The sequence below is a fragment of the Euphorbia lathyris genome, chromosome 1, assembly GCF_963576675.1.
Source record: "Euphorbia lathyris chromosome 1, ddEupLath1.1, whole genome shotgun sequence".
Taxonomy (NCBI): Eukaryota; Viridiplantae; Streptophyta; class Magnoliopsida; order Malpighiales; family Euphorbiaceae; genus Euphorbia; species Euphorbia lathyris.
The window spans coordinates 2,386,447-2,458,535 of NC_088910.1; the positions used below are offsets into that span (position 1 = coordinate 2,386,447).

Genomic DNA, 72,089 nt, shown 5'->3' on the forward strand with positions numbered 1-72,089 from the left:
ATCATCAACTTCTTCCTCATTTTCCTTAATGACCCCTTTTCCCTTCTTAGACTTGAGGGGTTGGTTGTATACTAACCCAAACAGCAGAGCTGCTGTGATTTCAGTTCCCCAAGTCTCAGTTTTATTAATCATGTCTATTTGATGATCTTCAAGGATTCTTGTAATGAGGGACCCCATCTTGAGTTTCCTAGTACTTCGTTGAAGTGCACCAATAAGAAACACCGGCATGTTGAGTGGTTGATAGGTCAGCATGTGCCAGATGAAGCACTGCTCGAAGTTTGAAGGAAATGATGATGAGTTGATTTTTGGGAAGATAAAGTTAGTCAGGATGTAGTGATCCATCTTTTGATTCTGACCCATGCATGTACTAGCTATTTCCCCTTTGTGGTCCGCCGGCTTACAGAACGTCATTGTGTGGTCAAGTTTCTCCTTTGTAGTCCTGAATTCTTTCCCTTTGGATGGCAGTTTTAGCAAGGTTGCTAGATAAGATGGGGTAATCGTTATTTTTTGGCTTTTGACATGGGTTACCAGATGGTCAGCATCTTCTTCGTCAACACAGAGGTTGGAGTAGAATTCCTTACCAACCTAGGGTAGGCTTTACCAGGAAGGGAGAAGAGTCCAACGCATCCATTTTTCGAGATCCACTCACAGAATGGTTGCTCAGCCATTACGAAGCTCGGAGAGAACCATCGACAGCGAAGTACCTCATGGTTCTTAACGCTTTTATAGACTTTAAGGAAAATCTTTTCATTTGGCTGCTTGTCCTTCTTTTTCTTCTTCTTTTTTGAAGAGGTTGCGAGGCCAGCTTGAGGGCTCTTGCTTGGAGTTTGTTCATGCTGACCTTGTCCTTTGGTGGGCGTCTCGCTATATTCCTGCTGAGGAGGAGATTTAGGGTTTTTATCGGAGTGATTTCTGTCGTAATCACCACCGGAGATATTCTGAGAGTCCGACATGATTTTCTCAGAGATTTAGAGAGAGAGCGATGAAAAATCAATTTGCCAAGGATTTCGAGTGTGAAGAGGGATAAGTGGGAATTCTTCCACTATTTATAGAGTTTCGAATTGATCCTATACGTTGAACTAGCCGTTTTACCTCGAGATGATCAATCGACAAAGATCCTGACATTTATGACACATTCGGCGTATGTGTTTTCTAATTATTTCTTACGTCACCCTAGGTGGCTATTTAATACGTGTGCTAGCATTTAATGGTGCAAGTGGGCTTTACTCAGTTTGTTAGAATACTAAACGTTTGTGGTACTGATATGCTTCATCCTGCTGTGTTGAATTGGATTTTTGGATAGGTCAATAGCGCTTTTGTTATCGCATTTTACTTCAATTGTTTCTGTTTTGACTCCGTAATCCTCAAGTTGTTGCTTAATCCATAGGACTTGAGCCACACAGCTTCCAGCAGCAATGTACTCAGCTTCAGTTGTAGACAGGGCAACTGATGACTGCTTCTTGCTGAACCAAGATACTAGACAGCTTCCAAGGAAGTGACATCCTCCCGAAGTACTCTTACGCTCTAGCTTATCTCGTCCATAGTCAGCATCAGTGTATCCAATGAGTGTGAAGTCATTTGAATTTGGATACCATAAACCTGCATTAACTGAGCTCTGCAAATATCTAAAAATTCGTTTTACAGCTACAAGGTGAGATTCCCTGGGGTCAGCTTCATATCTAGCGCAATAGCATATTGAGTACTGAATATCAGGTCTACTAGCAATAAGATATAGTAAAGAGCTAATCATACCTCGATATAGCTTACTATCTACTGACTTACCTTTCTCATCCGTGCATAGGACAGTGTCAGTACCCATTGGGGTTGATATGGGTTTACAATCTTCCATATCGAACTTTTTGAGCATTTCCTTGGCGTACTTGGACTGACTAATAAAGATGCCATTCTTACCTTGATTGATTTGTAGTCCAAGGAAGAAGTTGAGTTCGCCCATCATAGACATCTCGAACTCAGTTTGCATCTGTTTACTAAATTCTTTGCACATAGATTCGTCAGTAGCACCAAAGATTATATAATCTACGTAAATTTGTGCTCGTAAGGTATTTTTACCCTTTTTCTTAATGAACAAGGTTGTGTCAGCTTTGCCTCTTACATAATTCCTGGTCAGCAAGAAATTGGTCAACCTCTCATACTAAGCTCTTGGAGCTTGCTTCAAGCCATATAAGGCCCTCTTGAGTTTATAAACGTTGTTTGGAAATTTTGGATCTTCAAACCCTGGAGGCTGACTAACATATACCTCTTCGTTTATAAAGCCATTAAAAAAAGCACTTTTAACATCCATTTGATATAGTTTAAAGTTCATATAGCTAGCATATGCACACAATATACGTATAGCCTCTAACATAGCAACCGGAGCAAAGGTTTTGTTGGTCCCGTGTGATTAGTTCCAAGGGGGGGTTAGGAACTAATATAATTTTTTTTGCTAAATTTAATTATACTGACTTGATAATTTTGATAAGTTTGTTAACTCAGCTTTTGGTCAGCACAGCTGATCTTAATGTAAGACAGCTTTGGTCAGATGTTGACTAAGGCTGTTTTACTCGTGAGTTGGGAATTGACACTTTCTGTGGTCAGCTTGCAACTCAGCACTCTGATTCACTCAGTATCAGTTTAAATGATTTATATGCTGAGTAAATTCAACAGACAACACATGCACATATATATATATATATATATATATATATATATATATATATATATATATATTGAGAGAGTTAGAAATTACTCAGTACAACTTATCCTGGTTCGGCCTCTCTGCCTACGTCCAGTCCCCAGAGTCCTCCGGGATTTTGGAATCCAATACTGAGCTCTTTAAAGGTAGAGCACAAACCGTTTATAAGGCAGTTGAATATGCAAGAGTACCGTCCTCTATTCTTCTACTCAACTCCTACTAAGCACCACAACCCAGTACTTAGATTTTTTCTACCACTGAATGTTTACAGCCAAACACTCAGCACAACACTCTCAATATCACGATTGATACAAGTTGTTCTCTTTCAAATGAAGAACACTTTAGATGATTACAAACAATCAATCTAGCATTTACACAGGAATAGAAAATGGGTGTAAGATCTCTTTCTTGTTTTTGAGTGCTTTGAACTTGTATTTTCTCTCTTTTATTTTTCTTTCTGTAAATCCGCAAATGATCCAAGGAGTTTGATTGTCCTTATATAGGTGAAGACCTGGATGAGGATCATTTCAAATGTTTTAGCCGTTAAGTCCAAAACGGCTCTTTTAGGAGACAGTGTCTGGTCAGCTTCAGATTTTGCAGCCAATCCTATCCTCTGATTTCTTCAGGCGTCAGACTTGTCTTCTTCCTGCAGACGTTGTCTTTTTGTGGCAGTTGTCTTTTAGCTATAATCTGTTGTCCCATGCTTCTCGGAATGTGTCTTTTGCGTAATTTCGAGGATTCAATTATTGGAGCAGAAGGTTTGCAAAACTCGTCTTCTAGTGAACGGATCTCTCATGCTGTCCTGAAGATTTACATAGCTTCTACTTTATTCATTGTCTTTGTTTGTTGTCAACTTCTATGCTGAGTTCTGTTTTGCAAGACAACTTTTGAGAGGGCTTTTAATGCTGAGTTCCATTCTTCTTTACTTTGTTGAACTTCAGACTTCTATTCTTTAATACTGAGCTTGATTCTACTCAGCTTGTTCTTTGATCTCATGCTGACTTCGTCCTGTCTTACTTTTTATATCTTTTTGTATTTAAGTTTATACTCAACATTGAACAAACAGATTAGTACAATTAAATCAAAGCACTTAAATTTAATTGTCTCTTAATCATGGATGATTTTGTCAAATCAAAATCTTGTGGAAAGGTGTTTCAACAAACTCCCCCATTTTGATGTTGGCAAAATACATAATTATGGAACTCAGTTTTGAAATTCCCCATGATTGATTTATTTTTCACATTTATGAAATTACTCCCCCGTAAGGGTTGCATCTTATGTCCTAACTTAATTCTAAACCTTCCAAGATTTAATCGAATAAACTCAAGACATTGCTTATACTGACTTAGTTGAATTCTAGACCTTGTTGGTCCCATGTGATTAGTTCCAAGAGGGGGGGGGGGTTAGGAACTAGTATAACTTTTTTCGTTTAATTGTGTGCTGACTTAGTTATTTTGCAAGTTGGTCAGCTCAGCTTTTGGTCAGCTTGGCCAGATATGCTATAAGACAACTTTGGACGGATATTGACTAAAGCTGTTTTATTTATAAGTTAGATATTGACACTCTTGGAGGTCAGCTTCTAACTTAGCACTTGAAATTACTCAGAGTCAGCTTTAAACAATTTTATATGCTGAGTAAATTTCACATACAACACATGCACATATATATATTGAGAGAGAGTTTAGAGATTACTCAGTATCACTTATCCTGGTTCAGCCTCTCCGCCTACGTCCAGTCCCTAGAGTCCTCCGGGCTTTTAGAATCCAATACTAAGCTCTTTAAAGGTAGAGCACAAACCAATTACAAGGCAGTTGAATATGCAAGAGTACCCTCCTCTATTCGTCTACTCAACTCCTACTAAGTGCTACAACCCAGCACCTAGATTTCTCTACCACTGAATGTTTACAACCAAACACTCAGCACAGCACTCTCAATTTTACAATTGATAAACTCTTGTTCTTTTCAAGTAAAGAACACTTTAGAAGATTACAAGTAATCACTCTAGCATTTACACAAAGAATGAAAGATGGGTGTAAGATCTATTTTTTGTAACTAAGTGCTTTTGTATCTTTTCTCTCTTGTATTTTTCTCTTGGTAGTCCGGCAATGATCCAAGGATTTTGATTGTCCTTATATAGGAGAAAATCTGGAATCGGATCATTTTGAAATGATGTAGCCGTTAAGGTTAAAACGGCTCTTTTAGGGGACAGATTCTGGTCAGCTTCAGACTGTTCCGGCCATTCCCTTCCTCTGCATTCCTTCAGACGTCAAGTTTGTCTTCTTGCGTCTGGCTTGTTTTTTTGTGTCAGTTTTCCTTTACCAATAATCCATTGACCCATACATCTCGGAATGTGTCTTCTGCGTATTTCCAAGGATTCAATTATTGGTACAGAGGGGCGGTAATCATTGTCTTTTAGCTAACAACTTTTTCATGTTGTCCTGAAGAATCGCTCAGCTTCTACTTCGTAAAACCTTGTCATTTGCAATTTCCAATCTGAGTGTAAGTTTAGTCAGCTCAGCTTCGTGAGACAATTGTTGTGGGCGTGTATGTCTTTGTCTTTTGATGCTAAGTTTGATTCCACTCAGCTTGATACTTTAGGCTTCTATGGATGATTTTGTCAAATCAAAATCTTGTGGAAAGGTGTTTCAACAAACTCTCCCATTTTGATGTTGGCAAAATACATAATTATGGAACTTAGTTTTGAAATTCCCCATGATTGATTTATTTTTCACATTTCTGAAATTACTCCCCCGTAAGGGTTGCATCTTATGTCCTAACTTAATTCTAAACCTTCCAAGATTTAATCGAATAAACTCAAGACATTGCTTATACTGACTTAGTTCAATTCTAGACCTTCCAAGATCTAATTTAGATGAGTCTAGGTCAGTTTTCAGAAATGGTTAAATACTCAGTTTGATGCACAAATTGTTTTGGTGTTTAACGTATACTAAGTATGTTTACTTTTACTTGTTTGTTCAATTTTGATCGATCAGCTTTTAGCACGTAACATTAGGCATGGTATTTATATAATTCAACAAGAATAGTTCTTAACATAGATTAACATATTAAGCACACAAAATATTAAACACAAAACACAAAACAGAACAAACACAGAGTTCATGCTAAGAACACAACAAAAAGGATCAAACACAAGGTTCATGCTAAGTTTTGAGGCTACTTTTTCTTCTTTAAGGTAGCTTGAGCTTGATGCTCAGCTTGACACTTATCTTTTCCTTTGTCTTTGCTGCCTGATGCACCACTTGCGTGCTAAGTTCCATCTTGGCTTTTCCCCCCGTTTTGCCAGCATCGGGTGGAGGAGGAATGAAAGTATCATTTCTAGCAGCAGCAGACAAGGCGTTGGAATAATGCTTCAACCTCTTGGTACTCTCTCTTAGGCCATCTATAACGGGAACACCGTCATCTTGAATGGATCTAGGAACCCGTAGGTAGCTACTCAGTATGCTGATGAGAAACTCATGAGATTTTCTAATCCAGGAGACGGACTCAGTGAGCTGGGCATAGGATTGGTGGTACATTTTGAGTACAGCTGAGTCATAGAATTTACGTTGATCATGGATGGCTTGCGAAAAGCTTAGAAGGGCATCAGTATGGACGGGGTCAATATCCATCGTGTCCTTATTGACATTGAGTAGACGCACAGCTTCACTCAATTGATCAATAGTACACTGAGAAGTGGAGGAAATCAATTCACGTGTGCAGTTCAGATCAGAGGTCAACTTTGAGAAGTGTTGGTTCAACTCAGCAGAAGTGGCATACTCAGGATGACCCGTAGATCCAATGTTGGCCAGGTCCGTGGTCAGCTTAGCAAAATAGTCTTTGAGCTCAGTAGAAGTAACATACCCTGGATTTACGTCAGATGGACTCTGGATTTCGCCTTCAAGTGCATTCATGTGGTTGACCATCATGAGCAACAGTTCAATTATCTTGGCAATCTGGTCTTGCTTGGGTTGCTGTGTCTGGACCGTGGTCATAATACTGATGAGATCTTTGAGGCTCCGAATTTCATTTAGACGTGGTGTGATGGATGTAATTTGGGAGGACTCAAGATTGGCAGACCCAGTAGCATTTGTATGAATAGGATTCAAATCCTGAAGAAGAGACTGAGCAGAGGCAATGATTCTACGCCCAGACTTAGTAGCACTCAGATAGGCCAATGTGCCAGCAGGATTTGACTTAGAAGTAGGAATTGAAGTTGAGCTTGATGGTGGTGGAGTTGGCTGCTTATCAGATTGATTTGGTTGGTCAATGGTTGGGCCTTGTGGTAGCTCAGTACGAGGAGCTGAGTGCACAACATCTTGTATATTCTGAGTTTGTGGTGAAGGACTTACAGAGATGTTGACTTGCTCAATATGATGTGGAAGTTGAGCAGGTTGTTCCATAGTTTGCTCCCCATCTTGAGCATCTTGTACTTCGAGCTCTTGCTCGGCAGAATTTGGATTTTCCAGAGTCTTGGCTTGTTCCTCAGTACGAGTAACAGAGGCTTGATTTTCCCCAGATTCCTTAGGAGGAGACTCAGTATTGTTGGAAAAGTATCTGAACTGGATATCAGATAGATCAGAGATTGGGTCCCGAAGCGGAGAATCACCTAACAGATCAATAAAAGGTGCTTTGTAGGCTTTCTTCTTTAGCCTTTTGAATGTCTTAGCTTGAGGGGGTGGAGAGTCAGCTTGAATATCCTCACTTGAGTCAAAAGAGGAGTTGTCTCTAAGCTCAGCATTGATCTCATTTTCTGCAATGTTATGTTCGGTGAGCTCAACATCCACTGTTTGAAGTGCCATACTTGGATTCTCCTCTTGCTCAGCATTGTCCTCAGTCTGTGTTTGCTCAGCATACTCTTCTTCCTCAATATCAGGCTGAGCGTTGTCATTTATCTGTTCTTCCTCTTCTTGCTCAATAGGGGTTTGCTCAAGATCAATCCCAAGACTTTTGACGAAGTGTGACTTTGGAGGGACAACCCAGTCAAGGGGGTCAACTTCAACGATTTTCAATGCAGAGCTTCTTCTTTTCTTCTGCAGAGGTTGTTCTGGAGTTTCTTCACTCTCCTCTTCTGGCTCAACTTGCCCTTTTCGTTTCTTTACTGATTTAGGTGTTTGGTCAGTATCAACTTTCTTCCCTTCTTCTGGCAGGTTGAGTAAGGTTGCTAGGTAAGATGGGGTGATTGTAATCTTGTGGCCCTTGACGGAAGTTTCCAAGTAGTCAGCATCTTCTTTGTCAACATGAAGATTGGAATAAAATTCCCTAACTAACCTAGGATAGGTTTTCCCAGGGAGAGAGAAGAGTCCCACCCATTCATTCTTCTCAATCCATTCATAGAAGGGTTTTTCAGCGGTGATGAAGCTGGAAGAGAACCATTTGCATTTCAGAACTTCCAGATTGTTGACTTTCTTGTGGACCTTGACCATGTTCCTTTCTTTGGGCTTCTTTGAAGAGCTTGCTGGGTCAGCTTGAGGGTTTTTGTTTGGAGTTTGGTTAAGCTGTGGAGGAGATTTTGGATTTTCATCGGTGTGATGTTTGCCGGAATCACCACCGGAGATATTCTGAGGGTTTGACATTTTCTTCTCAGAGTTTTTCGAGGGATTTTGAAATTCAAAGAGAGAGAGAGATTGGAATACCAAAGGATTCAGGCGTAAAGATGATTAAGTGGGAAATCTTCCACCTTTTATAGAGATTTTAAATCGATCCTATTCGTTGGACTAGCCGTTTTTCCCTTGGGATATTCAATCGACAGAGATTCTGTCACTTATGACACGTTCGGCGCATGGGCTTTGCCTTTATTGCTTACGTTATCCCAGATGCCCTTTTTATTACACGTGTTTGCATTAAATGGTGCAGGTGGGTTTTACTAAGTTAGAATATGGAACGTTTGTGATGCTAAGTACCTAGTTATACGTAGATGAATTTCTTATCTCTTAGTAACTTAGCATAGGATAATCACTCAGCATGTATATCTATTGAGCATAGAGTGGTCTTCTACATTTTAAGTCCAGTAAGTAGCAGTTCACTCAGCATGGCAATCACTCAACATTCAATTTTACACATAGAGTTATTGAAGAGGATTAGACATACCGATAGCTTCCCTTAGTATGTTGAATTGTTCACGAGCCAATGGCTTGGTGAAGATATCTGCAAGCTGTTCATCTGTTGGTACGTAGGTCAGCTTGATCTCTCCCTTTAGTACGTGATCTTTGATGAAGTGATGCCTTATGCTGACATGCTTCATCCTGCTGTGTTGGATTGGATTCTTAGATAGATCAATGGCACTCTTGTTGTCACATTTGATCTCTATTGTTTCTGTTTTTACTCCATAATCCTCAAGCTGTTGCTTAATCCATAGAACTTGGGCAACACAGCTTCCAGCAGCTACGTACTCAGCTTCAGTTGTAGACAAGGCAACTGATGACTGCTTCTTGCTGAACCAAGATACTAGACAGCTTCCAAGGAAATGACATCCTCCTGAAGCACTTTTACGTTCTAGCTTATCTCGTCCATAGTCAGCATCAGTATATCCAATGAGTGTGAAGTCATTTGAGGTTGGATACCATAAACCTGCATCAACTGAGCTCTGCAAATATCTAAAAATTCTTTTTACAGCAATTAGGTGAGATTCCCTGGGGTCAGCTTGATATCTTGCACAATAACATACTGAGTACTGTATATCAGGTCTACTAGCTGTGAGATAAAGTAAGGAGCCTATCATACCTCGATAAAGTTTACTATCTATTGACTTACTTTTCTCATCTTTGCATAGGACAGTATCAGTACCCATAGGGGTTGATATGGGTTTGCAATCTTCCATATCAAATTTCTTTAACATCTTTTTGGTGTACTTGGACTGACTTATGAAGATTCCATTCTTACCTTGCTTAATTTGAAGTCCAAGGAAGAAGTTGAGTTCACCCATCATGGACATCTCGAACTCAGTTTGCATCTGTTTGCTAAATTCTTTACACAAAGATTCATCAGTAGCACCAAATATTATATCATCTACATAAATTTGTGCAAGTAGGGTATGTTTACCCTTTTTCTTAATGAACAAGGTTGTCTCAACTTTTCCTCTGACATAGTTCCTGGTCAGCAGGAAGTTGGTCAATCTCTCATACCAAGCTCTTGGAGCTTGCTTCAGGCCATACATGGCCTTCTTGAGTTTATAAACGTGGTTTGGAAATTTTGGATCTTCAAACCCAGGAGGTTGGTTAACATATACCTCTTCGTTTATAAAGCCATTAAGAAATGCACTTTTAACATCCATTTGATATAATTTAAAGTTCATAAAACTGGCATAGGCACATAATATACGTATAGCTTCTAGCCTAGCAACTGGTGCAAAAGTTTCACCATAGTCAATACCCTCTTGCTGACTATAGCCTTGAGCTACAAGTCGAGCCTTGTTTCTGACTACATTTCCATGCTCATCTAGTTTGTTTCTAAAGACCCACTTAGTTCCTATGGACTTTTGATTTATGGGCTTAGGTACTAAGTCTCATACCTCATTTCTTGTGAATTGGTCTAGCTCTTCTTGCATAGTGTTGATCCAATATTCATCGTGCTCAGCATCAGCAAAGTTCTTTGGTTCATCTACTGATACAAAAGCCACATTGCCTAGATACTTCCGAAGCTGATCTCTTGTCATTACCTTGTTTTCGGCAGCATCAAGAATGGATTTTTCTGAATGTCCTCTTGGAATTCTTATTTCTTTGGGTAATGCTGAGTCATTTGGAACAGGTGTTTCTACAATTTCTGCAGGAGTAGATTGGTCAGCAAAGGTAATTTCAACTTCTTGTTTACCTTTGGTCAGCCCTTGTATTGATAACTCAGAAGCACCATTTTGGTCAGCGGAAGCTGAGCTCAGTTCTTCTTCTTCAAGCTGGGTAGACTTCCCTGCAGGGTCAGCTTCATCGAACTCAATATGGACAGACTCTTCTACTATTTGAGTTCGTTTATTATATACTCTATATGCTTTGCTGTTTGTTGAGTACCCTAAAAAGATCGTTTCGTCAGCTTTAGCATCAAATTTTGCAAGGTTATCCTTTGTATTGAGTATAAAACACTTACACCCAAAGGCACGAAAGTAGCCAATGTTGGGCTTTCGTCCTTTCCAAAGTTCATATGGAGTTTTCTTAAGAATAGGTCTAACTAATGCCCTATTGAGAATATAGCATGCTGTGTGGACAGCTTCACCCCAGAAATACTTTGGAAGCCTATTTTCACTCAGCATGGTTCTAGCAATTTCGACAATTGTTCTGTTCTTTCTTTCAACAACCCCATTCTGTTGAGGTGTTCTAGGAGCAGAGAAATTGTGGTCAATATCACTGGTTTCACAGAATTCATCAAACTGTTGGTTTTTGAATTCTCCACCATTGTCGCTTCTAATATGAGCTACTCTTAGGTCTTTGTCAATTTCAAGCTTTTTAATCAATGTAGTAAACATCTCAAATGTTTCATCCTTGCTACTCAGTAAGATGATCCAAGTGTACCGAGAGAAATCGTCTACAATGACCAAGAAAAATTTCTTACCTCCCAAGCTGAGTGGCTGGATAGGTCCGAAAAGATCCAAGTGTAGTAATTCCAATGGTCTCTTGGTTGAGATGATGTTTTTACTTTGAAATGACTTCTTAGTTTGTTTGCCTTGCTGACAAGCTTTACACAATTGATCTTTTTCAAATTTAAGTTTGGGCAACCCCTCAACTAGTTTCTTTCTAGCTAATTTGGCAAGAAGGTCCATGCTTACATGACCAAGTCTTCTATGCCATAGCCAGGAGTTATCCTCTTTAGATACTAAGCATATGTTTTTGGAAAACTGTTTTTCTAAACTCAGCATGTATACATTGTCTACACGAGGGGCAGTTAAAATCAATTCATTTGTATTTCCTTCGAGTATTTGACACTTAGTATCATCAAATACAACCTTTCTGCCGCTTGTGCAAAGCTGAGCTACACTCAGCAGGTTGTATTTGAGACCTTTAACCAAGGAGACTGACTCAATAGTTGGGTTACCTCCGATAGTACCTGAGCCGACTATCTTACCCTTCTTATTGTCCCCAAAGCTTTCACTACCACCTCGTTTAAGCTCTAGTGTGATGAATTGTGTTTCATCACATGTCATGTGCCTTGAGCATGCGCTGTCTATATACACTACAAGAAATTTGGACTTTTATGACGCGCAATAATTGTCATGAAAACATGATTTTTTGTCACACTATAGAAAAGGTGACGAAAATTTATCGTTACAGGGATCGTCACGGCAGGAGCGTGGTATTATGTATATATGACGAATTTTTCATTTGTCATAAATGATTTACTTTTATATGACAAAAACATTTGTAACTATATTGTTTTGTTTTTGTGACAATTTTTTTGTCACGTTGATTGTAAATATTTTGTAACATCACACTTCATTTCGTCATGAAAAGTACACATTTAGATGACGATTTCAAATTTGTGTCATCTATAATTATAGCTAAGGTGACAAATACTATTATAAGGTTGAATTCATAGAATTTTAGTGACATTGTTAATGTCACACTTTTTTTCACGTAAGTTTAATTTTCGTCATGAAATGCAATCTTAAACTGACGAAATGCATATTTTGTCATCAAAATTTATAGTTAAAGTGACAAGTCTATATCTCAAATCGAAATTTTATTACAGTATAATAATCATTTTTATTATCATTTTAACGTTTAATTTGTCGCTAAAGCGTATTAACTAGTGACAGTTATCCTGTGCACGTCTATTAAAGATAGAAATCGTCATGAAAAATTAACTTATAATAACAAATTTTTTTATTATTTATACAATATATTGTAAAATTATAATGCATCCTTAGACAAATGATTTTGTGACAAAATGGATTGTCCCTGAAAATGTAGAGAAGATAAATAGGCGTGCAAAAAAAACTTCGTAAATGTAATTTCCATACATAACATTTTCTTGTAAGGTAACATCACAACTAATGAAAATTATTAAATCAGCATTCATAGTAATAAAAATGTCAAAAAAGTAAAAGCATGATCTTCTACACTTTGCGCTTGGGTTGAGGCGTTTGCCTAGACAACACATCCTTCAAAACACTTTAGCTAGGGAGTTGTAAATCAATCATGCTTTGCCTCGCTTGAGAGCCCTGGTGAGAAATTTAAACAATATTATGTTTTTGCATTTGTTTAAAAACTAGTTCAAAGTAAAAACAATAAAATAATACAACCATGGAAGTCAAAATCCAATAACAAATAAACCATTTCTTAAAAGAAAAAAAAACTCTCCTTGAACTAACTCAAGTCTATAATTTTGTACAACAAAACAAGCACATATATACAAAACATATGATTTGCCAAACCAAACTATCCCAATCTCATTTAGAGAAAAAGAAAACCTGAAGTTCCATGCCCAGTTTCAAAAGCATTCCTCGTACACTCTGAAATCAAATAAGACCAAAAATTAGCAATCTCTCAACCTAATAATGTAATGGAAAGGTTTGTGTAACAGTAATTACATAAATAGAGACATTAAAATTGGATTTTCCACCACTGATGCTGCTCTCTAGTTGATTGTGGAAATTTAGATCCCAATTAAGAGGCTGGGAAGAGCAATGGACTTTGAAGAAGCAAAAGCATCGCTGAAATTGTTGGTCCCAATTAAAATGATGTGAATAGCAATAAACACTTAATGTTGTATTGCAGTGGAGATGCTCGGATTCCAACTCCATCGCACTCGAAGATTAGGGCATCAAGAGAGGTGGAAGATGTAGAGATAGAATGAGAATGGCGTGTTCTTCTCTGATTTATGAATAAAAGAATTGGAAATCAGTGTGGGAGAGAGGGTCAGATGTAGAAGAAACCCTAAAAATTTGACAAAGACGTAGATAACAGAAAGGAGAGTAACGGGTGCACGAAAGGGCTAGAGGTGAGTGGATGTATGCGTGATGCCACAATTTGTGGATTTTATACTCCACTAAACTGTATGGTTTTGAACTGATTCTGTATGAAATTGAAATGGCAATCGTGTCCTTGGATTTCAATCGAAATCAAATATATATATATATAAAAGGGGAAATGAGTATATACATTAATAATAATACAAAAAATTCAAGCAGTATTATGAAAATTAACATGGAAATATAGATTTGAAGTTAGTTTAACTGCACATATAAAACTATTTGAAACTGCCAGAGAAATATAAATGTTCTAAAAAGAATTAAAATTGATGGTAAAATGAACAATCAATCGGCATTATGGGTTTCAAAGTTTTGGTTTGCGGATCAGAGTTGCTGGCCAAACGGGTGGGGATGCTACTGTTTGACTTAGTACAATGGGTGAGAATGTTGCTGGTTCGTCTAATTTAGGAATTTGTGACGGTGCTGATATGATTTCTACAAATTTAAAATGGCAAGCCCCAAATCTTAGCTTTTATAAGCTTAATTGCGACGCAACATTTTCTATGAGATCGTTCTAGTATTTTTTTTTTGGAATGGTGGTCCGGGATTGTAACGGCTTGGTTTCAATGTCGGGAGGAGATCCAATTGGGTCCACTATTTTTGCATTACACGTAGAATTATTAGCAATATTATGGTCTTTACGGGTGGTTCAGGATTGTTGGTACCAAACCATTACGGTTGCGTCGGATTCTGCTTTTGCTATCAATTTACTAGAGCGCAATCAAAGCTTGCCTAACTAGTTGAGTGTTATCCTGGAAGATATTATTGAGGTTACTCACACATTTTTCTCTATTGAGTTCATATATAAGAGGCGTCAGGCAAACATTGTCGCACATAATTTAGCTGTTTGCACTCATTTTCTCTCTCATTTGAAATTTTTTTTGTTGAAGATTTTCCTCCTTGCGTTTCTTCTATTATCAAATAAAAAATTGAAAATGGTCAATTTAAAAATTAATAATAAAATCTTTCAAATATAGAAATATTACGTATGATATTATAAAATTGTCAAAATTAAATATGATTGTCGCATCTTAAATATTTTGTTACCAAAATATAAAATATATGAAAAAATATTTTTTTGAACCCAAATATATGAAAAAATATTAAATCGTCAAAACAATAATAAAAATGACATAATTTAATTAATCACTATTCTACATGATTATTTTATAATGAGTAAAGATTATCACACATATATTATTTTCTATTGGCATAAAAATATCATCACTTAATATTATTTTTATGACCATTACACATTAGAATAAATATATTAAATTATATAAAAAAATATATAAATATGGTCATTTACAATAAATAAATGACAACATTTATTTTTGTCACATTTTTCGAATTATTTATAATGTATTACAATCCTCGTTAATTTATTATATTTCATGATGAAACAATAAATCATCATCTATTAAAATTATTTATTCAACAAATATTTTTCTCTAATTTTAAATTACTAAAATTTCTCCATAAATATTATAGTGATGATCATCATAAATCGTCATAATAACATCAAAATATATGACAATATTTAAATACTGTCATAAAAGATAATAATATACGATGAAATCTAATTCGTAACTATTTGTTTGAATTAAGTTATCACGAATATAAAGCGTCACAAAAAAGTATTTCCAACCATGACGATACTTTTGTCAACAAATTAGCATTATTTTGTTAAGAAAAAAAAGTTCCCACCAAATTAATTCTACTAATTTTTGCCTCTGAAACTATATGTTACGATTTTTCACTTATTGTCATAAAATGTATTTAATAGTGACGAACTAGTAAATCATTGGAGACACAGTTAAAAATTGTCATGAAACAATTAAAAATGGTGACAAAATGAAAAATTTGTCATGTTAAATGATTATAAGTGACAAAATTATGTTCGTAGAAAAATAAATTGTCATAAAAGGTCATATTTCTTGTAGTGATACCAGAGTTTTGATTTCTCCACGCATGTCAAGCTAACCTGCATTTTAAACTATTCATCTTTAGGTACCCAACTCTTTTTGGGTCCTTTCTTGTTAGTGTAAACAGGTGTAAAGTCATATTTTAGTTTGTGACGACATGCTTTTATAGTGTGGCCATTTTTACCACAGAAGTCACAATGAATTACCCTTTGAGGGTGATACTGAGTGTGGTCAGCATTGTTATGCTGAGCATGCCAACATACCTTAGTGGTATGTCATTTTCTTCCGCAGAAGTCACATTGGACAATCCGCTTATTGAACCAACACACATCTTTCGTGTGTCCCCTTTTCCGCAACAGTCACACTGAGTGAATTGTTTATGCTGATTAGTACTTGCGTACTCAGCATGGGGTTTATTTCCATTTGAGCCTTTTGCTTGACTCTGTAAGGTTGTAACATCCTTTCTTAGTTTCTTCGATTCAGATTGGACCTCCGTGACAAACTTATGCATTATTTGCATGTTGCTATGTAAATCTGAATTGTCTTGGAGGAGATATCGGAGGTCACTCAGCTTGACCTCTTCAATCTCATCACATCGCCTGCTGAGTGATTTTATTTTCTTGTTACATTTTTTGGTTAGTGTGTATAAATCACCCAGGGCATTTACCATCTCATTTCTAAGCAAGAGTAAAGATGTTACCTCACTGTTGTGTTCCTCCTGGTCTGTTTCATCGGAGAGGTCAGCTTGCTCAGATTGAGAATGGTCAGCATCATCAGCCATGAAACATATGTTGGCTGTTTTAGTTGCGTCAGCTTCAGATGAGGTTGACTCATCACTGTCGCTCCATGCTGCTACCATAGCCTTTTTGCTTCCCTTCTTCTCTTTCTTGAGGTTGGGACAGCTTGACTTGATGTGCCCAGTTTGGTGGCACTCAAAGCATGTGGCAGACTTGGAACTGTGCTTCTTGTACTTGTCACTGGACTCAGCTTTGTACCTGTCACTTTTTCTGAATGGTCTTTTGCTGTTTCTGTCACTTCTTCTGAACAGCTTCTTCATCTTTCTAGTGAACATAGCCATTTCCTCATCATCAGTTGACTCAGCTTCTGTGGAGTCAGCTTCCATCACTAGTGATTTTTGTTTCTTGTATTTTGACTTTTCTTTCTCTTTGGCTTCAAAGTTTTGCATTGAGATCTCATGAGTCAGCAGAGATCCGATTAGCTCGTCATACTTGTATGTAGTCAGGTCCTGAGCTTCTTCTACTGCAGTTTTCTTTGCTTGCCAGCTCTTAGGTAAGCTTCTCAAGATTTTCTTCACTTGTTCTTCTTCGGTGAAGTTCTTGCCGAGTCTTTTTAGTTCATTTATGATGTTGGTGAATCTAGCATTCATGCTGGAGATGTCCTCGTTGTCGTTCATCTCGAACAGCTCATATAATCTCATGTGTTGATTCACCTTTGACTCTTTGACCTTGCTTGTACCTTCATAGGTCACCTCGAGCTTTTTCCATATTTCATGTACTGACTCACAACCTGATATTTTATTGTATTCTGCAGCATCTAAAGCACAATGAAGCATATTGATAGCCGAAGCATTATTTTGAAGTTTTCTAAGGTCATCCTCTGACCACTCAGTTTCACTCTTAATGACTTTCTCATTGTTAACAGTTTTATATGACACGTATGGGCCTTGAACTATTGCAAGCCATGCACTCATGTTTGTGGCTTGAATAAAGTTCTTCATCCTATTCTTCCATAAAGTATAATTAGATCCAAAGAATAGAGGAGGCCGGCTAATAGATAATCCCTCAGGGAGTATCTGTGTTGTTTGGTTCCCCGGAAGGAAACGAGTGCTGTTCTCAGCCATTTATGGGGATCCGCTCAAGATAGTTATATCTTAGAGTAGTGAGCTTAGGCTCTGATACCACCTGTTGGTCCCGTGTGATTAGTTCCAAGGGGGGGGTTAGGAACTAATATAATTTTTTTCGCTAAATTTAATTATACTGACTTGATAATTTTGATGAGTTTGTTAACTCAGCTTTTGGTCAGCACAGCTGATCTTAATGTAAGACAGCTTTGGTCAGATGTTGACTAAGGCTATTTTACTCGTGAGTTGGGAATTGACACTTTCTGTGGTCAGCTTCCAACTCAGCACTCTGATTCACTCAGTATCAGTTTAAATGATTTATATGCTGAGTAAATTCAACAGACAACACATGCACATTTATATATATATATATATATATATATATATATATATATATATATATATATATATTGAGAGAGTTGGAAATTACTCAGTACGACTTATCCTGGTTCGGCCTCTCTGCCTACGTCTAGTCCCCAGAGTCCTCCGGGCTTTTGGAATCCAATACTGAGCTCTTTAAAGGTAGAGCACAAACCGTTTACAAGGCAGTTGAATATGCAAGAGTACCGTCCTCTATTCTTCTACTCAACTCCTACTAAGCACCACAACCCAGTACTTAGATTTTTTCTACCACTGAATGTTTACAGCCAAACACTCAGCACAACACTCTCAATATCACGATTGATACAAGTTGTTCTCTTTCAAATGAAGAACACTTTAGATGATTACAAACAATCAATCTAGCATTTACACAGGAATAGAAAATGGGTGTAAGATCTCTTTCTTGTTTTTGAGTGCTTTGAACTTGTATTTTCTCTCTTTTATTTTTCTTTCTGTAAATCCGCAAATGATCCAAGGAGTTTGATTGTCCTTATATAGGTGAAGACCTGGATGAGGATCATTTCAAATGTTTTAGCCGTTAAGTCCAAAACGGCTCTTTTAGGAGACAGTGTCTGGTCAGCTTCAGATTTTGCAGCCAATCCTATCCTCTGATTTCTTCAGGTGTCAGACTTGTCTTCTTCCTGCAGACGTTGTCTTTTTGTGGTAGTTGTCTTTTAGCTATAATCTGTTGTCCCATGCTTCTCGGAATGTGTCTTTTGCGTAATTCCGAGGATTCAATTATTGGAGCAGAAGGTTTGCAAAACTCGTCTTCTAGTGAACGGATCTCTCATGTTGTCCTGAAGATTTACATAGCTTCTACTTTATTCGTTGTCTTTGTTTGTTGTCAACTTCTATGCTGAGTTATGTTTTGCAATACAACTTTTGAGAGGGCTTTTAATGCTGAGTTCCATTCTTCTTTACTTTGTTGAACTTCAGACTTCTATTCTTTAATACTGAGCTTGATTCTACTCAGCTTGTTCTTTGATCTCATGCTGACTTCGTCCTGTCTTACTTTTTATATCTTTTTGTATTTAAGTTTATACTCAACATTGAACAAACAGATTAGTACAATTAAATCAAAGCACTTAAATTTAATTGTCTCTTAATCATGGATGATTTTGTCAAATCAAAATCTTGTGGAAAGGTGTTTCAACAGGTTTCACCATAGTCAATGCCCTCTTACTGACTATAGCCTTGGGCTACAAGTCGGGCTTTGTTTCTGACTACGTTGCCTTGCTCATCTAGTTTATTTCTAAAGACCCACTTAGTTCCTATGGTCTTTTGATTCCTAGGTTTTGGTACTGAATTCCATACCTCATTTCTTGTGAATTGATCAAGCTCTTCTTACATAGCATTGATCCAATATTCATCGTGCTCAACATCGGCGAAGTTCTTTGGCTCATTTACTGAGACGAATGCAACATTCCCGAGATACTTTCTAAGCTGATCTCTTGTCATCAGCTTGTTGTCAGTGGCATTAAGAATGGACTTCTCCGAATGTCCTCTTGGAATTTTTATTTCTTTAGGTAATGTTGAGTTGTCTGGAATAGGTGTTTCTACAATATCTGCAGGAATAGATTGATCAGCAAAGGTAATTTTGGGTTCGTGTTTACCTTTGGTCAGCCCTTGTACCGATGACTCAGTAACTCCTATTTGGTCAGCGGAAGCTGAGCTTGGTTCATCTTCGGAGGACTGAGTTGTCTTTCCTGTAGGGTCAGTTTCATCGAACTCTATATGGACAGACTCTTCAACAACTCGAGTTCGTTTATTATACACTCTATATGCTTTACTGTTAGTTGAGTATCCTAAAAAGATCGCTTCGTCAGCTTTAGCATCAAATTTTGCAAGGTTATCTTTTGTATTGAGTATAAAACATTTACACCCAAAGGCACGAAAGTAGCCAATGTTGGGCTTTCGTCCTTTCCAAAGTTCGTATGGGGTTTTCTTAAGAATAGGTCTAACTAAAGCCCTATTGAGTATGTAGCAAGCTGTGTGGACAGCTTCACCCCAGAAATACTTTGGAAGCCTATTTTCGCTCAGCATTGTCCTAGCAATTTCGACAATTGTTCTGTTCTTCCTTTCAAAAACCCCATTTTGTTGAGGAGTTCTAGGAGCAGAGAAATTGTGGTCAATACCACTGGTTTCACAGAATTCGTCAAACTGTTGGTTTTTGAATTCTCCACCATTGTCGCTTCTAATATGAGCTACTTTTAGGTCTTTGTCATTTTCAAGCTTTTCAATCAATGTGGTGAACATCTCAAATGTTTCATCCTTGCTACTCAGCAAGATGATCCAAGTATACCGAGAGAAATCGTCTACAATGACTAAGGAGAATTTCTTACCGCCCAAGCTGAGTGGCTGGACAGGTCCGAAAAGGTCCAAGTGTAGTAATTCCAATGGTCGCTTGGTTGAGACAATGTTTTTGCTTTGAAAAGACTTTTTCGTTTGTTTACCTTGCTGACAAGCATTACATAATTGATCTTTTTCAAATTTCAATTTGGGTAATCCCTCACCTAGTTGCTTTCTAGCTAATTTGGCTACGAGGTTCATGCTTACATGACCAAGTCTCCTATGCCATAGCCAGGAGTTATCCTCTTTAGGCACTAAGCATATATTTTTGGAAAACTGTTTTTCTAAACTCAACATGTATACATTGTCAACACGAGGGGCAGTTAAAATCAATTTGTTTGTTTTTCCCTCGAGTATTTGACACTGAGTGGCATCAAATACAACATGTCTGCCTCTGTCACACAGCTGAGCTACGCTCAATAGATTGTATTTGAGACCCTTAACTAAGGAGACTGACTCAATAGTGGGATTACCTCTGATAGTACCTGACCCTACTATCTTTCCCTTTTTATTGTCTCTAAAGCTTACATTTCCACCTCATTTAAGCTCAAGTGTGATGAACTGAGTTTCATCACCAGTCATATGCCTCGAGCATGCGCTGTCAATATACCAAAGCTTTGATTTCTCCACGCACCTCAGGCTCACCTGCATTTTGAATCATTCATCTTTAGGTACCCAATTCTTTTTGGGTCCTCGTTTGTTAGCATAAACAGGTGCAAAGTCATGTTTTAATTTGTGACGGTATACTTTTATTGTGTGGCCAGCTTTACCACAGAAGTCACAAAATGCTACCCTTTTGGGGTGACTTTGTTTTTGGTCAGCACCATTGTGCTGAGCATGCCAACATACCTTAGTGGTATATCATTTCTTTCCGTAGAAGTCACATTGGACAATCCGCTTGTTGTACCAACACACATCTGTTGTGTGTCCCCTTCTTCCACAACAGTCACACTAAGTGACCTGTCTGTGCTGACCAGTACCTGAGTACTCAGCATGGGATTTGGTTGAACCTTTTATTTGGTTATGTAGGTTTGTGACGTCCTTTCTCAGTTTCTTTGAATCTGATTGGACCTCCAAGACAAACTTGTGCATAATTTCCATGTTACTATGCAAAGTTGAGTTGTCTTGGAGAAGATATCGAAGGTCACTGAGTTTGACCTCTTCGATCTCATCACATCGCCTGCTGAGTGCCTTTATTTTCTTGTTACACTTTTTAGCCAGTGTATATAAATCACTCAGGGCGTTAATCATTTCATTTCTAAGCAAGTGTAAGGATGTTACCTCATTTGAGTACTCCTGCTGTTCAGATTCTTCAGAGAGGTCAGCTTGCTCAGATCGAATGTGGTCAGCAGCGTCATCGGCCATGAAGCATATATTTGCTGACTTGGTGGCATCAACTTCAGATGATGTTGACTCATCGCTGTCACTCCATGTGGCCACCATTGCCTTTTTTCTTCCCTTATTTTCTTTCTTCAGATTAGGGCAGCTTGACTTAATGTGCCCAGTTTGATGGCACTCAAAGCATGTGACAGACTTAGAGCTGTCCTTTTTGTATTTGTCACTGGACTCAGCTTTGTACCTGTCGCCTCTTTTGAATGGCCTCTTGCTGTTCTTTTCATTCTTTCTAAACAACTTCTTCATTTTCCTTGTGAACATGGCCATTTCCTCATCATCAGATGAGTCAGCTTCGGTTGAGTCAGCTTTCATGACAAGTGATTTTTGTTTCTTGTCTTCTGACTTTTCTTTTGCTTCAAATTTTTTCATAGAGATCTCATGGGTCAGCAGAGATCCGATCAGCTCATCGTATTTATATGTGGTCAAGTCTTGAGCTTCCTCCACGACAGTTTTCTTAGCTTGCTAGCTCTTGGGTAAGCTTCTCAGGATTTTCTTTACCTGCTCTTCTTCAATGAAGTTCTTGCCGAGCCTCTTTAGCTCATTTATGATGTTGGTGAATCTAGCGTTCATTCCTGAGATGTCCTCATTGTCGTTCACCTCGAACAGCTCGTATAATCTCATATGTTGGTTCACCTTTGATTCCTTGAGTTTGCTTGTACCTTCGTAGGTTACTTCAAGCTTCTTCCAAATCTCCCGTGCTGACTCGCAACATGAAATCTTATTGTATTCTGCAGCATCTAACGCACAGTGAAGCATATTGATAGCTGAAGCATTGTTTTGTAATTTTTTAAGGTCATCTTCTGACCACTCAGTTTCACTCTTAACAACTTTCTCATTGTCAAGAGTTTTATAAGGCACATATTGGCCTTGAACTATTACAAGCCATGCACTCATGTTTGTGGCTTGAATAAAGTTCTTCATCCTATTCTTCCAGATTGTATAATTAGATCCAAAGAATAGGGGAGGCCGACTAATTGATAGTCCCTCAGGGAGTATCTGTGTTGTTTGGTTCCCTAGAAGGAAACGAGTGCTGTTCTCAGCCATTTATCGGGATCAGCTCAAGATAGTTATATCTTTGAGTAGTGAGCTATTAGGCTCTGATACCACTTGTTGGTCCCGTGTGATTAGTTCCAAGGGGGGGGTTAGGAACTAATATAACTTTTTCCAAATTAATTAAGCTGACTTATTATATTTTCTTGAGTTTGTTAACTCAGCTTTGGTCAGCACGGCCGATTGTAGCGTAAGATAGCTTTAGTCGGATGTTAACTAGTACTATTTTACATATGAGTTGGGAATTGACACTTTTATGGTCAGCTTCCAACTCAGCACTCTTATTTTACTCAGTGTCAATTTAAACAATTTAGATGCCGAGTAAATATAACAAGCAACATATATATATATATATATACATCACGACTTATCCTGGTTCGGCCTCTCCGCCTACGTCCAGTCCCCAGAATCCCTCCGGGCTTTTTAAATCCAATACTGAGCTCTTTAAAGGTAGAGCACAAACCGTTTACAAGGAAGTTGAATATGCAAGAGTACCTTCCTCTATTCGTCTACTCAACCCCTACTAAGTGCTATAACCGAACACTTAGATTTCTCTACCACTGAGTATTTAAAACCAAACACTCAGCACAACACTCTCAATTTACACTTGATACAATTGTTCTTTTCGGATGAAGAACACTTTAGATGATTACAGAAAATCAATCTAGCTTTTACACAAGAATAGAAATTTGGTGTAAGATCTCTTTTGGTTTTTGTGTGCTTTGTATGTATACTCTTTTTGTTCTCGTTGTGATCGGCTAATGATCCAAGAATGATCATGTCCTTTTATAGTTGAGGTCTGAAGCATAAATGGTTTGAATCTTGGATTTGTCCGTTGATCCAAACGGCTCCTTTTTGAGACAAAGCCCTGGTCAGCTTCAGGTTTGTAGGCCAATCCTGTCGTCTGAATTTTCACAGTCGTCAGGTTTGTCTTCTTCTTGCAGGTTTCGTCTTCTTATGCCAGTTCATCTTTTAGCTAACGAACAGGTGACCCATGCATCTCGAAATTGACTTTTGCGTAATTCCAAGGTTCTGGATTGGTGCAGACAGTTGTCGGATCTTGTCTTTTAGCAAATGGATCATTCATGCTGTCCTGAATATCACTCAGCTTGATTTTGATAGTCGTTGTCTTTGATTGTTGTCAATTCATATACTGAGTTCTCTTTTACTCAGCTTCCATGGTCAGCTTCGTTCTGCACGATATAGTTCTGAAGAAGACTTTTCTACTTTTGATACTGAGTTTCGTTCCACTCAGCTTCGTTGATTAGCTTGATCTTTAAGCTTCTGTTCTGAAGATAACTTATCTTCTTTCATGCTGAGTTCCACTCTACTCAGCTTGTGCTGTGATCTTATGCTGACTTCGTCCTGTCTCACTTTTTATTTCTATTTGTATTTATATTTATACTCAATTATTGAACAAACATATTAGTACAATTAAATCAAAGCACTTAAATTTAATTGTCCCTTAATCATGGATTAACTTAAATAATTTTGTCAAATCAAAATCATGTGGAAAGGTGTTTCAACACCTCTCTCATCACAAAGATTGCTAAAGCGCTCAGAAACTTCCTTTGGACTGGGGACAAGGATCAGAGAAAGCTACTTACTGTCAAATAGAAGAAGTGCTGTCAATTGTATGAATTTGGGGGGCTAGGTATTAAGGATATTGGACTGTTCAACAATTCTCTTCTTGGTAAGTTCAGCTGGGATTTGATTAAAAAAATGGTTATATCCCTTCTTTGCTGCGAAATCGTTGTCTTTATCAATCTGGTATGCCTAAGTGCTATATTTCAAATTCATCGGTTTGGACCTCTATTCGACCAATTTATGATCAGATTAGTTTGGAAGTGACCTGGTGGTTTGGAGACAACTCTGAACTGAATTTCTGGACGGACTCTTGGATTGCACCGACGGTTGCAAATCAACTCGGCATCCCGGCAAATATACAGCGCAAGATTTATGACCCGCTTCACTCCTTTCACGCTGATGAATCCTGGACTAATTTGTATCGACTTTCTGATCTTGTCCAATTGAACATTCAGAGGGTTTCTGGCAGTCGGGACGGAACCGATACTTGTGTATGGAAGCCGGCTATGTCCGGTATGTATACTGCCAAAGGTTTTTATAGCTCCTTCTGCAACAACACTCCAGTTGAGTGGAACAAATTCCTTTGGAATTCCTTTATGCCGCCTAGGCGGTCTGTCACCTACTGGTTAGTGATTCATAGGAAAATTGCCGTGCAAACCAATTTACAGGTATGTGGTTTTTCACTTGCATCGAGATGTGAACTATGTAAATGTCATATTGAATCAATTGATCATCTTTTCATCACGTGTCCTGTGTCGAATAGTCTATGGAATGGTGTCTTCTCTGTTTTTGGCATACACCGTAGTAGTATGCTGACCTTTGGGAATCTTTTCCGGGAGATTAGAGCTGTCCGTTTATATATTTCTATGAGAAAATGGTGGAATTTGGCTTCTATAACTGCTGTTTGGTACATTTGGTACATCAGGCATATGGCTATTTTTGAAAATGATCTCCCTTCAATCCAATTCCTTCATAATCGGCTTTACTTTTACATTCAGGAACCAAACTGGATTGTCAATTTGTCGAGCCGTGCTAGGCCTCCGCCGGACCCTATTATTATTCACTGGTGCCCGCCGCCGTCAGGCTGGATAAAAGTTAATACCGATGGCGCGGCGGACGGTGCGCCGGGTATCACCGGAGCTGGTGAGATTTTCAGAAATTCTCGTGGTTTTGTTATTGGCTGCTATGCTATTAACCTCTCTAGTTCCTATGCGCACATTACCGAGTTGTCTGACATTATTTTTGCAGTAGAATCTGCCTGGGAACGGGGGTGACACAATCTTTGGATTGAATCGGATTCTGCATATGCGGTGGATATGCTAAACAGAAGGATTACCATGGCTCCTTGGAAAATTAGACAAAACTGGCTTCAGTGTTTATCTAGATTCTCGAATATGAATTGCAGAATCACTCATATCTATCGAGAGGGGAATCAATCGACGGATCAAGTTGCCCGTTTTGGCAAGAAGGCTACGGCTCTTACATGGTGACATTCGGCTCCTCATTTTTGTCAATCGTCTGTTTTTGACGACCTATGTAATGTTGCTCATGTTCGTTTTCCTTAATTTTTCTGTTTTGAACCTTTTTTATTTTCCTTTTCCTCCTTTTGTATTTTCTTTTTTTATTAATAATACTCCGGGTTGATTTGGTGTGTTAGGGGTGCCAACCTAGTTGGAATGTCTAGCCAATTAATCGCGTCCCAATCTTTTATGAAAAAAAAAAGTTATGGAATATTTTCAGATACAATATCTAACTTTTGAAGAAAATAGTGGTCACAATTTATCAAGAAATCTGATATTAAATTCTTATTTTATATAAAAAATAGTCCTAACATTTTAATGCTACCTAATATTATATATTTTTTATTTCCTAAACATTTATCATTTCTTCACACTACTTTTCCCCATAACATTACATGGTAAATATAAAACTTTATTCTTTAAAAGTTGTGAAATGTTTTTTTTTTTGGGTTACAAAGGAAAAAGACAAAGCAAACAAAAAAAACAGACGACAAAAAGGCTACTCTAGATAGCAATCAGACAGGGGAGAGCCACTCCTAAATAGTCTTCCCTCAGTAGGTTACGTATGCCTGGTGGTACTTGTGTGAAGATATTCACACCTAAAAGGGCGTCAAAGGCTAATGTTGCTAAATGATCTGCAAACTGGTTCCGTTCCCTATGGACATGACACACTTTAATCTGCCAAATTTATCTCTAAGGTCCTGTATACCATGGATCAGGGATCGGGACGGGTGGTGCATGGGGCAAGGTTGATTGATGAACTTGACTACCTCTTGACAGTCCGACTCGACGATAAATTCCACACCTGTGTCGTCAAGGCCATTGATAAACTAGAAAACATCCCCCACAATTCTGTTTTGAAGGAGCTCCCTTTCCCAATGTTGTGAGCAAACCCGCAGACCCATCGGCCTTCGCTATCCCTCAGGAGACCTCCAGCCGCGATGCCACTATTAGCACTCCGGGAGGACCCATCGGAATTCAGTTTCCACGTGCCTGGTGGAGGTTAGTTGTGAAATGTTTTTAAAAACAGTTATAATTTCTAACTTTTGAAGAAAAAAAAAATAGTTATCCCAACTTATTAAAAAATCTGATATCAAACATTTTAATACAACCTAATATTATATATTTTTATTTCTTATATGTTCATTTTTAAAACTTTAATTATGTATTTATCGAGTTTTTTCTCACGTTTTTTTTCCAATACTTTCCCCCACAACAAGTTATGTTAGTCAAAGCAATACCAAACTGGCCTTAAACCAAATGTGTTGCTTTCTAGTTTCTTTTTGAATTAACCAAATAGTCTGTGGGTATTCTCATACCCATCACGGGTAATGATTTTGGTCTCATACCCTTTTATACAGAATACAGATAGTCTCATTAAGATCGGATATACCCGCAGGTACAATACACGTTGTGTCTATTTCTAAAATAAAATAATTTACAACATAAATTCATGCGTTCTCTTAAAAATTCTAGGGTAAATAATTTATTAGTCTCCTCCTTTTTATCTAACCCACTGTTTAGTCTCCATATTTTGAAAAACACATTATAAGATCCCCATATTTTGTCAATATTAATCATTTGGTCCTTCTGTCTATTTTTTCGTGATGTTTAACCATTATATTTTGCATAAACAAACAGAAAGAAAATAACAGAGTAACATAATCATTTTGTATTTACTATGGCCGTCTTGAAAGCTAGCATATGTTCGGTTAAAAATCTAAAAAAACTAGATAGAAGTACTAAATGGTTAATATTGATAAAAGATATGTACCTTAAAATGTGTTTTTCAAAATAGGAGGACTGAACAGTGAGTTAGGTAAAAAAAAGAGAACTAATAAATTATTTACACAAAATTCTATGTTGAAGTGTTTTTCAAACTTTTTTTTTTCTGTCTAATGTAAATATTTATGGATTATTTTGAATGTCAGTAATATCAATTCACGAAAAAGATTATAAAAACAAAAACATTCGTTAGAATTTCACAGAAGCTGTGTATAAATTACATTTTTTTTTCTACAAAAACACCATTATTTTTAAGGGTTAATTATATATATATACGCACTATGTGGTTTCACGATTTGCAGATTGGTACATGTGGTATTTTTTGTTTTGCAAACGCTGTGGTTTGCAAAATTTTGTATTTGGGTTCACTTTGTTGGAATTTGACCTATAACGACTTCAAAATGAGCTAAATGATATTTAAGCAACTTTAATTCTTCAAATTTTTAGGTTTGAAGTCATTTAGGTGTTTTTTTATTAGAGAGAAAGTTAATGTTTAGAGAAAGAAAGCTCAAAAAATGATTATTTTGAAAAATTTAAAATACGGTTCCATATTAACTATGATACTAAACAACTTTAATTTTTGAAAAATTTCATTTTGAGGTCGTTATCAGCCAAATTTGGCAAAATAAAATAAAAAAAACATGTAAAATTTTACAACCATATGGATGTGTTTGCAAAAAAAAAAAAAAAAAAAAACCACAGGTACTCATCTATAAATCGGCGATACCACAATGTATGTATATGTAACGAACCCTATTTTTAATTGAACACTTATAAATCACCAAAGAGCACCCTAAACAAGTAAATATTGGATCCGTCAGTGGCGCTAGAATGCAAAATATCAACTATAATTTGCTCAACTATATATTATTCCGCATCTCTTGGAGTCTGTACTGTTTTCAGATTTTAGTTCTATGCTATAATGAAAGCTTCGGGTGTTTCCTAAAAAAAGTGGACTTTCTAGAAGTTTTCTCAAAGTTGATCATGTCAAGGCTAGGGTTGAGCAAAACAATCGATAACCAATCTGAAATCTTAATTTAGTTCAGTTATTTTTACTCTCTAGTTCAATTCGGTTTTCATTTAAGCTTAGATTGATAATCGACTATCGATTCAATTATTCCGTAAAAAATATCAATTTAACCCAAACCGAACCAAAATTTTTATATATTTAAAAATATAATCTTATTTTCTATTCCGTAAACGGAAGTTTATATATTTGATTTGAAAAATACCAAATCAATAATCAACTTCAATAAAATTTAGTTTATAAGAAATACAATATTTGTTTTCATAAATAAATATATTTTTTTTGTATAAAAATTTATAATCATGACATTTAAACTAAAAATTTATATATTTTAATATTCGGTTAGTAACCGAACCAAACCAAAAATTTACATTTTAATAATATTTGGTTACTAATTCTACTTAGTTCGATTCCTAAAATAGAGTATATCTCGATTAACTGAATCGATAATTCAGTTCAATTAACCGAACCCATGCTCACATATTTGACACTTTTCTTTCCATTTGCCATAGGTAAAAATAAAGTACATGTACCCTGATTACCACGTAAATTTGATCATTTACCGTTAGATCTAGGCTGAATAAATAGTGATCTAGATCTAACGGTAAATGACCAAACATGTGAACACAACTGAAGTAAATAATTACTAAACATTTAAAAAAAACATTTTTAACAAAAAGATGTCCATGGATAGAAATGTAATTTATCTTGAGGAAAAATCTAAAAGCAACCTAACTGAATGACATCACATCATAATGTTAGCTTAAAATTTTTGTTCGCTACCTAAATGAGAGAAATAATATATATTTTTTGGTAAATAATTTATTAGTTTCTCTATTTTTGTTTAATATATTATTTAGTTCTTTTATTTTAGGGTAAAGTTCAAATAAAACCCATGTGATTTCACTAATTTTCAGATAAAAGATTATGGTTTACTTTTTGTCAAAACGAGAATTGAGGTTTCACACTTTTAATAATGCTATTAAAACTATCTTTAACGACCTGAAAATGAAAATTTTCAAGAATTAAAGTTGTTCAATACCATATTTTCTATGGAACTACATTTTCGATTTTAGAAAATCATCTTTTTTGGAACTTTCTCTCTCTAAACATTAACTTTCTCTCTCTTTACCAAATATCATCTAAATAATCTCGAAATAAAAAAGTCGAAGAATTAAAGTTGCTTAGAATATTAGTAGTTTTTCAAATATGTCATTTTTGAAGTCGTCAATGGTGATTTTAATAGTATCAATCGAAAAAGTCCTTATTTTGCTAAATTTGAAAACTTCAATCCTCATTTTGACAAAAAGTAAACCACAGTCCTTTATCTAAAAATTAGTGAAACCACAGAGGTTTTATTTGAACTTTACCCTATATTTTAATATCTAGTTTTTAAATTTTGTTTTATTCAATAGCTAGTCCATATAAAGAGACTAAACTATTTAATAATTTAAATATTTGAAAAACTAAATTGTTGAACTGAATAAAACTTAAGGACTAAACAATGTAGGATTAAACTCATATTTAACTCATGTGGTATCTAAAATTTTGCCATTTGACTCTTGAAATATTCTCATAGGTGACACTTAATCCATTTTGGATGAAAAACTAACCAATTTGTTAAATTTTTACCGTATTACACAATTTTTGACACGTAATAACATATACACATGACAATTGATTTTTTTTTCCTATAAATAATGAATTAATTTTTTACTTATTTATCTACATATCAAGTCTATATAGAATTGTTTTTTAAAAATGTTACATTTACATACCACGTGTTAAAAAATTATATCCAACCCCGACCCATAAACAGGTCTAAAGACCAAATGACAAAATTTTGAATACCACAGGTACCGAATATGTATTTAATCCAATAATGTATTATTAAAATACAAGGACCACTGTTCAAAACCAAAACCGCTTGACAGCCTAGGGCCCGCTTAGACATTCAAAATAAGCAGATTTTCTCTAATTAGTCCTTCTAGTTGTTTTTTAATCGCATGAGCTCCGCTTATCCCACCTCAATGCCGCTAGATTGCCTAGCCACGCCTAAACGACGATGAACAAAAACATCTTTTTGCTTTATTACAATTTAGTTTTGAATTGTTTCATTGATATTGTTATTGAAATGTTGATGTTTACCTCTTTTTAAATATATATATATATACGAATATGCATCTTTTTCTATATTAATAATTTGGGTAAATAATTATAAAGTTCTTATGTTTTTGCTTAACATACTAGTAGGTTCATCCTATTATTATAAGGTCCTTAAGTTTTATTTTAATCAACTCTTTAGTCCTTCCATGTGTTTTTGTAGATAAAAGTCCAAATTGCTCCTAGTTATTTACATAAAAAAAACTTATTTTTTAATTTCAAATTTAATCGAAATAGTTTTAATAAAGTTTATGAAGTATATATATACCGAAATTTATGTAATTGTATATACTAATCATTAAAAATATATTTTTATTCTCTTAAATTTTTATTTTTTTAATATAATGTCTTTAAACTAGCATTAAATATTAATAAATTTTTTAAAAAATCATATTTTTTTTCATTTATAAAATTTATTAGAGATAAATAAAGATTTACTTTTTACAATTTATATAGCTTTACTCTTATTTTGATAATTTTTAAAATATTTTTCATTCATTTTTTTATTCAAAAAAATTTAGGCTACTAAATTAAATTTCTATAATTATATAAAATTTAATAAATTAATTACTCAATATTGTAGAGATTATGTAAGAAAAAAAAATATTGTAGAGACTATGTAGGAAAAAAGGAGAAAAAAACATAAAATAAGAAAAATAGATGTTTTATTATTAAAATATAGAACAAAGGTTAGTTTTGGTATTTTAAAATTTATTTGGTATAGTTTTACCGTTGACTCAAACATAAGGATTAAGGAGTTGATGAAACTAAAAACTGAGAGACTATATAATTATTTCTAAAAACAGATGGACTAACTAATGTATTAAGTAAAAACTCAGGGACTTTATAATTATTTACCCTAATAATTTTATATTATTATTTTTTAGATAGTATAATACACATTTTAATTGAATTTATATAACAATTTGTAGATTACTAAATAAGAAATACAAAAATATAAATTCGATTGATCCCCGACTAATTAACCCTCGAGGACCCTATCCGTTCGATTAGCGCCAAGCTTTTTTTTACAACATTTACAAGGACTAAACATTGTGTTAATGTAGGGACTACCCAACATTTGTTGTGCTATATATAACTAAATGTACATTTTGGTGTGGTCCTGCAATTAGTAACCCAACCAAGCAGAGGGTATTGGCTGAAACTTGTTCTTTGCACAAGCAAGTACATCATAATAATCTACATGCTTGAAACAATCTCTGAAATCTGTGAAAAGCTTTTCAAATATCCTCCATTGTACTTTAATGGATTTTGTGTATGGGTATGGTAAAAATACCTGAACAACAAATTACACATTTGTCAAAAACTAAGTCCCGTAAAATACACGGTAAAATACACGGAACGGTGATTAAAGTTTGGAGTTCGTTTCACCATGGTCACTAAACTAATACTGGATTTCAATAAAATCACTCCAATTAATTTGGAGTATAAAAACCCATCGGAATGTCGATTGACAGTTAACTATATGTCAACTAATCATCGCGTTGGACATGTCCAACTTTTACGGACGTGGCACATCATTCTAAGCCACACACAAAAAAAAAAAAATCACATCATTGTTCGATATGACACTTAGTTGGCATATAGTAACTAGGGATAAAGATTAAATTTAACTCTAACGTTTGAAGCGAATTGCAGATTTAGCTCTAACGTATGAAATGGTGCTAATTTAATCGCAATGTTTCCAAACAAGATCAATTTTAGCCTTGTGATATCAAAAACTTGAAAAGACTAGTTTGACTATTATTTTACTACCACGTCGTACCTTACAAACAAGTTTGTCGATAAATTAAAGCAGTTTCGCATATTTTTTGTTCGTCTTTTGTAACTCTATATTAATAACATGTAAATACTTTAGACAATAGAAACAGTGATAAACTTATGCATAGCCGATTTAATTTTTACCATTTTAACAGTAATACACTAAATATTTTAGAAATAATTAATTGATATTTGAAAAGTCTGAAGTGACAGTTACATTCCAATCAAACCAGCTTTTTCTAACTTTCAATAACGTATGGCTAAAATTGATCTTGCTTAGAAACTAATTAGGTATGTGAACACCGTGATCCTGATCTCCGGAGAGAGGCTCTAGCTTGCCGATGGGTCGTCCCTGCGCCGAGAATGGTCCCTGCGGATCCTCCGACGAGCAAGACAGTCAGCGGTTCAAAAGAATATATTCAAAGTAAGGTGCTAAATGGTTTAGAAATGATTACCCCCCTCTCCTTCAATATGAGTTGTGCTTTTATAGAGGGTGCTTGGGCCCTGGGCCCATCTGCCCGATTGGGCCTTCAGCCCTTTCTTCATATCCCGAATCAAGTAGTCCCCCCCACCGAAGAGCCAAGTCGAGTATTTGATGCGAGAATATAGGCGGATGTGGGCGCTCGGCATGCGGACACCTGGTGTTTAAACGCAAACAGGGCCCTTCATTGCATGCGTGTCTTATTTTCAGTGCCGCCTTGATTGTTTATGCTCTTTTAATCACCCGTGCGCCGCCAGCATTAATTGCGAAATTACAACTGTGCCGGTGTCTTGATTTCTCCCCCAACTATAAATATTAGGGGGGGGGGGGAAACGAAATCTCTTCTTTCAAATTCGTTTGAGAAATTTGTGCCGTCGTGCTGTGGCTTTCTGCGACTGTGTCCTCCCATACCTTTCTGTTCGCGTGGCAAGGATCCGTCGGTTCGTCCGTCATCTGTTCTCCTTCGTCGGGAGTTTTCTTGCTTCAAAACTTGTCGTATCTTTGGTGAGGTTAGTCGCATCATTCCTTAGCTTTGATTTCTGCGTTTTTCTTGCTTTATTTCGACTTCGGGGTAGGGGTATTATGTCAGAGGGGTTTTCACGGGGAGCCCTAAGCAGACTGCCGCCGGTCGCCCCGAGTGACTTCACGCTTCGAGAGTCTGCGCGAACTCGGTCGGTGTCGCGAAAAAGGCGAGCTGAAAAGGTAGGTGGGAATAGCGCGGCGGGTGAAGTTTTGAAGAAAAGGAAACTACCCGTTGATGGCCCGCTGCCCACCGTTGATCGCCCAGCTGGGGGTGTCGCCGCCGGTGTGTTAGAGGTGGTAGTGGCTGTACCGGAGGGGTTAATTACTGTAGAGCGGCCTCTCGCCGCGATTTACGAGGAAATGGGCGAAAAAGTGTGGACGCGAGCCCCTGGTCCTGCTGGAAGCGAGGGTAAGCGTTTTGAAAGAGTCGAGCGCCCCAGGAGGCCGGAGTCCCTTGTTGTCGAAGATGCTCATAGTATAATTGTTGCGGATGACCTTCCGTCGATCTCTGCGGTGTACCGACTCGGGGAGCCTTATGAATTAGCGGCGTTGAACGAGGAAACCAGAGCGCACCATGCGGGTTGTCCGAACGAGCTCATCATCTACGAAGAGCAATTGGAGTCGGGGATGCGGCTTCCCCTCCTGCCTTTCTTTGTGGAGGTATTGAAAGAATACGACCTGTGCCCTGGCCAAATTCATCCGAATGGCTGGAGAATGATGGTCGCTTTCTACTCCTTGTGTCGTTCCGCCGGATACCGAGCCACATGTCTAGTTTTCCGTGAGTTTTTTAAACCGAGCAAAGGGCAAAGATCGCAGCATGTCACCTTCTCCCATCAGAAATTCAGAGTGATGGGTGGTTTGAAGGATAAACTGTCTGAATATCGTCACCGCTTTTTTCTGGTGAGGAAGCGCGATGGAGCTTTTCTTTTCCGGGTCGTGTGGAATGACGATCCCATGGATTCCAGTCGGTGGCTGAAGACCCGACCAATGCTTCCGTTCGAGGAAAACTTGGTTACGTATTTGAAAGGTCTCCCGACAGACAAAGATCATAAGCAGGACGTCGACGAGCTAGTTCGCCATTTCCTTGCTGCTGGCTACTATATCTGGAATAAATGGCGAATGGCGGATATCAGAGGGTGGTCGGCGCCGGACTTTGAGAAATGGAAAAAAGGCTACAACTTCAAAGCTGGGGAGCTGGCGGAATTGGAGGCAATCTCCGTGAATGTTGCCATCGTAGGTGAGGGGCTGGGATTATTTTTCTGCTTTGTTTAATTATGCAGTATGAAATGTGTTTATTAATTAGAAGTCTGATGTTTTTTTGTTTCGGCGCGTGCAGGTCCAGGAGATCCCCGTGTCAGTATGGATTTTGACCCTAACGAATTCAGCGTTGGTTTGGAGACCGCTGACGAGGCGTTCGGAGGAGCTTCGGGGTCGTTGGTATCGTACTCGTCGCTCGAGAATGCGAACCAAGTGGTGCAAAGCATGGGAGGTGTTCTCGCCGCCCGGGAAGGTGCTGACGGGGAGGTTGATGTCCCGCAGGGGAAACCTGTAATTGATTCAGCTGCCCAGGAGCCTGCGGGAGGGGTGGAGATGATTGCTTTGGACGAAGAGGTAGTTGGTAGCCCAAGCCGTGGGATGGTTGCTCGAAAAAGGAAAAGGGACACTGGAAAAACCGTTGTTGAAGACGTAGGCGGAGAGAGAAACGCTGAGGAAGTACTCGCTGGTGCCGGCGAAAGTGGCGAGAAACCTTGCTCTGATGGTGCCAACCGGATGTCTTCGGATGTGACGGATCGGATACGGGATCATCCGGAAATGGTGAAGAGAATGGAAATGAAAATTTCCAAATTCAAGGATTACGTGATGGATCTGTCGGTGCATTCTGATATGATGAGCTCCGACCTGGATCGCGCGATGGCTCGTGTGGCCCGGGTTCCTGGTGAGCAACAGCAGATGGATGGGGTTTCGAAAATGAACTTGGGTCTGGAGACCTTATCGGCCCTCGGTGTGGTGAGTTCTGCTATTCGTTCTCTCAGCCTTGTGTTATTTCTTGCGTCTTATCTTCACCTTCATTCTTACCTGCAGGCTATCCAAAATGCAACCCGAGTTTTCGACATGTGCGTTAATGATGAAAACGCTTTTCGTGATATGGAAGCGGGTTTGCGAAGATCTGTCAGCGATCTTGAGGAGGCGAACCAAAAGTTGACGATTGCGCGGGAGCTTCTAAATCGTCGCGAGGCTGAGATAACGGTTTTGTCAGAGAAGCTGAAGGTAGAATCAGCCGGTCGGGTGGAACTCTCGCAGCGTTTGAAGCAAGATGTCGAGGAGATCTGTGCGTATCGTGTGTTGCTAAGGATGGCGGTTGGGTGGACTCGCCGTGTAGCGGAGATTATGAAGGAGAAGACGGGACGCGTGGCAGAGCTGGTCGAGGAGAACGAGTCTCTCAAGCGACAACTGGAGGTTGCATGCAAAGAAGCTGCCGATCTTCGCGCTCTGGCAGGCCAACGCGAGGAAAAACTAGTAAAATTAGACCGCATGATGCTAATCACCGCAGCTCATTCCGCGGGGTACAATGTGCCTCCGGAGGTGATTTTTGCTCCGAACATCTATGACAAAGCTGCCCAGGCGAAGTCTGTTGAATTTTGCAGCCGTTTTAAGAAGTAATAGGGAGTCTGTTTTTTGAAATCTTAGATGTAATGATTGTTCGTACAATTTGGATCTTTTTTGGGATATCTTTTTGCACCTAATGATGTTTTCTCTGCTTGATGTGATTGTTGTGCATTGTGAAGTCTTTCATGTCTTTTCCTCGACCTGCTATAAATAGGTTTCGGTTTATTGTAATATGGGTTGGCGACTTGTTTTTATTTCTTTGCTACCTTCTTGAACTAATTTGCTTGGAGAATGTCACTTCGAGATGTTGTCGATCCGGCTCGGGTGCTGGAAGTCCAGAAGGCCATATCAGCGATGCCGCATCCTTACGTTTACTGCCCTCCGTCTGAGGAGAACGATGTGGCGAGAAAAGTGAGGTACTTGTCCCCTGTCTGGCTGAACCGGGATTCGGTCCCGCAAAGGAGAAAAGTGGAGAGTGAGAATTTCATGCCTTACACCGGATCCTTCACTGATTCTTGTGAGGTTGCTGTCAGCGCACATTCTTCCACGGAAAAGAAAATCTGGTCTCACGAGGGCATCGGGTACCTTCTTCCTGACGAGACTGTCGCCCCGGTGCTCAACCCGCATCCTTCTTGGATCAAGAGGCTTCTAGCGGACGAGATGGAAAGGGTGTTGAATCTACCCCATGAGGTGGAGTATCGTCGGGTAGGGCGCCATGCTTCCCCCTCGCGTCCTTATGGGCCGACTTTCGTCGATCCCCTAAAACCGCGAAGCGTTGTTTTCCTGGAATTTGCGAGGCAAGGGAGCCTGGGTCCCGTTCCTGCTAATCCCAAACATCGAGTGACCCATGTGGGCAAAGCCTGTCTGTATCATAGGCAAAATGGTCATAACACCGATGAGTGCGTGGACTGGAGAGCGATGTATCAAGATTTGATGGACGAGGAGGAAATTCCGGACCCCGACCGTCCGAAGCCTATGTGAATTGCTTGTGCGATTTCTGTCTTGGTGTGGCCTTAGCGGCCTCTGTATTGACTTTTATGTATTCCTTGCTTGAGATGTAAGATTGTTATCGCTGTACTCCGCCGGTTTATTGTGGCGTTGTGAAGTCTTGAAAACTTCTGTATTTTGTGTCTGCCCGAGGTTTTTGAGGCTATTTGAATTGCTTGGTTTAGCGGAGAATGAGATAGGGTTTTGTCTATGATACTGACCGATGAGCATTCCAAATGCTTGATTGGCGGAGAACACGTTAGGGTTCTGATCGCCTAGAATCGTTAACTAAGTGAGTTAGACGATGAGGAAGGCGTTCGATGTGATCGAAGAGCCTGTCCGATGAGCATTCCGAATGCTTGATTGGCGGAGAACACGTTAGGGTTCTGATCGCCTAAAATCGTTAACTGTGAGTTAGACGATGAGGAAGGCGTTCGATGTGATCGAAGAGCCTGTCCGATGAGCATTCCGAATGCTTGATTGGCGGAGAACACGTCAGGGTTCTGATCGCCTAGAATCGTTAACTAAGTGAGTTAGACGATGAGGAAGGCGTTCGATGCGATCGAAGAGCCTGTCCGATGAGCATTCCGAATGCTTGATTGGCGGAGAACACGTTAGGGTTCTGATCGCCTAGAATCGTTAACTAAGTGAGTTAGACGATGAGGAAGGCGTTCGATTTGATCGAAGAGCCTGTCCGATGAGCATTCTGAATGCTTGATTGGCGGAGAACACGTTAGGGTTCTGATCGCTTAGAATCGTTAACTAAGTGAGTTAGACGATGAGGAAGGCGTTCGATTTGATCGAAGAGCCTGTCCGATGAGCATTCCGAATGCTTGATTGGCGGAGAACACGTTAGGGTTCTGATCGCCTAGAATCGTTAACTAAGTGAGTTAGACGATGAGGAATGCGTTCGATTTGATCGAAGAGCCTGTCCGATGAGCATTCCGAATGCTTGATTGGCGGAGAACACGTTAGGGTTCTGGTCGCCTAGAATCGTTAACTAAGTGAGTTAGACGATGAGGAATGCGTTCGATTTGATCGAAGAGCCTGTCCGATGAGCATTCCGAATGCTTGATTGGCGGAGAACACGTCAGGGTTCTGATCGCCTAGAATCGTTAACTAAGTGAGTTAGACGATGAGGAAGGCGTTCGATTTGATCGAAGAGCCTGTCCGATGAGCATTCCGAATGCTTGATTGGCGGAGAACACGTCAGGGTTCTGATCGCCTAGAATCATTAACTAAGTGAGTTAGACGATGAGGAAGGCGTTCGATTTGATCGAAGAGCCTGTCCGATGAGCAATCCGAATGCTTGATTGGCGGAGAACACGTTAGGGTTCTGATCGCCTAGAATCGTTAACTGTGTTAATGTATCCAATGCTTTGTGAAACGTAGCCCGCATATTATTGATAATATCTTTTTAAAGTTTGGACATTCCAGCTATTGTCGTAAACTACCCCCTCGAGAGAGGCAATTCTATAAGCTCCATTATGGAGAACAGTGTCAATCTTGTACGGACCCTCCCATGATTGGCCGAGCTTTCCTTGAGCTAACGGGGACTGCGCAGCTGCGGCGTCTCGGAGCACCAGGTCCCCGACCTGAAACATGCGTGGGCGAACCCTTCTATCGTGATATCGCGCGATATTCTGCTTATGGGTCGTAATGTGTAATAGGGCGTTAAGGCGCTCTTCTTCGAGTCGGTCACTGGCTTCCTTCAGCTCTGCACTGTTGTCGCGCTCTTCATAATCTGCCTGTCGAGGGGAGCGGAGAATGACTTCAGATGGTGCCATCGCCTCTGATCCGTATGCGAGGAAAAAAGGGGTGCGCCCAGTCCCAGTGTGCGGGGTAGTGCGGTATGACCATAAGATCGCCGCAATGTGATCAGGCCATCCCCTGCCTTGATTGGTTAATCGTGCTTTAATCCCTCAAAGGAGCGTGCGGTTGCTTACTTCTGTGAGGTCGTTGCTCTGAGGGTGAGCTACCGATGTGTATCGGCCCTTGATTCCCCAGTCCGCGTAAAAATCGCGAAACGGGCCACAGTCGAATTGCTTCCCATTATCGGTGATGAACGAATGGGGGACCCCAAAACGGTAAATGATAGCTCGCTTGAGAAAGTTGATGAGGTTATCAGCGGTTATCTTGGCTAGGGCTTCAGCCTCGATCCATTTGGTGAAATGATCGACCGCCACGACCACGAAGCGTTTTTGTGCTAAAGCCATTGGGAAAGGGCCGAGTAGGTCAATGCCCCATACCGCGAAAGGCCATGGTGTGATGATACCCTTGAAAGGGGCCGCTGGGGTATGATGAGTATTGGCGTGTAGTTGACAAGCCTGACAACTGCGGACCAAACGCGTTGCGTCGGAGTCCATGGTCTGCCAGTAAAACCCCTGGAGCCGGGCCTTCTTTGCAATTGTTCGGGCTCCTTGATGCGAGCTGCAGACACCTTGGTGAATTTCCTTCAGGCAGTGATCTCCCTCGTTCTCAGATATACAACGCAACCAGGGATGCGTGGCCGATTTGCGGTAGAGTAAGCCATTCTGTAATGCATAACGCCAAGAACGCCGGACAATCAGGGATGCTGCCGCCCGATCTGCTGGCAGAGTCCCGTCCTGAAGGTACTCGATAATCGAGCTTCTCCATCCTCCTTCCGTGGCCTCCCCAGAGTTAATCTGTAGCAAGGTCTCAGTGCGAAAATCCGGGGCGCTCGTACTCTCAAGCAAGGTGAGCGGGTCACTAGATTGCTCACCTGCCGCAAGAGCAGCGATAGCGTCTGCCTCTTCGTTCTCTTCTCGCGGGACTAACACCAGATCTAGGGTTACCCCTTTGCTCTTCAGATCATTGAGTAGGGACGTGGCGAGGGTCAAGTATTGGCACATTATGGGGTCCTTTGCTTGATAAGCTCCGCTGACGTGGCTAACTACCAGCTTCGAGTCCGAACATATTGTCAATTTGCCGGTGACCATTGCCTTCGATAGTCGGAGGGCGGCGATTAGGGCCTCATACTTGGCTTGATTATTGGTAGTCGGGAAATTTAGTCGGACGGCATATCGTAAATGAAGGTTGCCGGGTCCTTGAATGGCTACCCCGGCGCCTGTCCGTCCAGGAGCACATGACCCGTCGACGCTCATTGTCCAGACATCGCCCGAGCGAGGCGGCGCCGTCGTAATCTCGGTGGTTGCGCGGCCGGAAAACTCGACGATGAAATCCGATAAGGCCTGAGCCTTGATCGTCGTTCTCGGCTCAAAACGGATGTCAAACTGGGAGAGACGAACAGACCAATTTGTGATGCGCCCGGAAACCTCCGGCCTTTGGACGGCCTTTTTCAGCGGATAATTCGTCCTGACGATGACCGTGTGTGCTTGAAAATATGGTCTCAGGCGTTCTGAAGCTTGTGTGATGGCAAATAGAGCTTTTTCCACCTCGGAGTACCTGATTTCAGCTCCCTTCAGCACTTTGCTCAGGAAATATACCGGAAAAAGCTCCGTCCCTTCCTCCTGGGTTAAGACGATGGCTACCGTTTCATCCGAAATAGTGAAATATAAGTGAATATCCCGCTCAGGTTTTGGCGCCGAGAGTAGGGGGGAGTTGCGAGGAAAGTTTTTATGGCGCTGAATGCGGCCTGACAATCAGTCGACCACTTAAAGGGGTGCTCCCTCTTGACTGCCTTATAGAACGGGAGACATCGCTGAGCCGAGCAAGAGATGAAACGTCCCAAAGCGATGATCCTTCCATTGAGCCTCTGCACGCCTTGCAGGTCGCGTGGTGGCTCCATTGCTAAAATGGCCTCTATTTTCGCGGGGTTAGGCTCGATGCCTTTCTCCGACACTACACAACCCAGAAACTTTCCGTTGCGAATTCCGAAAAAACACTTCTCCGGGTTGAGCTTGAGGTTATAGGCTCTGAAGATCTTGAATACTTCCGCTAAATCTCGCGAATGGTCATCCTCTTCGGAAATTAGGACCACCATGTCGTCAATGTAAACCTGTACGGTCTTACCGATGAGGTGAGCGAACATCTTATCCATCAAACGCTGGTATGTGGCCCCTGCGTTTTTTAAACCGAAGGGCATGACATTATAGCAATACGTTCCCTCATGCGTAATGAAGGAGGTCTTTTCCGCGTCGGCTGGGTCCAGAGGGATCTGCTGGAAACCTGCAATGGCATCAAACTGCGACAGGATCTTTCGACCAGCCGTCAGATCCAGGAGTTGATCTATGTTAGGCAGCGGATAAGAATCCTTGGGACAGGCTTTATTGACATTCGTGAACTCTACACACATACGGTACTTTCCGCTGGCTTTCTTTACAAGTACGACGTTAGAAAGCCAGTTCGGATAGTTTACCTCACGGATAAATTTTACAGCTAGGAGCTTGTCGATCTCTTGCTTCACTGCCGCTTGCTTGTCTTTCGCCTGTACCCTCATCTTCTGCTTGATAGGCTCGACGGAGGGGTCGATATTCAGTTTGTGCATTGCGCTTTCAGGTGCGACCCCCGTGATGTCCTCGGTGCGCCAAGCGAACACATCTGAATGCTCTTCTAAGACGGCCTTGATTTCCTCGGCTATCGGGGAAGCGAGCTTCGTTCCCATTTTTACCGTCATGCCGTCTCCGAGGATACAATCCCCGACAGGCTCAATGGGTACGGGATTGTATCCCCTCACGTCGATCAGTCCGTCCTCCAGGTAGAGCGTTGCTCGAGGTTGAGTCGCCTCCCACTGTAGCTTTTTGGCCAGCATACGGTCACCTTGGACGGCGATCCTTCCACGAGGGGAGGGAATCGTCAGGCATAACTCGGAGATATCCACCATGGCCCTCAGGGCGGCCAGGAGAGGCCTCCCGATAATGGCATTGTAAGCTAGGGGGATGTCAACCACAACCCATTCCGCGGCCTGCTCGACCCCTTCAACCTCTTCGGCCAAGTTAGTCGGTAGTGCAATAACTCCTTTCACCGGCACCTCGATCTCTGACAGGCCGACCAGAGGGAAAGTCCCTGACCGGAGGGCAGTGCGAGCATTTTTCATAGCGCGGAGTGCGAACCATGTGAGCAGGTTCACCGAACTCCCGGTGTCGACAAGCACTCGATGAGTTTTAAAACCTGCTATGCTCATGGTGACCACTAGGGCTTCCGAGTGATTAGTCCGGAGTGGGGGCTGCACCGTCAATGTTTGCCCGCTCGCCTTTCTCTTTCGAGAGCCATCAGGCCGTGCGGAGAATGCCGGCGCTCCCTCCCTGATTACGTGTATCTCTCCATGGTACCTTGGTTTCTTTGATTCTTCCGCCCGCCCCGTCTCCCGTTGTTTCGGGCTTTGCTCTCTTTGCCTGCCCGGCCTGGTCGGCGCCCCCTGCTCCGTGATTCGCTCGACTTCTTTCTACAGTTGAAAACAGTTGTCCGTAGAATGTCCGGAGGATCTGTGATACTTGCAGTACTCCTTTTCTGCTCGGGTCTTGCCCTTATCACCGATCGGGACCTGCTGTGTATACCGATGCGGCTGATGTTGAGTGGCGTAGTGGACCTCTTTGCCCCTGGACCGATCCCCTCTTCGCTCTGGGTGGGTGCGCTCGGCCCGGGTGGGATAGGGCATCGGAGCCTCCCTGCGGACCCGGAGATCCTCACGTGCCTCCGGGATTGCTCTGCTTCTTTCTTGCTTCTGTGCGTCACCCTTGGCCTTATCCTTCTCTGTTTCCTCATATCCGGCCGGTCGGTCACAGTCATCGTATCAGACAAAGGTCTGTGCCATGGTCATTAGTTCTTCGAAGGATCTGGGCATCTTCCGGAAACACTTCTGCTTGAGAGGCTCGCAGGTGGTCCCTTTTGCTAAGGCGTCGTGGGCCACCTCCAGGTTGAGGCCCTTGACTTGCGATGCCATGTGATGGAACCTTGATAGGAAATTGCGCAGAGGTTCGGTCGTTCGCTGCTTAAGGCCGTTGAGGTCCGAACTGATTTTCCTAACCTTCGCCGCTGCGGCAAACCGAGAGAGAAAAAGGTCTTTTAAGAGATCAAACGAATCGATAGATTCCGGGGCAAGTCCCCGATACCATTCCTGCGCGCTGGAGGAGAGAGTGGTGGGGAAGACCTTGCACATGATGTCTTCGTCCTTTGAGTATAAATTTATGATACTCATGAATGACGCCACATGATCATTGGGGTCCTCGGTCCCTGAGTACTGGGCCAATCGAGGAGCTTTCCAGTCGCGCGGGAATCTCTTTTCGATAATCCTCTGCACCAATGGCGTTTTGCTGGATGTAACGCTGCCTCCCATTACGCCCCCGAGTGCCCTTTTGTCGAGAAAACGCTGGATTTTCAGCTCCAACAACTCTTCGCTATTTGCAGCTGCGGCTCCAGCTCCTCGCTCCTCGCCTTCTCCGGCGACTGTGGCTGCAGCCCCTCTTCCTGCTACGATCGCTGCTTCCGGGGCCGTTCCTTCCCTCTGTAACTCTGCTGCTTCCTTGAGGTACTGCCAAATCTTGGCATTTTCCTCCTGCAGGCTTCTCTGCTGGTCGATGATCTTCATTTGAGCCGCCGTGTGTACGGCCTGCGTCGTCTGAAAACCTTGTATTGCAGTGAGGAGTTGAGTGGCGTTAAAGGCCTCCTCCTCCTCCGGGCCTACCTCCTCCAATAACGGCCCAAGGTTCCTGGGGGATACTGGAATGCTCTGGGCCATGCCTCCGGCGTGCGTCATGGAGCTGGCCGCTCCAACTTCTCGCGGCGCCGTTGGTGTCGAGTCATTAGGTGTTTCCATCTTGTCTGAAGATCCGGAGTCACTTGTAGTCCACGCTCACCGCACCAAATAATTAGGTATGTGAACACCGTGATCCTGATCTCCGGAGAGAGGCTCTAGCTTGCCGATGGGTCGTCCCTGCACCGGGAATGGTCCCTGCGGATCCTCCGACGAGCAAGACAGTCAGCGGTTCAAAAGAATATATTCAAAGTAAGGTGCTAAATGGTTTAGAAATGATTACCCCCCTCTCATTCAATGTGAGTTGTGCTTTTATAGAGGGTGCTTGGGCCCTGGGCCCATCTGCCCGATTGGGCCTTCAGCCCTTTCTTCATATCCCGAATCAGAAATGTTAGGGTTAAATTTGCACAATTTCATACTTTAAGGTTAAATTTGCAACTCTCTTTCAACGTTAGAGTTAAATTTGGTCTTTATTCCTAGTAACTATTTTCTATGCCACGTCAATATTCCAATGAATTTTTAAAATGAAGTTCAGAGCCTTTGTGAGACAGATTCTAAACTTCAGTTGACTAACTGATTAGGAGTGTAATTTAATAAAATTTATGGGCCTAAACCATACGCAACCCCCTGAACTTGTCAATTTTGGTCATTTTGCCCCCTGAATTTACGGGACAACCTATTTGCTCCCTCAACTATTAAAAAGTGGTATTAGCAACCCCCTATTTTCATTATAATGGAAACAAAATGAAATTCCAACATTAGTACAAGTGTTCATGGAAGTATTGGAACCAGCCTGCATATATATAATCTCATTTGCCGCTTGTTTTAGTAGTGCATAACCATATATGCAATTTTTACAAGAGAACTTGTGTACTATCTATACTAACCTTATTTGTAGCTTATTTTAGTAGTGTACAACCCTTTTTATTATGACCTTGGTGCTTGCATTGAGAAATGTCATAATTGTTTTCGTTATAATGAAAACAGGGGGTTGCTAATACGACTTTTAAATAGTTGAAGGGGCAAATGGGTCGTCCCGTAAGTTCAGGGGGGCAAAATGACCAAAAGTGACAAGTTCAGGGGGCTGCGTATGGTTTAGACCAAATTTATGAATAAGAAAACTTACATCACCCTCTTGAGCTAGGCGCTTGAGCAAGAAAAATGTATGCTCAGTTTCCTCCAAATTGTCGAGAACAGCTAGCCAGATCTGGGAAGCAAGCTCATGGGCAGTATCTCTTGATTTCCCACAAGCAATAAACTGATCTGCAAAAACCAAATGTCATCATCAGTCAGATAATAAAACTTCGTTTCTGGTTTATTGCACAAACTAACTATTGATGTACGGGTTAAATGCGTCATTAGTTAATGAACTTTCATTTTTGTTTCAAAATGGTCATTCAACTTTAATTTGAAAAACACCCGAAAGTGACGTGACTGCCACATCAATAGTATCGTTTCGGTCATCTAGGTATCAGTCAACGGTGAACACGTCATTTTTCCTATGTCTTTTTGCTCTTGAAGTCGCCAGAGTAACTTAATTGAGACAAAATTCGAAATTGAATATTTTTATTGAGACAAATTGAAGTTGAGGAACCATTTTGAGACACCCATAAAAGCTCAATGACTAACGATGCGTTTAATCCATTGATGTATCATTTGTAAGTTATAATAATGGCATAAACTAACCAATGGAGCATTTGGGCCTCAAAGCCCATCAACAACATTCCATGAAGGACCTAAGCCCACCAATGACGTTAGGCTGCTCTCCGTACCCAACTTAAGGGCCGCAGCCAAAAAGAACCAGGGGCAACAAGGACTTTTCTCGTTTCCGTTTAAGGCCTATAAATATGGGGTGGGGCATCACCCCGCAGTAAAAGATTCAACTCTTTGCTCTATCTACTTTACGATTATTCTCTCTATACCAATTAATTACTAACTTGATTTTCGGATTGTATCCCAAGGGCCACTCTAATGATCCGGTCCGGAGTGGGTGGCGCCGGGGTAGAAGGCCTGAGCAAGGAGTGGTCCTAACGGATGGCGATGGAGACATGAATGAACTGAATCACACATCGGAAGTGCAGAGGGAGTGATTGAGGCTTATTAGTAAGGTGTGAATCCAATACATGTAGACGCGTTTTAAAACCGTGAGGCCTAAGGTATTAGATTTGGACCAGAGCGGACAATATCTAGAGCGGACAATATCTACATGGTATTGGGCAGGGTGTTACAACCACTCTTGGCGCAAGAACAACACATAAAGCCAGAGCATTTCTACTACAGAGGTGATGTCTATATTGCACAGAAACTCTTCTACAATAGTGTTTCCATGTTTCATATCCATTTCTATTTCTTTTCCCGTTTCCATTACGGTGTCCTAGCTAATTTTTCTTAAAAATAATGTTTTCCGGTATCGGTTTCCATTTATGTTGCAATATAGGTAAATGCTACAAAAGAAATGGACTTGATAAGGATATAAACAACATATATTGTAAATCACTATTAGGCCATAAAATTCTAGTACTATTGAAGCAACCACTTAGAGTGCAGATTGTTTCCACATTTTTTAGATGCCTTAGGAAATTGAGCTTGACATTCTAAGCTTGACAAGTAAATGGGGATCAATGTGCTCAGTTAGTGTGTATAAAGATAGATTGATTTTTCTTTTTTTTTTTTGTCAGTTTGAAGAGTGAAAGATGATACAGGAACAAAGAATATTGGGTAAATTACACCCATTGCCATTGAAATTTAATCATTTTCCCGGTATAGACACTAAAATTCAAAATGTAATATAAAAATCACATAATTTTACACTTTGTTAATCACGTGACCACTAAACTTTAACTAACTCCTCAAAATGATCCATAACGACTTCAAAATAAAAATATTCAAGAATTAAAGTTGTTCAGAACGATATTTACCATGAAACCACTTTTTTTATTTTCCAAAATCACCATTTTTTGGACCACGATCTCTCTAAAAATCACTTTCTCTCTCCTAACCGAACAACACCTAAATATGACCTCAAAGCGAAATCTTTCGAGAATTAAAACTGCTTAGAATATCATTAATTTTTGTACATTTCTTATTTTGAGGCGTTGATTAAAGTTTAGTGGCCAAAAGTGTAATAAAATGTAAAGTTGAGTAACTTTTATGGTGACCATACTGTAAAAATGAGTAAAATTCAGTGGCAATGGATGTAATTTACCCAAAGAATATTACAGTGAAAGCGAAGAGCAAACCTATAATTGTCCCGTGAAGAATGCTAGAAAGAGGTGGCATGGTGGAAAGTTCAAGTTGCTCTTTTAGAAACAAATAAGCATGGCCCACAATCTCATCTATCTCACCATCCAAAGCAAAGATGTGTTTACTAATGTACAAAGCAGTGTATCTCCTGAAAAGTATCCAAGTATATCTGAACCATAAAGTGACAGAAAAGGAAAATAAAATGAAGGTAAATTTCAAAAAAGAAAAATCTCGATAATTAAACAAATTGTCAAACCCATGTTAGTGGGTTTTTTTTGCTAACAAGAAATGACCGAGGTTCCTCACTTTGAAGCGAGGATTTTAGTCGTGGTGAAGCTTTTAGCCTATCGGTTGAGAGTTTACCTATGATCCTAAAGATCATGGATTCGAATCACATGGGTGAGATGGGTTGAAGGTTTTCTTATTGCGCACAACTTAAAAAAAAAAAAAAAAAAAAGAGTATTTTAGTTTGAAACTCTAAAAATGACCCTTGATCTTTTAGTTTCAAAGTATCTGTAATTATTTATTTTATCTCAACATTATATTTTATCTATAATTATTTAATATCTCAAATAATAAGCAATTTTTTTTATCTCAACTTGTTCCACATAATTTTAATTTATTTATTTAATTTTATTGGAATAATAGTATGTATTAAATTAATTATTATATTGCGAACCTTGGCGCAACGGTAAACGTTGTTGTCGTGTGACCGATGTGTTCCACATAATTTTAATTTATTTATTTAATTTTATTGGAATAATAGTATGTATTAAATTAATTATTATATTGTGAACCTTGGCACAACGGTAAACGTTGTTGTCGTGTGACCGATGTTTACACTGGGGATGCTCTAATGTACAAAGCATCGTATCTCCTGAAAAATATCCAAATATATCTGAACCATAAAGTGACAGAAAAGGAAAATAAAATAAATTCAACCCCTGTTCTGGTCCCACTGAGTGATCTAGATCCAGTACCTGCCTTCTCAATTATTCAATGAGAAAATGAACCACTCATGTGTTAGTTTTTTTTTTTTTTTTTTCTTTTAACATCAGATAATAGTGAGAGAAGATTTTTTCTCAATTATTCAATGGAAGCTATTGCGAGGGCAAGCCTTGGCGCAACGGTAAACGTTATTGTCGTGTGACCAAAAGGTCATGGGTTCGAGTCTTAGGAGCGGCCTCTTGCCAAATAAATTAGCAGGGGAAGGCTTACCCTAGTACACCCTTGTGGTGGGACCCCTCCCCGGACCCTCGCTCAGCGGGGACGCGTAGTATTATTCTGAGCAAAAATCCTTAAAGATGTGTTAGTTTTTTTTTTTTTTTTTTTCTTTTAACATTAGATAATAGTGAGAGGATTCTTTTTCCCATTTTGTATCAATAAAGTCACTCTAACGATTTAAAGAGCAAAAAAAACAGTGATGTGACTATCACATAAGAAGTAGACAACTTTCACAGTTAACCAAAATGACATGTGCCTTCCACCTAGATAATACATAGCTGCCACGTGTCAATAAGTTTTATTAAAAAAAATGGTGATATATTCAGTTGCTTGGCTTTTTACCGCATATGTGGCTGCCAAGTGTTAGCCACATCAGCAATTTGAGTGTGGCTAACACGGAAGCCACGTCATATTTCCAGTGTCTTTTTTTTATTTTCAAGTTGGTGGAGTAACTCTGTTAAGACAAAATTAAAAGTTGATGATTTTATGGAGACAAATTGAAGTTGAATGACCATTCTCAAACAACTATTGATACCTCATTTTTTAAGATGGAAAATTTAAGAAAATATAGCACATGATTACTTCGGTATGAGAAAAAGTTATCATATTTCAATTGCTTTTTGCATTTCAGTAATATTTTAACCAAGTATGAGAATTTTGATAAAATTGCCAATATTTTAAGGTTTGCATGAAAATTCTCAAAACAAAAAAGGGTTTGGATATTTTGCACCTTAGACAACTTTATGTTATAGTTTAATGGGTAAACTAGAAAAAGTGTCAGCATTGAAAATAACTTAAAGTAGAGGCGAATCCTGCATTTTATGTCTGCAATACACAGTCTAAGTGCTGCATTATACATAAAGGTTGGACAGACTTTTCAGAAAACCCAATAAAGGATTATTCTGAGCAAAAATCCTTAAAGGGATATTTGCTTTATATAATGGAGCAGTGGCGGAGACCAGGGGGCCAGGCCCTAGGCCGTTGGAACTACTCTATCATGGATGGTTCCGGGCCCCAACCGTTGAAACTACCCATATTATGGATGGTTTTGGTCCCCTGCTTTTGACAAAGATTTGGAGTGGTTAATTAACCTATTGAATTTGTATTCAATTACAAAATCCAACTTCATTAATATATGATAGACAATAAATTTCTCTAAGTTTGTTCAACTCACTCTTACTTTTGTAGTCCAAATCTAGTTTAATTTTGAGAAGTTTTACATTGATACATAAAAATTGGTTTTGAACCACTCCAAGGATAACACATATATATGCGAAAAAAATTTGAGCAATTTCGATTCAGGAAAGAAAAAATTAGGCATGCACGTGTAAATTTGCTCCCCAACGTACCAATCTTGTATTCACCACTGCAAAGTAGCATTATTCCTTTATCATGGCCCGGTTAAAAATTATTCCCAGCATAATGCTCGTTTAACTAGGGTGAAGTCGGATAAAGTTCGTCCGACTTTAAAAGTGTAAAGAAGTGGGATAAAGCTCTTCCAACTTCTTTACAATTTGTGTAACCCAAACATTAAGCTTGGGTTAGGCTTCGCAACAAGAAAGTCGGATCTGACTTCTTAACAAAATATAAGTAAATGTAAATAGCAATATCTCCTCTTCATACAATACTCATCATGCTTATTTTTCATTGATCAAAACCCTTATTTTTTTTATTACTAGTGGCCCCCTTCTTACTCTTTATAGGCTACCAAACATAATTGGGAGACGTGTTACATTGTAAAGAAGTCGGACAAACTTTATCCGACTTCTTTACACTTTTAAAGACGGACAAACTTGTCCAACATCACTCTAGTTAAATGAGGATTATATTTAGGATAGTTTTTAACCGGACCATGGTGAAGGAATCATGCTCCTTTGGAGCATTATACGGAGCAAAAATGGGTTAAATACACCATTGGTGAATGAACTTTCATTGTTGTCTCAAAATGACCACTCAACTTCAATTTGTTTCAATGAAATCATTTAAATTTTGTCTCAAGAAAGTCATCCGGTGACTTCAAAAGCAAAAAAAATCAGTGGAAAAGTGATGTAGCCAACATTCACCGCTAATGGAAACGACACATGACTTCCACCTAGCTGACTGAAACGTCACGTGTCAGCAGTGAAAGTTGACTAGTGTTGACATCATATTTCCGGTGTCTTTTTGCTCTTGAAGTCGCGGAGCGAATTTATTGAGACAAAATTCAAATTTGAATGATTTTATTGAGACAAATTAAAGTTGAATGACCATTTTAACACAACCATAAAAATTTCATTGACCGAGCAAAAATCCAGAGAGTGGACAAAAGAAAGTGAAAAAAGAGGAACTAGACTGACCTTCTGCTCGAACCTCGTGGTATAGGTCCAGGCCATCTTTTAGCTTGCCCTGCAAAGGGATAAGTTCTGTTGAGAGCAGCTTGCCACAAGCATTCTCCCAGAAATAGATTAGCCCACTGCTTTCTAACACAAGATACTTGAGCCCATTCTATTATGGGAATTCTGATAAAAATTTCTATCAGAAGATGATCAGGGAGCTTGCCAATTGCGTTATCAACTGATACTAGAGTGTCATTTTGGGGGTTATTTGACATTAGAAGTCTGCAAAGAATGAGACTCCAAAAATAAGTATTGAGGAAGTGGATGAAAAGACAACATTTTATGTTAATTTTAAAATTTCAGCTGCATAAATTAGGGGATCTGCATTTCCAGAAGTATTTGACATGAGAAATAGACTGTGTTGCACGGAAACTCTTCTTTCATTAGCGTTTCTGTTTCAGATTCTGTTTCCGTGCAACATAGGAAATAGAACATAAAAGACAACATGCTTACACAATTGAAGGAACATTCTTCCATTTTCACATGGCATTTCTAAGGAATACGAACCAATATCAGCAGCAACATACTTCCTACAAGATAATAGACATGAAAAACAACTACTATTGCCTCCCATTAAAATCAAAACGCTTAATACATCATCGGCCCCTGAACTTTCAGAGTATACTGATAGCCCCGTCAACTTGCTTAAAATGTCTTGACAACTTACTTAAAATAAAGTCAATTAGCAAAGAAGTGAACTGCGTGCGGAAGGTGTATTGCACGCACCTTGGAAAAGTCAAATGAATTGACGTGTAAACGACACGTCAAACTTGAACTCACATGTAGGAAAAAAGAAAGGGGGTTGATTATTATTTTTCACCGTGAAATCCAATATCTCTTGCTTCAGTTGTAACAACTTTTCCTCCCAGTGTACCAGACTATTAGAACACTACTAAAAGTGAACAATGTTATTACATAATTCACAAAGTTAATGCTTTCACGGTAAAATAATAATAATGATTAACCCCTTTCTTTTTCCCTAAGTGTCAGTCAAAATTTGACGTGTCTCGTTTGATTTTTTCAAGACGTGTGCAACACAACTTCAGCATACAGTTTAGTCTTTGTAACCAAGGGATTAATTGACTGCATCTTAAACAAGTTGAAAGGGCTATTCGAACATTTTAAGCAAATTGAGGGACTATCGTGGCACTTTGAAAATTCAGAGGTCAATCAAGCTTTTTGGAGAAATTCGGAGAGCTGAGAACAAATAGTAAATGCACTTGGTTTCAGTCCCAAGCACCTCCATCCACATTGACGTGTACAGCATAAGGTTAAGCAGATTTAACTTCACAAATTTACAAGCCAAAATGACTCATCTGATCCAATACAAAATATATATTAATCTAATCCGCACAAATACAGCAAATCCACCACACTCCAAGGACATGATGAACGCAGATGTAGGAAGGAAAACTGATAAAACTGGAGATATAGTTAAATCAACAATGAAACCCATGTAACTCATATTTCGATTAAATCATTTCGAATTAGCACAGAATTCAACCAGGAGATAAAGAAAAGATGATAATAATAACAGCAAATAGAAGTTTGTTTTCAGCTCTAAGTGCTGAATTTGTGAAATTGGAACAAAACATGCAGGGAATTGAGGACTAGAAGAAGATAATCTAGGTATTCGATCAGCTAATTTGATTCAATATTAGTATAGATAAGGACAACAGTAAGCAAAGAAATTGAAGATGCTTCCAATCGTAATTCGATAAGGAAAACTGATAAAACTGGAAATATAGTTAAATCAACAATGAAACCCATGTAATTCATATTCCCATCAAATAATTTCGAATTAGCACCGAATTCAACCAGGAGATAAGAAAAGATGGTAATAATAACAGCAAATGAAAGTGAATTTTCAGCTCTAGGTGCTGAATTTGTGAAACTGGAACAAAACATGCGGGGAATTAGGGACTAGAAGAAGATAATCTAGGTGTTCGATCAACTAATTTGATTCAAAATTAGTATACATAAGGACAGGAAGCAAAGAAATAGAAGATGCCCGAAAACACAACAGTTAATACAATCATAATTCGATAGAGAAATTTGATAAAACAGGATATATAGCTAAATCAACAATGAAACCCATGTAATTCATATTCCGATCAAATCATTTCGAATTAGCATAGAATTCAACCAGGAGATGAGCAAAGATGATAATAATAACAGCAAATGAAAGTGAATTTTCAGCTCTAAGTGCTGAATTTGTGAAACTGGAGCAAAACATGCGGGGAATTGAGGACTAGAAGAAGATAATCTAAGAATTCGATCAACTAATTTGATTCAAAATTAGTATACATAAGAACAGGAAGCAAAGAAATAGAAGATGCTAAAAAACACAACCGCTATACGATCGTAATTCGATAAGGAACTCTGATAAAACTGGATGTATAGCTAAATCAACAACGAAACCCATGTAATTCATATTCCGATCAAATAATTTCGAATTAGCACAGAATTCAACCAGTAGATTAGAAAAGAGGATAATAATAACAGCAAATGAAAGTGAATTTTCAGCTCTAAGTGCTGAATTTGTGAAACTGGAACAATACATGCGGGGAATTGAGGACTTTCGATCAACTAATTTGATTCAATATTAGTATAGATAAGGACAACAGGAAGCAAAGAAGTAGAATATGCTCGAAAACACAGACCGCTATACAATCGCAATTCGATAAGGAACACTGATAAAACTGGAGATATAGTTAAATCAACAATGAAACCCATGTAATTCATATATATTCTGATCAAATCGTTTCGAATTAGCACAGAATTCAACCAGGAGATAAGAAAAGATGATAATTACAGCAAATGAAAGTGAATTTTCACCTCTAAATGGAACAAAAGCAGCTGTAAAATTAAGCAATTCGAAAATTACCAAAGAGAAACGGAGTAGATGAACAACGCCTCGTTCAGTTCTGAACTGCAGTTTTGTGATAAGAGAAACGGTAGAAGACAGACTAAAATAATAATAATAATAAGTGCGGCACTTAACTCAAAATTTATTTCAATATCATCATTCAATTTTAAATTTTAATGGTTAAAAGACATCAAAATGATATCCTATTACAAGCAAGCATAAGTTTCTCTGACTGAAACAACACGTGACGGTTATTTTTATAAAAAACAAATTTAAATTTTGTTTTGGGTTTAATATATCATTTACCTCCTGAACTTGTTCAAAATAGTTGATTGGCCCCCTGAATTTTCAAAGGGTCTCGATAGCTCCCTGAACTTATATAAAACGTTCAGTTAGCCCCCTAAACTTACGTAAAATATAATCAATTAATCACTCGGTTGTAAAAAAAATAAGTTAAATGCGGAAGATATGTTGCACACATCTTAAAAAAGTAAAACGACCAAGATCGGGTATAAAAGGCGGCCCGGTCGCACTACGCATCCCCGCTGAGCGAGGGTCTGAGGAGGGGTCTCACCACAAGGGTGTACTGGGGGCAAGCCTTCCCCTGCCAATTTATTTGACAAGAGGTCGCTCCTAAAACTCGAACCCGTGACCTTTTGGTCACACGACAACAACGTTTACCGTATGCGATTATAATATTAGAGAAGAAAATGTTTTATAGTTGAATAAGTAAGAAATTCTTTTTTAACATGTTTTAATCTATTTTGTGAAGTATGTAATAACATTATAAGGCACGTGTAACATATTTTCCGCATTTGACTTACTTTTTTACAACCGAATGATTAATTGATTACATTTTACGCAAGTTTAGAGGCTAACTGAACATTTTATGCAAGTTCAGGGGCTATCGAGATATTTTAAAAGTTCAGGGGGCCAATCAACCATTTTGGACAAGTTCAGGGGGCAAATGATGTATTAAGCCTTTGTTTTTTTTCATAAAAATAATTGATACGCAACAAGCAAATGACACATACATGGATGTCATGTGTCATTTCGGCCAAAGATCTGAGTTGATTCATGCTGACGTGTCACCAATGTTATAATTCTAATGCCTTATAATTAATGAAATTGCTGAGGTGATCTAATTGATACAAAACTCAAAATTGAGTGATTTTATTGAGACAAATTGAAATTGAGAGACCATTTTGAGATAATCATATAAGTTCAGTAACCAATGTTGCATTTCACCCGATAATAAATAATAGGATAAGTTGTAAAAATATCTTAACGTCTAAAATAGTCATAAATCTAGTATCTATATATATACGTTATTTTATCAGCAATTAGTAACAGATTACGGACATATGATTAGACGTGAAAAAAAAATATATTGTATTTATACAAGTTGGAAAGCTTCTTTTAAAACCAACACATATGCAATTGATGTAGAATAGCGAACAAAATATATGTGTTTTATAATGACGTGTGAAATTGACCAAACATGTCAAAGTTAGGAGTATTGCTCTTTACTTTCAATATTAGGAGTAAAATTGCATCATTTTATACATTAGAGATAAAATTGCTCTTGACTATAAGTACTTGAGATATTTTTGCACATTATCCTTGAATAATAATCAATTTTACCGCTAACATCTAAAATTGTGCTATTTTACTCTTAATAGACAAAAAAAAAAAGAACAATTTACCTATAACAAATTGAATCAATCCCAGACCTTATTATAAAACTATTTTGTTTCTTATTTTGCCCTAGTTGTTTTTAAAAAAAAATCACATTTTTTGTGCTTAAATAATAGAATTGAAAATTAATGTTTTTAAACTCGACAAAATATTTATTTTTTTATTCTATTCGTACAAAATACAGTATAACTTTTTTCACGTCTTTTTATATATTTGTGATCTGTTACTAATTAATAATAAAATGAAGCATATGTAAAGTGTAGATAACAAGATTCATGACTGACAAAAGTAAAATCGTAATATATTAAAAGTAAAATCGTATTATTTTAGACATTCATAGTATTTTTTATTCCTTATCCCTAGTCTAAAAAGTACAAAATTGACTTAACGTAAAACATTTTTAAAGTTTTTTTTTGAGGGAAAAATACAATTGTATTAACACAAATTCACGTTACATTTGTCAGCTAACCAGAACACATCAATACCAGTTAGTACATCTTCAATCATAATTATAGGCTCCTTTATCAATCGTGCTCGTCTAGCAAGCTCATGTGCAACGGTACTACCCTTGCGTTTCACATGGGATAGCTTGATCTCTTTGAACTGATTTAGTTCGTATATTATGTCCTCAAAGATCATTGAACCCATTCCAAGTGGCTGTCCGCTGCCTTGTAGCGCATCAATCAATAGCTTGCAGTCTAATTCAAAAATCACTCGCCTCCAGTCACCGTCCCGGGCCATTCGAAGTCCCTCCACAGCCGCGAAGAACTCTGTAATTTCTGGGTTTAGCACAACAGTACCCGGAATTGCGGCTGCCGGCAGCACTTCGCTGGTATCATCTCGGAACTATACTATATCCGCAATTAAGACCATCGACCTAAGTAGCATTTGTATTTATTTTCACAAAGGGAGCCATTAACGACCGCCACTGATCCGCTTTAGACTGTTCAGTCACGGGGGTTACAGACACTTCACCAGCAGTTTCCTCACCCTCAATCACCTGCACTTCCCTTTGTTTTGCCCGGTTCCATTCCTTTCTCATTTCTGCCACCTTCCCGCAAACATCAATGGCTAGTTCAGACGTCAGATTATGCACCGCGTGGTTGCGCTGGAACCACACGAACCATGCCATCATAATTACAGTTTCCAGGCTGTCCTTTGGTAGGAATTTCAGTAGTTCTTCAAACCATTCACCAGCAGATGTAACTCTGACCTTCCATCGTTTATCTGGGCCGAAATACTTTTTCCATACATGTTTCGCGTTCTCATATGTCACGAGTGCATGTAACACTGTTTCTTCTCCCCATCCACACCTTGGACATCCCTCTGCAGCTTCCACACCCCGTCCATGCAATAGGGCAAACATCGGTAAAATATTTTTGCAACACCTCCACAAAAAATGTCTAATTTTTAGTGGATATCTAGTTTACATATCCACCTCCAACTCTCATTCCCCACAGACGAGGCCGAAGCTCTTCCTTTTTCCTTCACCTGTATCCCTTCTGGAGTAGACTGAGTTCACGATAAATTTCCCTGGTCGGGTAGCGGGCCAGTAAATTTCATCTCGCGGTCGTCTCCAGCTAAGAGGTAATTTTTGGATTTTCATTGCCTCGTCCCGACTGAACAGGGCAAGAAGCAACATGAGGTTCCATTGGTTATGTGTATATCAATTAGCCTATTGTTGAGCGATTTCCACAAGTGCACGGTATGCGCTTGTAGTAATAAAAGATATCAAACCCACAGGGAACGCTTTTTAACTAAAACTTGTTTTAATCCAGTTTTATTCACGTCTTTAGATTTAACTAAAGAAAATAGTTTAATTGATTGTATTGGTTTGGATTAATTAGGATTAGATGAGAATATTATATTGAACTTAGAGAACAATTCTGTCTTGAGATTTTGATTACAAGATAGACGCTTTCGTATTTGGAATAAATCAAAGGTATAAAACTTATTTTCATTAAGCAAAGACAGCAACTATAACTTTGGTAAGATTATGAATATGAAATAACATAAGAATTTATGCAATTAAATGGCTTTGAACCGTAGAAATCTCTCTGGGTCGGAGCAGATTCCTACCTTAATCAAATTAGTATTTTATATCCGATAAGTCGCGGTCACGATCATATCTTCCGTAAAAACTAATTCTTTCAAGTGTTCAACAAAGTTTCTTTATAAATATGATTGTATAAAATGTTTTAATAAAAACACCAATTTATCATTTTGAAAATCATTTTGTCAGAACAATATCAAAATAACAACAGGAAGAATGTATTGTATAAAATAAATATATCATTAGTGAATTGTGGATCTTCACAAGTTAACAGAGAGGAAGAAACATGGATAGCATTTTGACGAAAACTTTGAGATCCGGGTTGTCAATCTTTCCCTCAAACTCCGTAGGTTTGTCAGACCTCTTTGCGCTTCAGCCGTTAGTTCTTCTCGCTGAATCTTCGGAATAGAGACCGGTTAGTCCACTACCAGAATGAAAACTTTGTACCGATCAACCTTTGAAACTAAACTAATACTACTGTGTTTATAACTAATCTAATAACAACTTGTGTACAGCAAGTTTGTTTATACAGAAATGTAAACTAATCTGACTCATTTCTGAGTCAGAGTTTCTTCAACATTATAACAACTCTCTAATTTCTCTAACTATTTCTCAACTTTGATTTCTGAAATGAATCACTTATTTATAGTTGGTGAAGGGTTGTAATTGATGGGTCGTGTCCGCTGGTGAATGGTCGCTTTTATCCAAACGAACATACACGTTTTTTGGATTTAAACATGTGAAATATGTGTAGAATTCTTCGCTGTCTCATATGAGATTCCGAGAATCTCAACTGAGACAGGGGGCATAGGAGAAGGCTGAAAACTTCGGATTTTCGGTGACTGGCATCAGCGTGTCGCGACTGAGATTCTGAAAATCTCAGTTGCGACAGGGGTATTCTTCCCCGTCTTTCGGCTGCTTCTTGTCTCCTTGAGTCGGTCTTCTGATTAACACATATTTTCGGCACGAAACTTAGGTTTTTCCCTCGTTTTTGCTCCGTTTTAGATCCTATTTGGATTTAACCAAATAATTAAGTACCTTGCATCAAAGAAGTAAATAAAGACGTAAAAGTACTCTAAATGAATATAATTAGCACGATTTCAATGTAAATTTAATGTATTTATATATGATATTTTAGGTATATTTTGGGCTTAACACCTATTTACCGTATTGAAATCCACCTCTCCAAATTTGGTCAAAGGTTTTTTAGCATTAAGCCCAGGGACCCAGTTCGATTTCCAGATACTAATACTTTCTCCATTTTCTACTTTCCAGCACATTCCTTGCTGACTTAATTTTCTAGCTTTGAGTAGACCTTGCCATATATATCTATCATTATAACCAGTAGAGGCGGAAAGAAAATCAGAGTGAGGGAAATATTTACCTTTGAAAACTCTAGCACACAAGTCATTTGGGGCTTGGAGGATATTCCATGCCTATTTAGCCACCATAACAAGGTTAAAAGATTCAAACCAACGAAAGCCCAGTCCCCCTCCCTTCTTTGACTTGCACATCGCTTCCCACGTTAACCAGTGAAGCGCTCGTTTTTCATTAGAGCCGCCCCACCAGAACCGTCCAATCAGCGATTGGACCTCCCGGTAAAATAAGTGGGGTACTATAAAACAGGAAAGTAGATACTGTGGGATAGCTTGTGCAACTGCTTTAATCAAAATTTCTTTACCCCCTACAGAAAGTAACTTCTCACCCCAGCCGTTTATTTTCTTACTCAGTCGTTTAAGTAGAAACTGAAAGACGACCTTTTTTGACCTCCCAATAACCATAGGCATGCCCAAATACTTTAGGAAGTGGCCTACCTCTTGGACTTCAAAAAGGCTAGTGAGCATATTCTTATCATTCTAACAAACTCCACAGCTGAAAGAGATATCAGATTTATCAAAGTTGACCACTTGGCCAGACGCCTTACCATAATCTTCCAAGATTCTCTTAACCACATTACCTTCTTGGATATTGGCTCTACCAAAGATGATAGAGTCATCAGCAAACAACAAATGACTAACCACTGGGCATCTGCGCTTCGCTTTTATCCCGTGAATAGTGCCCTGACTGACTACTGCAGATATCCTGGCTGACAACCCTTCTGCACAAATAACAAACAGGTAAGGAGATAAAAGGTCGCCTTGTCTTATTCCCCTACCTGGTCTCACAAAGCCCCTAGGTTGCCCGTTAATCAAAAAAGAGAAAGTAGTAGACGTAACACAACACATTATTAACTTGATAAACTGTTCTGGATACCCCATTTTCTCTAAAAAGGCTCATTCATTTCTGTCATAAACTTTGCTCATATCAAGTTTAAAGGCAAAAGCACCCTTTTTACCTTTCAGCCCATGTTTCATTGAGTGGAAAACCTCAAAAGCAATCAATGTATTATCAGTTATAGCTCGCCCTGGTACAAAAGCATTATGTTCTTCCCCTATTACAGTATTCAGTGTGGCCTTTAGTCGGTTAGCAATGACCTTTTATAGAACTTTGTATAGTACATTACACAGGCTTATTGGTCTCAGATCCTACACCACTATAGGATTTTTAACCTTAGGTATAAGGGTAACAAACGTATGGTTCAAGTTCTCTGTCATTACCCCCGTGTTAAAGAAATCAAGGGCCAATTTAACCATATCAGGTCCCACAACTGTTAGGGATTATTGCCAGTTAATCAACTGTAGCGCAGCGGAATTGCGGTTTAAAATTTATTTCTAATCCTTTTTAGTTTGATCTTTGTCCGTTAACCATTGATTGAATAAAACCTTTTGGATCCGGTTAAGGATAAAAACTTACCCGGACTGTCTCTTCTAGAGACGACTGAAGAATCCACAAAGTAGTAAGATCTCCGTAGTCAGGTGCACGAACAACTATCGAGCCAGAACCGGTGCTAGCCGAAGAACGGAGAATGAACTGGAGAGAATAAGTAATTTGCCAATAAAATCCCACTATATATGAATGGTGGCTGCGTTTTTTGTGTGTATTGCTTCTTCAAAGCAATAGGTTGGCTGAAATCATGTGTATTAGGTTAATTAGGGTTTTAGTGTTTTAATTTATATATATAGTGTATTCCTAAACCTAATTAGTTTAGGGTTAATTGGTTAATTACAAAACTAATCCAATCCTAATCTAATTACATAAATAAATACCAATAATATTTATTCTATGCAATTAATTATGATTAGATTAAATTTAATTACCCCAATTAAACAAACAACACTAATTAATAAATTAACGTATTAGTTTAATTAATTATTCACCGAATGCAATTTCATTAATTTACAAATTAATTAATTACATCCTGCGAACTAATTAATCAATTAAACACTTAACTCCTAAGATCATTAATCAATTACCTTGATACAAAGTATCAATTAATCAATTAATTAACCACCAATTAATTACCTTGACATTTTACTGTCAACCAATCAATTAATTCTATCTCTCCAATGTACCGTTCTATAAGTTCTAACTCAGATGTTCGATGTGCACGATCCTATGGGACTGTCCTTAGCTAGCAGTGGGCTTATGGCTCACAGACAGTAAGTGGGTTCTAGCAAACCATTACTGCCCCTAACTAAGACAGAGTTTCAGCAGTCTAAAGATGCAGAGACCCGGTAGTTATCTCTTAACGTCTTTTACCATTTGATATCGATATTATAAACTAAAGGCATGGCGGCTGTCATCCTCTCTAATGTTTATGATATTTCTTGATCTTAAGTAGATTAATGAATTAGATAAGTAAACTACTTATCAGGGTGTGGTCACACACTTATCAATCTCACTTATCAAGTGGCCTGTGATATCATCTCACTATTATATGAGTGGTAATTCCATCACTTCACTATCAATACCAACGTGTTCACTTGTTCACTCAATCATACCCGTATTTGGCATCCTATTACAGACCTGTTAGGCGTATGTCAAAGTGAACCGGATCCCACATTGATATTATAATGAAATCTGGTCTGAAGACAGTTAGAGACCTACTTAAGAAAACTAATGACACAACCACCATGTAGTTTTCTCGGGCGGATCGATCCAGTCACATGTATACAACATGTACCCATATTCACAACTGACTTATCAAGTGCTATGGCTAGTATCAACTACTACCATACAGTCATCGAATATACAAGCCTGTGGTCCGAATCATTCCCATGATAGAATAGACTTGGGATATTGTTTTACGATTATCAATCAATGGATTCTCTATTCATATTATAGCACAAGATATAAATGAATTAGATTAATGCTTTTATTAATGTAACACAAATAGTGTATCTATGCAAGAATAATCAAAAGCATAATACAATATACATAAACCAATGCCTAAGAACTAGGGCACACCAACAGTCTCCCACTTGGACTAGTTCCAAGAAGGCATTGCCCTAATCCCTATAGATCTGGTATGACCATCATGTAGGCACTGTGCAAGTGCCTTGGTAAATGGATCTGCGACATTGTTCTCGGTGTCAACTCTTTGTAATGTAATGTCACCTCTCGCCTGGATCTCCCAGATGAGGTGAAACTTTCTAAGTACATGTTTGGATCTCTTGTGTGATCGGGGCTCCAGTGCTTGTGCTATGGCACCGTTGTTATCACAGAAAACATCAACTGCACCTAGGATAGTGGGAACTACACCTAAGTCAGTTATAAACTTCTTGATCCAAACTGCTTCCTTTGCAGCATCACATGCAGCTATGTACTCAGCTTCCGTTGTAGAATCGTCAATGGTAGGCTGCTTTGAGGATCTCCAACTAATGGCACCGCCATTCAGGAGAAAAACATAACCAGATTGTGATTGTTTCTGGTCCTCATCAGTCTCGAAACTCGCATCAGTGTAACCTGATACTGCCAGCTCCTCTTGCCCACCAAAAACTAAAAAGAGATCCTTGGTACGCTTAAGGTACTTTAGGATAGCCTTAACTGCCTTCCAGTGCTCCTCGCCGGGATCTGACTGGTACCGGCTAGTCATGCTAAGTGCAAATGCAACATTTGGCCTTGTACATAACATATAGTACATGATAGATCCTATAGCTGACGCATATGGGACCTTTTCCATGTTCTCTCTGTCCTGCTTTGTCTGAGGACAATCTTTCTTACCAAGTTTCAACCCATGGCGCATAGGCATGAATCCTTTCTTAGCCTGGTCCATGCTGAATCTTCTAAGAACTTTGTCTATGTACGTTGCCTGACTCAAGCCTAGAAGTCTGTTGGATCTATCTCTGTAGATCCTGATCCCTAAGATCGTTTCGGCTTCTCCTAAGTCTTTCATTGCAAAGCATTTACTCAACCACTGCTTCACTCCTTGCAGTGTTGGTATATCGCCTCCAATGAGCAGTATGTCATCGACATACAAGATCAGGAAAGTGGATATGCTCCCACTGAATTTCATATACACACAAGGTTCATCAGGATTCTGCACGAAACCATATTCAGTTATGGCTTCATTGAATCTTTGATTCCAAGACCTAGATGCTTGCTTCAATCCATAAATGGATATTTGAAGCTTACATACTCGGTTAGGATACTTCGGATCGATAAAACCCTCTGGTTGTGTCATGTAGACATCCTCCAGTAACTTCCCATTCAGGAAAGCGGTTTTAACATCCATCTGCCATATCTCATAGTTATACCATGCAGCTATGGCCAATACTATCCTAATGGATTTGAACATAGCAACTGGTGAAAAGGTTTCATCATAGTCAATTCCTTGGATTTGTCTATAACCTTTTGCCACCAGTCGCCCCTTGAAGGTGTTATCGGCTTTTAATTTGAAACACCACTTGCAGCCAATTGTTTTAATACCCGGAGGTGGATCCACCAAGTTCCACACCTGGTTATCATGCATAGACTGCATTTCAGCCTCCATAGCTTTACGCCATTGATATGATTGTGGGCTTTCAATAGCCTCTTGATAAGTCTTGGGCTCATCTTGGTCATCGACCATTATGTCCCCATCATCAGTCACGACAAAACCGTACCTTTCGGGTTGATGACGTGTCCTATCAGACCTTCTAGGTCCCTGTGTAACTGGTTCAGCCTCCTCAATTTCTTGAGGACCTAAATCAGTTACCTGAGCATCCTCAGCATCTGCTGTAGGAGTCGGTGAGTCTTGAATCTCAGCGAGATCAATATTGCTCCCACTGTCTACTTTGGAAAGGAATTCCTTTTCCAAAAAGACTGCAAAACTAGCCACGAATGTTTTATTCTCGGCTGGGTTGTAGAAGTAATAACCCTTAGTTTCCTTAGGGTAACCCACGAACTGGCATTTGACAGATTTGGACTCTAGTTTGCCACTCATCAATTTCTTGACATGTGCATCACAACCCCAAATCTTCATAAAGGAAACGTTGGGCTTTCGGCCTGTCCATAATTCATATGGTGTTCCTTCAACTGCCTTGCTCGGTGTATTGTTAATTATATGAGCAGCAGTTTCCAAAGCAAATCCCCAAAAGGAGATAGGGAGAGAAGCTTGACTCATCATTGAGCGGACCATGTCGAGCAGGGTCCTATTCCTCCTTTCTGACACTCCATTCCATTGGGGTGTACCAGGAGGAGTGAGTTGGGATACAATCCCACACTCTCTCAAGAATGAGACAAACTCTTGGCTCAAGTATTCGCCCCCTCTATCAGACCGGAGCGCTTTTACTTTCTTGCCAAGTTGATTTTCTACTTCATTTTTAAAATCTTTGAATCTCAGAAGAGTTTCAGATTTATGTTTCATCAGATACACATACCCATACCGGCTATAGTCATCTGTGAAGGTAACAAAGTACAGAAAACCAGATCTAGCACTAGTGCTCATTGGACCGCATACATCTGAGTGTATCAGTTCCAATAGCTCCGTGGCCCTTACACTAGTTTTGGTGAAAGGCGCCTTTGTCATCTTCCCTCTTAAACAAGATTCACACGTGTCATAAGACTGCATGTCGAATGACCCTAGCGCTCCACTAGAGTAAAGCCTAGTTATGCGTTTCTCATTTATGTGGCCAAGACGACAGTGCCAGATATATGTAGGATTTAGTTCATTAGTCTTAATCCTTTTAGCATTTATGTTATAGATTGATTCACTACGTTTTAGATCAAGGATATACAAACCATTTTCTAGAAATGCGGTTCCATAAACAATATTGCCACGATGTATAGAAATCCTACCACGTCCAATATTAAAATTAAAACCGGAAATATCCAACATAGAAACTGAAATAATATTCCTGCGCATTGCAGGTACAAGATAGCAATTTCTAATTTCTAAAACTAATCCACTAGGTATCTCTAAGAATAATCTTCGATCTTTAAGGCCTCTACATGAACACCATTGTCGACTCGAAGATCCACTTCACCAGATCCCAGCAATCTCCTATTTCTTCATCCCTACACATTTGAACAAATGTGAGTACCACATCTAGTGTTTACAAGCCAAGATGTAGAAATAACCAGATTAAATTCAACAACATAAATACCTGAACCAGAAGCTTCGTCCTTCTGTTTCTCCCTTAGCTTTGGACACGCATTTTTCCAGTGTCCCTTCTCATTACACTCATGGCAGATATCATCTGCTGAGGCCAACCTACCTTTAGAAGCTGCCGCCTTCCTAGCTTTGGGCTTTGCCTTTTGGGCCTTCGCTTTGGACTTGGACTTGGCCTTTCCCTTAGGTACGTTCCCTTTGTTAACCAACAACACTTCTGGAGTCCTCTTGCAGGATTGCTCAGCAAGTTTCAACATGCCATGCAATTCTACTACATACTTATCAACGCCCTGCATGTGGTAGTGCATGATAAACTGATTGTAGGATGCCGGAAGTGATCCAAGAATGATGTCGACTGCTAGTTGTGCAGGCACTGGTGAGCCAAGCCTTGACAATGTGTCAATAAAACCCTCCAACTTTAGCACATGTGTGCTAACAGAAGTCCCGGCTTGCATCGTAGTGCTGCATAGTGCCTTTGTTGTCAAGTATATTTCCTGACGAGCTTGATCTTGGAACATCCTTTTGAGTTGATCCATGATCTCAAAGGCGTGCTGCTCCATGAACTGTTTCTGAAGATCAGGAACCATGGTACCCAGCATAATGCATGACACATCTCTATCATCCTTAACATGTCGGTCGTACTCCGCCATTTGATCAGCGGTTACACCCCGACTTGTAGGACGAGCTGCTGGTAAGCCAGCAGTCAGCACATATTCCTTCGACTCGTGTCTAAGAACTATTTGCAAGTTCCTGGATCAGTCAAGGAAATTAGTCCCTGAAAGCTTTTCCTTTTCCAGGAGTGGTCTGAGTGAGTTGTTGCTTGTTGCAGCCATTTAATTTTCTTTTCGTGTAATTTTGATGTGGAGTTTAATCTACGTGGAAAAAATTACATTAGAGTTAGAATAAAGGGCTTAAGCCAAAGATCAAATTAATAATCCATTTTAATTCGTTATTGGTGATGTTTATTTGGCTGTCTTGACCAAGATCCACAATCCATCAATAATCGACCGAGCTAGGGCTCCGCCGTCGACCATTGACGATTTGGTAGGATAGACTATCCAATCCTCCACAAGGACTCTTGGTTTGATGGGCTTTGTGACACTTAGCCCATCTGTGCTTAGGGCCCGCTCTGAGCTAATGCTACCCACGTTGAGTCCAACCACTATACACGCGTTAGCCATACCGAAGTATCCTAACCCTCGACGGCCCACTAATTACTACAGCATACCTGCTAGGGCACGTCATACACTGTAGCACTACCTGGGAGGAAGATGTGTGAATCTGGAAAGCACTTTTAAGCGACTCAATATTTCATTATCCGAATTAATTAAGTGATACGGCTTTAACATATAATTATCGCGGGTGATGATCTGGTGATCGTTGCTACTTATATTTCATGTTATACTAAGCAATTGTATAATCAAAATAAACATAGAGACTCTATGGGCCTTATAATACATCCTAGTGAAACTAGATAGACTATCTAATCTTCACGGGCTTGCTTCAAGTCTCCTTGGGCTCCCACCATGGGCTTGGACCATCTGGGCTTCTTCACGACCAATTACAATTTTATGAATAGAACCTATTCTAAAATTACATTAATGAAAGAATGGCACGCAGGCCATATTTCCCAAAATAAATTAAATTACAAACCGACTTTAATTTAGGGCCCATAGAACTCTATAACACATTGCTGCACGGTAAGACATATAAATATAATGCATGATCATGGCATTCTAAAATCATCTAATAAAGTTAAGCCGAGTTACTTAGGGTGAAATCGCCAATTTTACCATATGTGACTAAGGCCCATAAAGGCCCAAACGGTTAACATCCATTTGTATGCAAAATTACAATTTTTTGCTCCCACTGAATTTTAGGGTCGTCACATATCCAAAATTTAGCCCTCTCAATTTAAACCGGTGTCACGGTCTATTGGGCCAATTTCACAAATTAACCATATTCAATTTTATACAAATTATCAATTCGATTAAAATTAAATATGCATGCCAATCAAAAACATTTTAATACCAATTAGTTTTTATTAAAACACGTTTAATAAATTAAACGGTATTAGGGCCCTGATTTTATTAAAAAATACCCGTGAAAAATTTTTAAAGATTAAAATCACTCCCGTTAAATCCAAAATTAGACATTCTGAATTTTTGACGGACCCGGGACAGCGACGGGGCTGCTGTCCGCATACAGCAGCCCTGTGGCTGCTGTCTAACGGACAACATTAGTGCTGCTGTCCGCCCAACAGCAGCCGCGGGGATGCTGTTCGCGGACAGCAGTCCCGCGACTGATATTCCGTGTCCGAAACTATTTTTTTAATCACTGTTTAATAAAAAATGCTGCTGTATTTCTTTATTTAATTTTCAATTATTTCAAAAATCATTTCAGAACCAAATAATACAAAATACAGACAGAAATAATAAATAGAAAACTTCCTAGAACAATTTCTACACGAGGAATTAATAGGAATTCTCAAAACTGATTTGGAAAAATAATAAAAACCAAATCTTATTAATTTTCAATCAATCAAAACGGACTAAACCATGGCTCTGATACCACTGTTAGGGATTATTGCCAGTTAATCAACTGTATCGCAGCGGAATTGCGGTTTAAAATTTATTTCTAATCCCTTTTAGTTTGATCTTTGTCCGTTAACCATTGATTGAATAAAACCTTTTGGATCCGGTTAAGGATAAAAACTTACCCGGACTGTCTCTTCTAGAGACGGCTGAAGAACCCACAAAGTAGTAAGATCTCCGTAGTCAGGTGCACAAACAGCTATCGAGCCAGAACCGGTGCTAGCCGAAGAACGGAGAATGAACTGGAGAGAATAAGTAATTTGCCAATAAAATCCCACTATATATGAATGGTGGCTGCGTTTTTTGTGTGTATTGCTTCTTCAAAGCAATAGGTTGGCCGAAATCATGTGTATTAGGTTAATTAAGGTTTTATTGTTTTAATTTATATATATAGTGTATTCCTAAACCTAATTGGTTTAGGGTTAATTGGTTAATTACAAAACTAATCCAATCCTAATCTAATTACATAAATAAATACCAATAATATTTATTCTATGCAATTAATTATGATTAGATTAAATTTAATTACCCCAATTAAACAAACAACACTAATTAATAAATTAACGTATTAGTTTAATTAATTATTCACCGAATACAATTTCATTAATTTATAAATTAATTAATTACATCCTACGAACTAATTAATCAATTAAACACTTAATTTCTAAGATCATTAATCAATTACCTTGATACAAAGTATCAATTAATCAATTAATTAACCATCAATTAATTACCTTGACATTTTACTGTCAACCAATCAATTAATTCTATCTCTCCAATGTACCGTTCTATAAGTTCTAACTCAGATGTTCGATGTGCACGATCCTATGGGACTGTCCTTAGCTAGCAGTGGGCTTATGGCTCACAGACAGTAAGTGGGTTCTAGCAAACCATTACTGCCCCTAACTAAGACAGAGTTTTAGCAGTCTAAAGATGCAGAGACCCTGTAGTTATCTCTTAACGTCTTTTACCATTTGATATCGATATTATAAACTAAAGGCATGGCGGCTGTCATCCTCTCTGATGTTTATGATATTTCTTGATCTTAAGTAGATTAATGAATCAGATAAGTAAACTACTTATCAGGGTGTGGCCACAAACTTATCAATCTCATTTATCAAGTGGCCTGTGATATCATCTCACTATTACATGAGTGGTAATTCAATCACTTCACTACCAATACCAACGTGTTCACTTGTTCACTCAATCATACCCGTATTTGACATCCTATTACAGACCTGTTAGGCGTATGTCAAAGTAAACCAGATCCCACATTGATATTATAATGAAATCTGGTCTGAAGACAGTTAGAGACCTACTTAAGAAAACTAATGACACAACCACCATGTAGTTTTCTCGGACGGATCGATCCAGTCACATGTATACAACATGTACCCATATTCACAACTGACTTATCAAGTGCTACGGCTAGTATCAACTACTACCATACAGTCATCGAATATACAAGTCTGTGGTCCTAATCATTCCCATGATAGAATAGACTTGGGATATTGTTTTACGATTATCAATCAATGGATTCTCTATTCATATTATAGCACAAGATATAAATGAATTAGATTAATGCCTTTATTAATGTAACACAAATAGTGTATTTATGCAAGAATAATCAAAAGCATAATACAATATACATAAACCAATGCCTAAGAACTAGGGCACACCAACAGTATCCCAATAAGTTTGAAAAAAGAGTGAAGATATACCATCGGGTCTCGGGGCTTTATCTAGGTGGATTTGGAAGATTGCTCTTTTAATTTCCTCCTCCCTGTATGGCAGGCACAGTGAATTCGCCTGAGAAGCTGAAATCTTGCTTTTCACACAACTTAGATACTCCTCAATTCCCTGTACTGTCCTAGCCGCAAACAGGTTCTGGTAGTACTGTTCCACCAAGTGCTCGATTTCTACTTCCGATTCAACCCATTCCCCACTCTCATTCTGTAGCCTTCTAATTCTGTTGGTACTTCTGCGGATGGTGGCCTGCGCGTGAAAGAATTTGGAGTTTCTGTCTCCCTCGCGAAGCCACGTAGTTCTAGCCCTTTGTCGCCACATTATCTCATCTCGAATTTGTAATTCAGCTAGTTCCTCTGTCAATTGGTTTGTCTGGCTCTGATCTACCTGCGTCGGATGTGCCTGTGCCTGTAGGAGTTCATCAGAAACAAATTGCATACGTTTTCGCATATTGCCAAATGCATCACGACTCCATTGATGCAGCGAGTTCGTAACAGTTTGGATTTTGGTTAATGTTGTTTCAGATTGATTTCCTCGTCTGCAACGAGTTCGTAACATTTTAAAGTTTTACCTTCAGCATTTACAAATTTTAAAATTTGGGTTGGTGCTAATGTAAAATAAAATGTGAAACTGATTAAGGAGCATATAAGGATCTAATCTAACTACCCATATACCTAATGGTCGGAGTTTATTATGTAACACAATTTTTAGTAGGTAAAAAGTATAATTAAACCCTTGAACTTTGACTGTTTTAAAAATTAAGTCCCTAATTATTTATTTTTCTAGATTGAATCATTGATCATTGATTCTATTATGGATTAAGCCCTTATTTAACTTTTTCGTCGAGTTTGGACTACATACATCGTTAGGGTGATTCGATTTGTTAACATGGACAAATAAAAATAAGAATTTCTTGACTAGAAGAGATAAAAATTAAAAACTAAAACGAAATTATAGAAATTAATTTTCAGTATATTCTTTTGAACTCGATTTTCTCCTATCCCATTTTATGATTTTCAATATTGGAATCGCCAAATCGATCTTCTCATCTCATAAACTCGACGAAAATGTTCAATAAAGGTCAAATTCATAATAAAATCAATGATCATGAGCTAAATATGGAAAAATAATTGATCAGAAACTTGATGATTAAAACGATAAAGTTTAGAGACTTAATTATACTTTTTGCCTTTTTCTTATTGATGAAGATTAAGGAGCGGATCAGAATTTAACTCTTTTTCCTTTGACTTTTAACACCGTTAGTCAATTTGGTATGTGTTTGCTAACGGAATGAAGTACATGGTACCACTTTGCAAACTTTTAAACCACACGGGTGTTGTTCGAAAATGAGTATAACCACAAGGTTTATTTTTGTACTTTTCCCTATTAACTATTATGTTTATTATTTTTTATTAAAAAAAGTTAATATTTTATTTTAATTGATTTTTTTAATATAGATATGCGCTTTGAGAAAATTACACAGAAATTCATATTTTAAAAACTATTTACAACTATGTCAAGTCATCATTTTGGATTATATCAAACTAGTAAAATCAATATTTTTAATATATTTTAAGGATTAGAATTTATAAATTAGAAGTCTAGAATATATTTGATAGGATTTATGATTTATGAATTGGAGTCTAGAATTTTTAAATGATAGTGTAAAATCATAATATATAGAGAATAATGACATATTAAGAATTAAGTTTGGTGATATGACTTAGTTGTAATTTTGTACTTAATTATGATATTCATGTATTTGACCCTTCCTTTTTCAGGCCCGAGCCCGGCTCTAATTAGTGTGGGCTTGGGTTGGGCTTGGACTTATCAGGTTTTATCAAAAGCCCGATAGGCCCGGTTCGAGCTCGGGAGAGAGAGGAGGGCTCTTATGAGAACCATCATCTTAGGTGATGACACTTCATTATGGTGAGAACACTAAAAACTACACCGTTTTGAGTATAAAAATTAATAAAAATCGCAGAATGCTACTAGCAGGATTCAAACCCAGACACTTCCACTTACACTCCACCATGCTTACCACTGAGACAATTGTTTTTCTTGTGCATTATTTCGCGCGCTGCGTAATATACCACTGTCCTTGTAGCTTCTATTGTTTAATATTTGACACATGCACTTATTAATATCGATTAAATGTGCATAATAATAAATTATTAATAGAAAAAAAAGAAATGTTCTTAATAATGAATTATTAATAGAAAAAAATCCAAAAACATGCTCCAATTTCTTATTTATTTCATTCCTCTATATTTTTTGTAATTTATGTTTTAAAATGTTAAGGACGATGTTTTAAATAATGTTACGTATGTTCTAAACTTTATAATTTGTGTTCTAAAAATTAAGTATAATGTTTAAAAAAATAAGTAAATATCTCGATCATTTTTGCATTTGTTCTATAATATAATTTATAACTCATGTTCGAAAAAACGTAACGCATGTTCTAAAAAACATAACGTATGTTCTAAACTTTTTAGTTTGTATTCCAAAAATTAAAATATATAATCTAACGTATGTTCTAAAAAAATATATCGTACGTTCTAAATTTCATAGTCCGTGTTCTAAAAATTAAAATATATGTTCCAACGCATGTTTTAAAAAATATATCATATGTTCAAAACTTTATAGTTTGTGTTTTAAAAATTAAAACATATGTTCTAAATTTCATGTCATAAGTTCTAAATATATTGTATGTTCTAAAAATATTTATATGATTTTATTAAAATATATAATATATTTTTATTTAAAAAATATAGTATTGGATTTTTTTAGCATCAGATGCACTTGATAATATATAAATAAAAGAATTGTATAATAAACAAATTAAAGCAAGTGTCCCAGCGGTAATACGCACGCGCTCCGCTCCTTCTACGTCTAGTCCCAGGCTCGAGTCGTTTCATTCATGTTCTCACATAACAAAGCGAAATAAATAAATAATAAAAAACGCATTGGTTATTAAGTCCTTCACCATTTAAATAGATAATTAAGTCATTAATTAATTATTTATAAATGCATTAGGCTTTTTTTGGATGTATCATTCAAATTTGGTTAAGTGACATG

The 72,089-nt window shown here is 38.5% G+C and overlaps 1 protein-coding gene across 5 annotated transcripts; it reads right to left on the minus strand.

The window, feature by feature from the left end:
• Window positions 1–12,716: 12,716 nt before the first annotated feature.
• On the minus strand, window positions 12,717–53,606 carry LOC136220376 (uncharacterized). Of its 5 annotated transcripts, none has more exons than XM_066008220.1 (6): window positions 53,468–53,606; window positions 50,542–50,802; window positions 46,978–47,150; window positions 44,865–45,001; window positions 13,083–13,124; window positions 12,717–12,833 (listed from the first exon to the last, which is right to left on the minus strand). In XM_066008220.1, the coding sequence occupies exons 2-6, from the start codon at window positions 50,793–50,795 to the stop codon at window positions 12,786–12,788; spliced, it is 654 nt and encodes a 217-aa protein (XP_065864292.1). In that variant the 5' UTR covers window positions 50,796–50,802; window positions 53,468–53,606; the 3' UTR covers window positions 12,717–12,785. The 5 variants fall into 5 exon arrangements, 4 of the variants coding, with proteins under 4 accessions (XP_065864292.1, XP_065864282.1, XP_065864274.1 ...); XM_066008210.1 differs by lacking the exons at window positions 12,717–12,833; window positions 13,083–13,124 and adding exons at window positions 31,522–31,983; window positions 51,034–51,110 and having other exon boundaries at window positions 53,468–53,584; XM_066008202.1 differs by lacking the exons at window positions 12,717–12,833; window positions 13,083–13,124 and adding an exon at window positions 31,522–31,983.
• Window positions 53,607–72,089: the final 18,483 nt, after the last annotated feature.

Excerpts from the sequence above, each read along its gene's own strand:
- LOC136220376 (XM_066008202.1), bottom strand. The coding sequence starts at position 50,795 with ATGTCAAATAACCCCCAAAATGACACTCTAGTATCAGTTGATAACGCA. Across the intron at positions 47,151-50,541 it reads CCACGAGGTTCGAGCAGAAG|ATATACTTGGATACTTTTCA; the intron begins GTCAGTCTAGTT and ends TTTATGGTTCAG. Across the intron at positions 31,984-44,864 it reads GCCTAGCTCAAGAGGGTGAT|GTATTTTTACCATACCCATA; the intron begins GTAAGTTTTCTT and ends TTTGTTGTTCAG.